This window comes from Lithobates pipiens, unplaced genomic scaffold, assembly GCF_037356315.1.
Source record: "Lithobates pipiens isolate NorthernLeopardFrog02 unplaced genomic scaffold, aLitPip1_a1.2 Scaffold_30, whole genome shotgun sequence".
Classification (NCBI taxonomy): domain Eukaryota; kingdom Metazoa; phylum Chordata; class Amphibia; order Anura; family Ranidae; genus Lithobates; species Lithobates pipiens.
The window spans coordinates 164,805,638-164,876,405 of NW_027507791.1; the positions used below are offsets into that span (position 1 = coordinate 164,805,638).

General features: G+C 49.1%; 19 pseudogenes; 5 read left to right on the top strand and 14 right to left on the bottom strand.

Moving 5' to 3' along the window:
- Positions 1-5,028: 5,028 nt before the first annotated feature.
- Positions 5,029-5,147, bottom strand: LOC143950094 (5S ribosomal RNA; annotated as a pseudogene).
- Positions 5,148-13,690: 8,543 nt separating this feature from the next.
- Positions 13,691-13,809, bottom strand: LOC143946872 (5S ribosomal RNA; annotated as a pseudogene).
- Positions 13,810-13,911: 102 nt separating this feature from the next.
- LOC143950066 (5S ribosomal RNA) lies at positions 13,912-14,030 on the bottom strand (annotated as a pseudogene).
- Positions 14,031-14,350: 320 nt separating this feature from the next.
- LOC143949856 (5S ribosomal RNA) lies at positions 14,351-14,470 on the bottom strand (annotated as a pseudogene).
- A 3,587-nt stretch (positions 14,471-18,057) lies between these two features.
- On the bottom strand, positions 18,058-18,176 carry LOC143950002 (5S ribosomal RNA; annotated as a pseudogene).
- A 160-nt stretch (positions 18,177-18,336) lies between these two features.
- On the bottom strand, positions 18,337-18,455 carry LOC143949799 (5S ribosomal RNA; annotated as a pseudogene).
- Positions 18,456-20,540: 2,085 nt separating this feature from the next.
- LOC143947811 (5S ribosomal RNA) lies at positions 20,541-20,659 on the bottom strand (annotated as a pseudogene).
- A 91-nt stretch (positions 20,660-20,750) lies between these two features.
- On the bottom strand, positions 20,751-20,869 carry LOC143949506 (5S ribosomal RNA; annotated as a pseudogene).
- A 322-nt stretch (positions 20,870-21,191) lies between these two features.
- On the bottom strand, positions 21,192-21,310 carry LOC143948438 (5S ribosomal RNA; annotated as a pseudogene).
- Positions 21,311-23,834: 2,524 nt separating this feature from the next.
- Positions 23,835-23,953, top strand: LOC143948091 (5S ribosomal RNA; annotated as a pseudogene).
- A 3,990-nt stretch (positions 23,954-27,943) lies between these two features.
- On the top strand, positions 27,944-28,062 carry LOC143949427 (5S ribosomal RNA; annotated as a pseudogene).
- Positions 28,063-28,162: 100 nt separating this feature from the next.
- On the top strand, positions 28,163-28,281 carry LOC143946075 (5S ribosomal RNA; annotated as a pseudogene).
- Positions 28,282-41,000: 12,719 nt separating this feature from the next.
- LOC143946159 (5S ribosomal RNA) lies at positions 41,001-41,119 on the top strand (annotated as a pseudogene).
- Positions 41,120-41,228: 109 nt separating this feature from the next.
- LOC143948602 (5S ribosomal RNA) lies at positions 41,229-41,347 on the top strand (annotated as a pseudogene).
- Positions 41,348-49,397: 8,050 nt separating this feature from the next.
- Positions 49,398-49,516, bottom strand: LOC143954944 (5S ribosomal RNA; annotated as a pseudogene).
- Positions 49,517-49,791: 275 nt separating this feature from the next.
- LOC143946603 (5S ribosomal RNA) lies at positions 49,792-49,910 on the bottom strand (annotated as a pseudogene).
- Positions 49,911-59,675: 9,765 nt separating this feature from the next.
- Positions 59,676-59,794, bottom strand: LOC143950095 (5S ribosomal RNA; annotated as a pseudogene).
- Positions 59,795-68,349: 8,555 nt separating this feature from the next.
- Positions 68,350-68,468, bottom strand: LOC143947571 (5S ribosomal RNA; annotated as a pseudogene).
- Positions 68,469-70,565: 2,097 nt separating this feature from the next.
- LOC143948071 (5S ribosomal RNA) lies at positions 70,566-70,684 on the bottom strand (annotated as a pseudogene).
- Between the last annotated feature and the right edge of the window lie 84 nt (positions 70,685-70,768).

Here is a 70,768-nt window from a genome sequence, read left to right on the forward strand (position 1 = left end):
TGAAGTCTCCCGTTGGATGGAGGGATGGTGGCCCCAGCCCCTTGCCTGCCGGATTCTCCATGCACCGACCAGGGCTGCTCCTCTTTCATCTTGATGTGGTGACCATGGAGGGGAGGAGTTAAAATTTTTGGCGTCCGGGTTGTTGCTGGTGTGAGTGCGCTAAAGGACTTGACATTTCGGCATGTTTGTCCCCTCTCCCTTGCTGCCCCTTTCCCTCCTTCCCTTCCCTCCCCCCTTTCTCCCTTCACTCCCCCCTTTCCCCCTTCCCTCCCCCTTCCCCCCTTCCACCCCCCTTTTCCCCTCTTCCCTGCCCCTTTTCCCCCGGGGTGTGGACGGGGGAGAGGGGGTAAGGAGAGGACAATCTGCCAAAGGGAGAAATGCATTTGTTCGGGGGCTGCATGTACTTTTGGGGTATGGGACGGGGGGTGGTGGATTCCATTTTGTGATGCCTTTTCTGTTGTGATGGGCTCCCTCGTGCATGCCTACGTTTAGGGCGAGCTGAGGAGACCCCTCAGTGCTGACAGTTATATGCTCTACCTCTGTTTTGATTATACTATTGTTTTTTGGTTCTATGATGTTACTGATTGTCTTTTATTTGCATACCGGTATCAGACGTGACATTTACCACTGCCGGGACTGGGGGGACTAGGATTTGGGGGCTCCCTCTCCGACCTGTCTACCCACCAACCCACGTAGGACAGCGCTTTAAACCCAGTGTACATCTGGTAAGTGCTATAGCATAATTGTGCTGTTTTAGTATACCCTTCCTGTACTGTTGAGTGCGGACAACCCTTAATTTCCCTCTCCCCCTGGGGTTGAGGTGTCCGGCCTCTTTTTCCCCTTACCTTTCCTTCCATTTGCCCTTCCTTTCTCCCCCTTAGTTCCCGCCATCCATTACCTACCCAAAACCTACCTTGGTTCAACTTTCTTTGCTTTTCTCTGACGTCCCCCTCCCCCTCCCAGAGGAGCGATGGCAGACTCAGTCAAGGTCACCTCTCTAAACGTTAAGGGACTGAACTCCCCTGAAAAACGGTGGATCCTCCTGTGAGAACTGAAGACTTCTTGTACTGATGTGGCCTTTATACAAGAAACACATTTTAAAAATACTAGTCTCCCCTTTCTATGGTCGAGATCTTTCCCTAAGGTCTACCACTTTACTAACCCCTCCTCTAAGACCAAGGGAGTCTTCATTCTGATCTCTAGCAGGCTCCCCTGGGTTCTCCAGGATTCTCTGGTGGACCCTGGGGGCCGATATCTTTTTCTTAGGGGCCACATTGGAGAGCGCCTTTTTACATTTGCCACTGTGTACGCTCCCAATGATCACCAAGATACGTTCCTCAGAACTACCCTGCACAGATTATGTGACTTTCGGGAGGGCCAGTTGATATTAGGTGGGGACTTTAATGTCCCCTTTCGCCATCGGTTGAAACTTCTGCCTCTTGCTCCTCGCTCCTCATTTACTAAGTGTTTACTGAATGACCAATTAGTTGATGTCTGGCGTCTGCAACACTCTGGGGAAAGGGACAACTCTTTTTGCTCTTCCCCTCACAAATCATACTTGAGGATAGACTTCTTCTTGATTCCACATGACCAACTGCACTTGGTGAGCTCTTCCTCCATCGGCCATATTACTTGGTCTGACCACGCTCCTGTAACCCTTACCTACACCCTCTCTAGGAACCCCTCACGTAGGTCTCTATTCTGGCACCTTAATGAGAGCCTCCTCCAGATACCGGAAGTTTTAGCAGATGGACCAGGGAATTGGACCTTTATTTCCAAGAAAACTAAACGCAGGACTGCGACCCGAGGATAATTTGGGAGGCTCACAAGTCAGTACTCCGCAGGGTACTTATCAGGCACGGGGCAGGCATCAAACGAACATGGAAGGAACAGCTTGCTAATCTGTTTCGTGAACTTGCCTCTGTGGAAGCCAAACATAAACATGCCCCCTCACGGACCTTAGAGATTGAATTGGGGACACTCTGCACCCAGATTGCTGACCTACTCCATTATAAAGCGAAAGCGACACTCCAGTTTTGTCGTAAATTGACGTAGGAGTCAGGGGACAAATGCAGAAAAATCTTAGCCAGGTCGGTAAAGGAGTTTAAATCTGCCTCTTACATACCCCAGTTGATAGATGAGAATGGCCAGAGGGCCTCTACCCCAACCCAAATAGCCAAAGTCTTTGAAAAATGTTACTCTGATCTCTACAACCTGCCTGATTCAGGGTCCGGACAGGACAATATAGACAGATATGTAACCGGTTCTGGTCTACCAACCCTCTCATCGGACTCACGGGAGTACTTGGAGGACCCGATCACACTGGAAGAAGTCCAGACGGCCGTGGGACCTCCGAAGGTGGGTAAGGCTCCGGGCCCTGACGGATATACCGCACAATACTATAAGACCTTCCTCCCTATTCTCGGCCCGCGCTTGGTGAATTTATTTAATACTCTGAGCTCAAATGGGGATTTTCCTGAGGATACCCTTAGAGTCCACATCTCGTTGATACCTAAGGAGGGCAAAGACCTGGGCCTATGTGGGAGCTACAGACCCATTTCCCTCCTAAATTCGGTCCTAAAACTATTCTCTAAAATCCTCGCCAAGTGATTGGCACATCACTTGCAGTCCCTTATACATATTGACCAGTTAGGTTTTATTCCCACCAGGGAAGATAGGGACAACACCATTAAGGTGCTTACCCTGGTCCATAAAGCAAAGTCATCTGGGACCCCTTGTCTTCTCGTGAGTACTGATACCGAGAAGGCTTTTGATCGGGTCAAATGGACATTCATGTTCTTGGTCCTTCGCCATATAGGTCTGAGTGAACGGATGCTGGCATGGATAAGTAAAATATACTCACGCCCTTCAGCTCAAGTCAAAGCGAATGGGGTGCTCTCATCTCCCCTTGACATCGGGAATGGGACCAGACAGGGTTGCCCCCTGTCGCCCCTGTCATTGGAACCCTTTCTCTCCACAATTCAACAAAACTCAGACATAACGGGACTCCAAATGGGTACTACTGATTGCAAGATATCTGCCTACGTGGATGACATGCTGTTCTCGCTGACGAATCCCAGAGTTTCCTTGCAAAATCTCCTTCGGGAATTCCAGATATACGGGATACTTCTTGAAATCAGAGGCCATGGGGGTTGCAGTCCCCCCGCAAACGTTACTAGACTTGCAGTCCAATTTTCGATTTAAATTGACCCGTACAGCCCTTAAAACTTCCCCCCACCCTTTGTCACTAAGATCCGCAGTTTGCTTCACGGGTGGCATTCTGGCCTCCATTCCTGGTTCAGGAGATGCAATCTCATTAAAATGAACATACTCCCTAAATTTACCTATCTTTTCCAAGCTCTCCTGATCCAGATTCCAGTCCCGTTTTTTAAGCAAGCTTAATCCTTGCTCACTCAATCTAACTGGGCCCACGAAAATCCAAGACTTAAGCGGTCACAGCTGACATTGTCTAAACAACAGGGAGGGTTGGTTCTCCCTGACTTGTGTCGCTACTACCTGGCCTCCCATCTGGGGTGTGTATTGGACTGGAATCGAAACAAACTTTCTAAGCTCACTCCCGAATTCCGCTAAGAAGCGCCATGTGGCGCTATAAGGGTTTACCCACAGAATTGACGTCACATCCCACTATAGGGGCTTAGTTGAAAGTCAGTCACCTGATCGCTACCCAAAACACACTCACGTCTTTGACTTCCCCCCTATTCCCTATACGTGGCCATCGGAACTTTAAACCGGGGACCCACTTAGAAATTCCAACCTAGACAATGCGTCTAAATTCGTCATTGATGGAAAATGGCCTTCTTTCTCAACCCTAACAGATCCGACAGGGCTTTTCCAACTGCCTTTTTGGAGAGCGGCGCAACGACATAATTTTCTCCATTCCATCCCCAATCCTCAAACGTTCACCAATCCTCAGACGGAGTTTGAGACTCTATGTAGGAGCGAAGGCCCTTTGGCACACATTCTCTCTCAAACAGATTACCCACACTTAACCTGTCTGTCCAACTGGGAAAAGGACCTTAATTGCTAGTTTTCCCCAGCACAGAGACAATGCATTATCACTTTGGCTCTCAAAACCTGGCTGTGCACGAAGATACAGGAGACTAATTTTAAACTTCTCACCAGGTGGTATTTGACACCATCAAAGCTGCATAAATGTTTCCCCTCTTCCTCGAACATATGCTGGAGGTGTGGAGAAGAAGAGGGCACGTTGCTCCACATTTTTTGGTCCTGTCCCAGCTTGGTGGACTTCTGGACAGAGATCCGATGCATAACACAAAAATTCACAGACTTCTCCATCCAGGAAGAGGCTGCATTCTTTCTCTTGCATCATTAACAGATTCCCATTAAGAAGTACAAAAAAATCAATTTTACGGCATGTGATAAATGCAGTGAAATCCTGCATCCCTCTCTATTGGAAAAAATGTCCCCCCCCTTTCATTACTCACTGGCTTAGGAAAATAGAGGACATTAAAAAAAATGGAGGACTTGATCCTCACATCACAAGGTAAACAAGAATTTTTTAAACAAACCTGGGACATCTGGAATACCATTATATTCTCGCTGGAAGGATGTCGCCTGCTATCGCATTAGTGCTCTGAGCTTTCCTTGACTGGCCCCTTGGACAGTGGCTGCCATCGTGTCTCGTCCCCTCTTCTCCTTTCATGATCTTTCACCCCTTCTCTTTTCTGCCTTCCTCTCCTATCTCTCACCCCCTCCACCCCCTCTCTCTTCTGGAAAAAGTGGAAAATTGGGAATTACGGCCCCACACCCCCCTCTGGATGGATTATGCAGGAGGGACCTGGGGTTTGTGTGACCCTGGATCTTGGTACAGTACTTTATTCGTGCCTCGAATCATTGTGATTGATGGAAGGCAGACTCACCGTTGCGAATATACCTGTATCAAGTATTGTTCAGCTGCTTTTTGCTCTGTATTTCTCTGTTGCATTATGTACTCGGGGGACCATCTTCCCCTGTTTGGAGAAAAAATTATATTTGAAAAAAAAAAGAAGCCTACGACACCTGGTATTCCCAGGCGGTCTCCCATCCTGGCATTAACCAGGCCCGACCCTGCTTAGCCTCCAAGATCAGACGAGATGGAACAGATTCAGGGTGATGTGGCCACAGCCAATATCTTCAGGCACTCTCAACTCTCTTGACAAACGCCAAGATGGTCACCTTGGGAACAAGCAGAAAAAAATAGGTCAACGGCAACAACATAAAAAGAAGCCTACAGCACCTAGTATTCCCAGGTGGTCTCCAATCCAGGTACTAGCAAGGCCCAACCCTGTTTAGAGATCAGAGGAGATCGGGCACTTTCAGGGTGATGTGCCCATAGGCAATCTCTTTGGGCACTCTCATCCCTCTTGAAAAATGCCAAGATAGTCACCCTGGGAAACAAGCGAAAAAAAACAGGTCAACGCCAACAACATAAAACGAAGAATACGGCACCTGGTATTCCAAGGCCGTCTCCCATACAAGTACTAACTAGGCCCAACCCTTCTTAGCCTCTGAGATCAGAAGAGATAGGGTGCTTTCAGGGTGATGCGGCTGTAAGCGATCTCTTTAGGCACTCTCAACCCTCTTGACAAATGCCAAGATGATCACTTTGGGAAACAAGCGAAAAAAACAGGTCAACACCAACAACATAAAAAGAAGCCTGCGGCATCTGGAAAACCCAGGTGGTCTCCCATCCAGGTACAAACCAGGCCCAACCCTGCTTAGCCTCTGAGACCAGACGAGATTGGGAACTTTCAGGGTGTTGTGCCCATAGGCAATTTCTTTGTGCACTCTCAACCCTCTTGATAAATGCCAAGATGGTCACCTTGGGAAAAAAGGAAAAAAAACAGGTCAACGCCGACAACATAATGAGAAGTCTACAGCACCTGGTATTCCCAGGCTGTCTCCCATCCAGATACTGACCAGGCCCATTGCTGCTTAGCCTCCGAGATCAGATAAGATTGGGCTCTTTCAGGTTGATTTGGCCGTAGGCACTCTCTTTGGGCACTCTGAAGCCTCTTGACAAAGGCAGAGATGGTCACCTTGGGAAACAAGCTAAAAAAAACAGGTCAAAGCCAACAACATAAAAAGAAGCCTACGGCATCCGGTATTCCCAGGCGATCTCCCAATCATGACACTAACCAGGCCAGATCCTTCTATGGCAGCTGGTCTTCCCAGGCAGTCTCCCATCCAGGTACTAACCAGGCCTGACGCTGCTTAGCCTCTGAAATCAGAGGAGATCGGGTGCTTTCAGGGTGATGTGGCTGTAAGCATTCTCTTCAAGACACGCCCAACCCTTTTTTTTTCTTCAAATATATATTTTATTAGTTTTCATCAATGGGATAAGGGCCCGTTTAACATACAGCGGTAGCAAAAAAATGGAGGTCGCAGCCTCCAAGTCACTCATCTTGACAAGATATAAAATACAGTGCATATTCCAACAGCACAAGAAAGAGAATATAACCAGGGTCCATATGTCCCCGAGGTCCAGTTTGTTGGTATAGCCAAAATCTAAACAATATAGGCCGACATATCGCTACCAGAAAAGAATGAGAGAAGAAAGAAAGGTAAGTTACAGGGGAGAGGGGGGAGGATCGGGAGAGAAGGGGGGCATGGAGGGACAATGGGAGGCGTGCGACTGAGATACCTGTCCATGGGGTTGGAACCTCCGTGTACTGCCTAGTGTCCATGTAATCACAACAGCTCAAGTCGCAAGCAGCGACTTTCCTTCATCTGAAAGTATGAACATATTCCAGAGAGACCAGGTTTTCCTGTAGGTGTCCTGTCTGTGTTGCGCTGTCAACACCAAGTCCTCCATTTTATTCATGTCTTCTACCCTCCTCAACCACATTGCTACGGTCGGAGGACAGTCTTGTTTCCAAAGTAGGGGGATACAGGATTTGGCAGCGTTAGTCAAGTGTCGCAGTATAGATCTCTTGTATCTTCGGCGGGGGCAGGGTGGACACATGAAGTAGAAAGAACGCCGGGTCGTTGGGAATCAGCAGGTCCGTAAATTTTTGAGACACCGTTCGCACTGCAGTCCAGAAAGGCGCCAACTTAGGGCAGGACCAAAACATGTGTAACATGGACCCCCTCTCTTCATGACATCGCCAGCAACTTGCTGACGTGTCTGGGAAAATGGCATGTAGGCGACTAGGTGTAAGATACCACCTGGTCATGATTTTATAATTGGTCTCTTGTATTTTAGTGCACAGTGACGTTTTAAGAGAATGGTCAATTATATTCTGTTTCTGGACTGCAGTAAAGGTGCATTGAAGCTCCGCCTCCCACTTGTCCAAGCACGCCAGGCTCGGTGAGTGGGCTGGTGTATTCAGTGTCGAGTACATTTTAGAGAGGAGTCGAGAAACTGGTTCCGTGCCTGTGAGGAATTCCTCGTATGGGGTCAGCGGTCGTGTGTAAGACTGGGGATTTGGGATGCTTTGAAGAAAATGGTGTATCTGTACTGCGTCCCAGAAGGAGAGCTGGAAGGAGCCCGCTGGGTCGGTTAGCTCCGTTAACAAGGGCCACCTATCTCGCCGCACAAATCGTGCAGCCGTTACACAATCTGACTCCCTCAGCGCCTGAAAGCGTGTAGGTGAGTTTCCGGGGGGGAACCGATGGTTACCTAGAATCGGGGTCAAGGGAGAGGTTTTGGTAGTCAGGGAGTTTTGGAGTGTCGCCTGAAGTCATTGCTATCAAGGGATGCGATTTTATCTCAGGGGGGAGGGAGCCACCACACCATAGCGCAGAACGCAGGGGAATGTTTACCTGCCGTTGTTCTATCTGTACCCATAATTTCAATTCTTGATGTCTCCCCCAGTCCACGATTCTGCCTAAGTGTATTGCTTGGTAGTATCTCCTAATATCGGGGAGTGCCAGTCCCCCATATCGTTTGGGCGCAGAAAGTTGGGCACGTGGTATGCGCGGTTTCTTGTATGCCCAGACAAATTGGACAAACAGGGTCTGCACCTGTTTAAAATATGTGGGAGGTATTCTGATCGGGAGAGCCTGAAAGAGGTATAACAATTTGGGCAGCACACTCATTTTTAGTAGATTGCATCTCCCAAACCATGAGTGTAGTCCCTTATGCCATGTGTCTAGCAGTGCCCTAATCTGTATCAACAAAGGGGGAAAGTTATAGTCATAGATGCGAGACAGGTCAGTTGGGATTTTCGTGCCCAGGTAAGTCAAGGCAGAGGACGTCCATCTAAATCGGAAGGTGGATTGTAACATCGAGAGAGTACGTGCCGGAATAGATATCCCCATTGCCTCAGATTTAATAAAGTTAATTCGAAGGTTAGAGAGTTTCCCGTAAGTCTCGAATGAACTAAGGAGGTTCGGAAGGGAAATTATTGGGTTAGTGATGGAGAAGAGCATATCATCCGCATAGGCTGACAGCTTACAGTGCAGTCGGCCAATTGCCACCCCTTGTATATCGGGGTTCATTCTGATCTTGGCTAAAAACGGTTCCAAGGACAGAGCGAAAAGGAGGGGGGACAATGGGCAACCCTGTCTCGTCCCATTGGTGATCTTAAAAGGTTCTGATAGTATACCGTTGGCCTTCACCTGGGCTGTAGGACTACTATATATACTAGCTATGCGGCTCAGCATCACCTCCCCCAGTCCGATATGTCGTAGTACTGTAAACATAAACGACCAGTTAACCCGGTCGAACGCCTTTTCGGCTTCAGTGTTTAAAAATAGACACGGGGTCTTCTTTGATTTCACAATATGTAACAAATTAAGCACTTTGGTGGTACTATCCCTAGCTTCCCTCGACGGGACAAAACCCACTTGATCCAGATGGATAAGTTGCTGGAGATGCAATGCCAGCCGAGTAGCCAGTATTTTGGTGAATAGTTTGAGATCTACGTTCAGCAGCGAGATAGGTCTATAACTGCCACAGGACGCCGGGTCCTTCCCCTCCTTAGGGATCACGGAGATATGGGCACCCAGGGTAGCGGAGGCGAACGTTTCTCCCGACCCCATGGCATTAAAGACCGTGAGTAGTTGGGGGCCTAATACTGGGAATAGGGTTCTGTAGTATTGTAAGGTATAGCCGTCAGGACCCGGCGCTTTCCCGGGCTTCAGGGACTTCATGGCCGTTTGGAGTTCTGGTAAAGTTATGGGAGAGTCTAAGATCCTCTGCGTGTCAGGCGAGAGAGGGCATGTGAGAGGTCGCAACGTATTCGTCCATGTCTGATTGGGGCGCTGTCACCAGAGGCAGGTTGTACAGGGTGGAGTAGAAAGAGTGAAACTCCCGTGTAATATGTGTGGGCAGGATTGCCCTTTCGCCCCCTGCCTTGTTAATATGAGGGACGTATGTGGAAAGTTTTAAGTCTCTGACCATTCTTGCCAACAATTTCCCGCATTTGTCCCCTGATTCATATGTCGTTCTACGGCAGATCTGTAAATGTGCCTTAGCTCTGTAGTGGAGGAGATCGTTGATCTGTTTCCGTAAGGTTGTCAAGTCAGACTCCGAGGACAGTGTGGGATTATGCTTATGTTTGCCCTCAGCAACAGCAAGTTTCTGTAAGAGTTGGGTAAGTTGTTGGGTACGCTCCCGTTTAATGCGGGCCCCATGCTTAATAAGGATCCCCCTAATCACTGGTTTGTGAGCCTCCCACAAAATCCCAGGCATACAACCAGGTCGGGCATTCTCCTGGAAGTAACAATGCAGCTCCCTAGACACCTCCGCCAGCACCTCCGGTGCCTGCAGGAGGCTCTCGTTCAGACGCCAGAATCGGTGTCTGGAAGAGGCGTGATCAGATATACGGTATGTCAAAAATATAGGTGCATGGTCAGACCAGGTCCTAAGTCCAATAGACGTGTGTTCAATGGCATGTAGGTGCGCATGGGGGATCAGGAAGTAGTCTATCCTAGTGTATACCCGGTGTACAGAGGAATAGTAGGTATAGTCACGCTCTCCCGAATGCTGCAGACGCCAAACGTCTATCAGCTGTGATTTATGGAACGTCTTAGACATACGTTTGAGTTGGCCTATGGGGATGGAGGTCCTTCCGGAGGAAGTGTCCACTGAGGGAGTCAATGGGGCATTAAAGTCTCCCCCTATAATCAACTGGCCCTCTCTGAAGTCTTGGAGACGTTCTAAAGTCTCTTCCAGAAAGGTGGCCTGGTGGTCATTAGGGGCATATATCGCTGCCAGTGTAAGCTGCGTGAGGCCTACCGTACCCTTAAGGAAGACAAACCGTCCTGAGGGGTCCAGATTGTAGCTCTGGCAGTTCCAGGGAACCCTACTGGATATCAGTATGGAGACTCCCTTGGACTTAGCCGTTGGGTTTGTGGAATGATAGGCAATCGGGAAAAGCTTATTTCGTAAATAAGGTAGCTTATTATCCTTAAAGTGGGTCTCCTGGAGAAAAGCTACGTCTACCTGGGACCGTTTTAAATCATCTAACAAAATACGCCTCTTCTCCGGCGTGTTAAGACCCTTAACGTTCAGGGACATCACTGTAAGTCTGTCGAATGCCATAGGGGACCCGGGGGGGGGGGGGGGGTTGGGCGGGTGGCGGAAAGGACCGGGAAGGAAAGGGCAAGGGAAGAGAGGGGAAGGAAACAGAAGGTTAAAACAGATACCAGAAAGAAAAGGAAAAAACGTTAAAAGAAGAAAGAGAAAAAGAGTCAGGAAAATGGGACAAAGTCTAACACCTTGTCCCTTACACAGTATAATATTTGCATATGGCGCTTGGGAGCCGTGTGGCAGAACCCAGCGACATATACCAACCTATTTGGGGGAGAGGTAGGACAGGGCTCAAAAAGAGAGCGCCCAGCCACACCTCCCCACCCGACACATCATAAAAATGAAAAAACATGTATCACTCCAAAAATATTGCAACAGGGATAACCCCCAACCCAGAAAAAAGGAGACAACAAATGCATAAAAACTGAAAAAAGTGAACGAAACAGGTGTTCCCATTCCCCACGGTATACGTCCCCCTCGTACCTGCTTTTCGGTAGACACCTGGCCCCAAACGTAGGAATTGCCGCAGCAAGAGGGCTGTTAATCCTGTATCTACCAGGCCATGTAGGAGACTGTCAACCCTCCCCAGATAGCCTGCCGATCGTCAGCCAGATCGGCTCCTAATACAGGACAAGTAGCCAGCCAAATGGTGCCCAACGGCCTGGTAGCCCGACCTGAGCCCCCAACTAAACACACACCTGCGACAGAATCTTTCAATGCGTCCGTAATCCAGTGGATGCCCATGCCCCCAGAACCCCCATGGCATCAGGGCTCCATGCGCGCAGACATGTCAAACCCATTCCTCATCCGTCCAGGCTACCTGTCCGTATGTCCAGCCGAGGGGTTCACATGACTGCAACTCTCAGGGCCGTTGCCAATGGGGGGATTTCACGGCAGCCATCCCCACCCATCCAACGGTGGCAAAGGGTGTCCTCCCCGGTTAGGCGCTGGAGCGTGGAATGTTCCTGCCGTAACTGAGAAGGGATGTCCCACGGCAGACGGGCAGGGCAGAGTCAGCAAGTCAAATACGTCAACCGAGGGGTGGGGGCGTAGCTCCTCACAGTTCCCCGGAGGGGGGGGGCTGGTAAAATGCAGGTAGGATCATTCAACACCTCGGGGCGGGTAGCCCACCAAAAAGAGAAAAAAAAAAAGGGGGGGGGGGTGGTGCCAGGGGACCATGAGGGAGCCAGGTGGCAGTCAAGGTGCAAAGGTAACTGGAAATGTAGGGGCAAAGATAAGAAACAAAAACTTAACTGAGCAGGTGAGTTCCGAACCTGGGGTTGGGATCATCCGATTACGGTCAAACGAGGTTGGGCGGTAGCACCCGGGAGCCAGATCAAGATTCACGGACATCCTCCTGAGAGACCGCTCTAGGTCGGCGACGACCTCTTTGTAATCCGGGAGGCACTGCAGCTCCTTGTCCAGACTTACTCGGTTGTCCTTGCGGTCGTGGGAGGAAAGCCAGCCAGTCAGGCATCCTCACCGGCTCTGAACCAAGAAAGGTAAAGAGGGCAGGCAGGGATTCAGGTTTCCGCAAAGTAAACGATCTCTGATCTTTCTTAAATGTCACTGAAAGCGGATATCCCCAGCGGTAAGTTATATTTCTTCTGCGAGCAAGGTCAAGCAGCGGCCGCAGCATGGCTCGTCTTTGCAGGGTGGGGCGGGAAAGGTCCGGGAGGATCTTAATGGTCGGCCCCATCAAATTCCAGGTCCCCGGCGTTCCAGGCTTTGCGTAGGATCTGTTCCTTATGAGGATAGTGGTGGATCCTGCAGATAACATCTCGGGGCCGCAGGGGGTCCGTAGGTTTAGGGCCTAGCGCTCTGTGTATCCGGTCGATCTCCACCCGGTCCGGGAGCTCGATGCCTTCTATAGCGCGGAAGATAGCAAGAGCGGTATCCTGCAAGTCTTCAGGGCCTGTAGCCTCAGGTAAGCCCCGGAGTCGCAGGTTGTTCCTGCGACTCCTATCCTCCATTTCCTCCAAGTGGAGTTGTTGTGCCACCAGAGTCTCTGCGTGTGCCTCCTGGAGTCTATCCACCGCCGCTACACGTTGTTCAAAAGCAGCCAGAGAGGTCTCCCCCGCCTCCACCCTAGAATTAAGCGCCGATACGTCTGCCTTAACTGCCGCCATCTCTTTGCGGTGAGCCGCCTCCACAGTCCCTATCAGAGCGGTTATGTCCGCCTTCGTCGGCAACGCTTGGAGCAGCATACGCAGTTCAGCGTCCACTCCGCCTGTCGGCACGGCAGCCCGCCTCAGTTCGTCGTCCATGGGGTGGAGGTCCGGCGGAAATTCCCGATAGCCATCTGCTGGTGTATGCTCTGTATGCGAGAGTGGTGCTGGACCTGGGGACACGCTCTCCTCCTCCGTGCGAGTCGCCGCCATCTTGGCCTCCGGGGATAGAAATTGCTGGCGGTGAAATAACCGGCTAAGCTCTCCGGAGGTCGGGGTTTGAGGCGCCGATTTGAACAGTTTGTTGTTCCGCTTGGCTCCCTTCTTCTTAGCGAAGTGCATAGTGCTCTGTAAGGCACTGAAATGGTCGGGGTGGTCGAGAGGCGACCGGGCGCTCCAAAAAGAAAGTGCCCCCTACTCAGCCATCTCTAGTCCACCTGTCCGGTAGAACTGCAGGACCCTCGGCCGTGGTGGTAGGCCGGAACGGCCGCGGAGCACGATCCCGGGTGGGGGCCGCAGGAAACACCGGGGATCCGTAGGCCTTAGTAGGCCTCACTGGGCCGGAACCGGCCGCGGCCTCCCCGAGCGCCCCAGAGTCCAGGGAACGCCACCGGAGGGATCCTGGCAGGAGGGTGGACAACGTGGGGGGACCGATGGAGGTCTCTCACCTCTGCAGGCAGCAGGGCCAAGGCTTTTCCGGGAGGCCTCGGGGCAGAAAGATGGCGGCGGCCGGCGGACGGCAATGCGGCGGATCCGCGGAGTCAGCGGGCCGCCGAGCGCTGCAATATAGGCCTGGGACACCGCTGCGGGCTCCAACTAGCCGGCCGAGGTGGCTTGAGCAGGGATTGGGCACCGGATCGCGTGGATGGCTCCGCAGGTATCAGGAGCTTACAATCTAACATCTGTCGCCATTTGTGTCAGGCCACGCCCCCAAAAGAACACGCCCAACCCTCTTGACAAACGCCAAGATGGTCGCCTTGAGAAACAAGCAAAAAAACAGGTCAAAGCCAACAACATAAAAAGAAGCCTATGGCACCTGGTATTCCCAGGCGGTCTCCCATCCAGGTACTAACCAGGCCCAACACTGTTTAGCCTCCGAGATCAGACGAGATTGGGCGCTTTCAGGGTGATGGGGCCGTAGGTGATCTCTTCCGGCACTCTCAACCCTCTTGACAAACGCAAAGATGGTCACCTTGGGAAAAAAGTGAAAAAAAAAAACAGATCAAGGCCAACAACATAAAAAGAAGCCTACAGCACCTAGTATTCCCAGGTGGTCTCCAATCCAGGTACTAGCAAGGCCCAACCCTGTTTAGCCTCTGAGATCAGAGAAGATCGGGCGCTTTCAGGGTTATGTGCCCATAGGCAATCTCTTTGGGCACTCTCAACCCTCTTGACAAATGCCAAGATAGTCACCTTGAGATACAAGCGAAAAAAAAACAGGTCAATGTCAACAACATAAAAAGAAGAATACGGCACCTGGTATTCCAACGCCATCTCCCATCCAGGTACTAACTAGAACCAACCATTCTTAGCCTCAGAGAAGAGAAGAGATAGGGCTCTTTCAGGGTGATCCTGCTGTAAGCGATCTCTTTGGGCACTCTCAACCCTCTTGACAAATGCCAAGATGGTCACCTTGGGAAACAAGCGAAAAAAAAAATGAATCAATGCCAACAACATAAAAAGAAGCCTACAATAACTGGTATTCTCAGGTGGTCTCCCATCCAGGTGCTAACCAGGCCCGACTCTTCTTAGCCTCCAAGAATCAGACGAGATTGGGTGCTTTCAGAGTGATGTGGCCATAGGCAATCTCTTCAGGCACTCTCAACCCTCTTGACAAACACCAAGATGGTCACTTTGGGAAACAAGCGAGAAAAAAAGCAGCTCAACGCCAACAATCTAAAAAGAAGTCTACAACACCTGGTATTCCCAGGCGGTCTCCCATCCAGGTACTAACAAGGCCTGACTCTTCTTAGCCTCCAACATCAAACGAGATTGGGTGCTTTCAGGCTGATGTGCCCGTAGTCAATCTCTTCAGGCACTTTCAACCCTCTTGACAAAGGCAAAGATGGTCACCTTGGGAAACAAGCAAAAAAATAAAAAATAAGTCGGAAGCTAGAGACAATACGGCTCGAGTCCTCCGTTTAATCCATGCAGCGCATGTACAGGGAAGGCCCTTGCTTATGTTGTCAACGGATGCGGAGAAGGCCTTTAACAGGGTGGCCTGGCACTTTTTGCAAGCCACCCTGGAACATATAGGTCTTGGCCCCAACATGATGAGCTGGCACCCGTCCCGTCGGCAGCGGTACGGGTGACTGGAACCACTTATGTGTCACGTTCGGAATGACCCGAATATTACTGGCATATCCAAACCCTCGGCACACCACAAAATTGCGGCGTACGCTGACGATCTAATTTTTTTCCTCTCCAATCCACACATTTCCCTTCCCAATATACTCGCGGCTCTCCGGCGATACGGCAGCCTATCAAACTATAAAATCAATTGCGCCAAGTCGGCTGTATTGAATATATCGGTTCTACTGAGCTGAAAAATCTATACGTTACGTGGGCGTTGACATCGCAGCGGATTTGGCGCAATTGTACCCGCTTAATTTTGTCCCTCTCCTGAATAGACTGAAATCTGATTTGGGAAACTGGCATGCTTTAACACTGACCTGGTTCGGGCGCTGTAATGCATTCAAAATGACAGCCCTCCCGCGGATCTTATACTTGTTCCAGACATTACCAATCCGGTTACCCCCAATTTTTTTCAGACAACTGCAGGTGCTGCTCTGGGACTTTATTTGGGCGCGCAAACTGCCCAGAGCCCGTTTGCAATTGCTTGCCAGACCAAAGGACAAAGGGGGTCTGGGTCTCCCAGATCTGAGACAATACTACAGAGCGACTCTGCTAGCGAGAGTCGTTGATTGGCATTGTAATGGCCCACACAAGCAGTGGGTGGAGATGGAGATTGAGGATGGATCCATTCCCCTATTGACCTCCCCGTGTTTCCTGTCCTCCCTACCAAAAGACCTCAGAGATCACCCCGTACTGGGAGCTACGTTGGCTGTTGTGCGGAGGTTGTTCCGCTGCACACACATTGCTCCCCTGCCATCACCAATGACTCCGGTTATAGGTAATCCAGACTTCCCACCGGGATTTACCAACAAGAAACTGCGACAGTTGACAGTGGTGGGGAATCTGTCACTTTCTTCTGGCCATACAAAGGGCCCCCTACACTCCTAGAGACCTGACGCCCTATGAATCCATCTGTCACAAAAGGGAACCTGTGCGACACACCCTCTCCCTCCTGTACAACCTATTGAGTAGTCAGGAGGAGGAGTCGACCCCACCATTTATCCACAAATGGGAGGGGGACTTAGGCATCACATTTACCCCACAACAGATAGGGAAGATCCTGACCTTAGTACATAAAGCTTCCATCGCAAACCAATATCAAGAATCAGGATACAAGATAGTCTCACGCTGGTATAGAGTCCCATACCTTCCGAATAAAATGAATAGATCGATCCCAGATGTTTGTTGGAGGTGCAATTCAGATACGGGGACCATGGGACACATTTTCTGGGCATGCCCGGCCTTGAGGAACCTTTGGGTGGAGGTGACCGGGATGATAAAAACTCTCACAAATGTAGATATCGCAGACAACCCAGCAGCGTGCCTTCTACACTTGACCGAACAGCCTGTTCGAAAATACAAAAAAACCCTCACGATGCAACTCCTGAATGCCGCCCGGGCCTGCATTCCCACACTGTGGAGGCAGCCTCAGCCCCCATCCAAGGTGCTGTGGTATTCCAAAGTCAATCATATTCTCCGGATGAAATTGACCGCCACCCTTCACAACACTGAAGAGGCATTTAGTGTTACATGGAGGCCCTGGAGGTATTTTACTGGTACTCGAGACTACATTCGGGTGGTGAGCAGTGCCCCTGTCCCAGAAAACGACTGAACATCTAACGCTTACCTACGTAGGCCATGTCTGCCCTGGGTGGCATTCCCCCCCCCCCTCCCTTTTTGTCTTTATTTTTATTTTTTTCCCCCGCCGCCATCCCCCCCTCCTCTCTCTCCGTCTTTGCACTCTCTTCTCCCCCCGTCCTCCCTTTTGACTATGCCTTGTCTCCTTACTAGCCTTTGGGACCCAGAAGAACCCCAGGGTTCTGGACACGACCGGCTCATATTTTACTCTGGTTCACATAGGTCATGATAAGCTGGCTCGCTGTGGTCCCAGTTGTTCTCCATGATTACATTTGTCCGAACGGAGCTGCACTAGTTATACTGTACTACATGTCGGAGGTGGGGTTTCTCTCTTTTCTGCATGAAACTGTAGGACTCCCCTCTGAGAACTCAGAGTTATTTGGCTGCCTATTTTTTGTTACCGTGTAATTGTGACCCTGGGTCATGCTGTATGGTTGACTGTTATATTTATGTTGTTCTACTTATACTTAATAAAAGAATTAAAAAAAATAAATAAAAATAAGTCAATGCCAACAACTTAAAATAAAAGCCGATGGCATCGAGAAATCCCAGGCGGTCTCCCATCCAGGTACTAACCAGGTCCCAACCCTGCTTAGCCTCTGAGATCAAATGAGATTTGGCTCTTTCAGGGTGATGCAGCCATAGTAGATTTTTTCAGGCACGCTCAACCCTCTTGACAAACGCCAAGATGGTCACCTTGGGAAACAAACAAAAAAAACAAGTCAACGCCAACAACATAAAAAGAAGCCTACAGCACCTAGTATTCCCAGGCGGTCTCCCATCCAGGTATTAACAAGGCACGACCCTTTCTAGCCACTGAGATCAGCGGAGATTTGGCGATTTCAGGGTGATGTGCCCATAGGCAATCTCTTTGGGCACTCTCTTCCCTCTTGAAAAATGCAAAGATAGTCACCCTGGGAAACAAGCGGAAAAAAACAGGTCAACGCCAACAACATAAAAAGAAGAATACGGCACCTGGTATTCCAAGGCTGTCTCCCATTCAAGTACTAACTAGGCCCAACCCTTCTTAGCCTCTGAGATCAGAAGAGATAGGGTGTTTTCAGGGTGATGTGGCTGTAAGCGATCTCTTTAGGCACTTTCAACCCTCTTGACAAATGCCAAGATGATCACTTTGGGAAACAAGCGAAAAAAACAGGTCAACACCAACAACATAAAAAGAAGCCTGCGGCATCTGGAAAACCCAGACGGTCTCCCATCCAGGTACAAACCAGGGCCAACCATGCTTAGCCTCTGAGACCAGACGAGATTGGGCGCTTTCAGGGTGTTGTGTCCGTAGGCAATTTCTTTGTGCACTCTCAACCCTCTTGACACATGCCAAGATGGTCACCTTGGGAAACAAGGGAAAAAAAACAGGTCAACGCCGATAACATAATGAGAAGCCTACGGCACCTAGTATTCCCAGGCTGTCTCCCATCCAGGTTCTAACCAGGCCCATCGCTGCTTAGCCTCCGAGATCAGATGAGATTGGGCTCTTTCAGGGTGATTTGGCTGTAGGCACTCTCTTTGGGCACTCTGAAGCCTCTTGACAAAGGCCAAGATGATCACCTTGGGAAACAAGCTAAAAAAAACAGGTCAAAGCCAACAACATAAAAAGAAGCCTACGGCATCCAGTATTCCCAGGCGATCTCCCAATCAAGACACTAACCAGATCAGATCCTTCTATGGCACCTGGTCTTCCTAGGCAGTCTCCCATCCAAGTACTAACCAGGCCTGACACTGCTTAGCCTCTGAAATCAGACGAGATCGGGTGCTTTCAGGGTGATGTGGCCGTAAGCGTTCTCTTCAAGACACGCCCAACCCTCTTCAAAAACGCCAAGATGGTCGCCTTGAGAAACAAACGAAAAAAACAGGTCAAAGCCAACAACATAAAAAGAAGCCTATGGGCTTACAGCGGACCTTAAAAAATGGGACCCACTAGCTCTGTCATGGTTCGGACGCTGTAATGTGTTGAAGATGAACGCGATGCCACGACTTCTGTATCTACTACAAGCCTTACCTATCAAAATACCCCAGACTTTCTTTCATGCGGTTCGCTCAATCTTTATCAAGTTCCTCTGGCGTGGCAAACATACGCGTATTGGTAGGGCAATGCTATTGCGACCAAAATTGCGGGGAGGTATTGGCTTCCCGGACCCTGCTCTATATTACACAGCGACGCACATGACACGGGTGGTTGACTGGTGCCGGCATGGGGAACTGACGCTATGGGTCAAGCTAGAGCAGGAGATGGCGCGGGTTCCACTGGCTGGTCTGCCTTGGGCGGGGAGGCCATTGGAGTCCTGTGTGACTACTCACCCGTTAATTGGCCCCTCGCTCGCCGAGATGGATCGTTTTTTTCACCTTTCCCACCTGACTAACTTCCCTTCTCCTATGACCCCAATTATTGGACATCCTAGATTCCCTCCGGGCCTGTCTGACCAGGCCATTACCAGGCAAGCCCTGAAAGGGCTTCTGAGAGCAGCCCTATTTCTTGGACCCACGGGCTGGATTCCCACAGGGACCATACTGCTAGAGCAAGTACCTGTTGCATTGGATAGCTGGAGAGCTAGACAGCTCATCCATTTCCTCGGATCACTACCTAACCATTCGTTCTTCTCTAGACAATTCCACCCCTTCGAGAAACTTTGCCTGGATGATGGCCCAATTCGTGGTTCCCTCTCTAGGTCCTACCAAATCCTGACAGACGCACAATCCTCCACGGATCCGCCCTTCCTAGCTAAATGGAAAAGGGACTTACAAACTACATTCTCCAAACCACAGAAGGACAGAATACTCTTTTTCGCCCATAAGTCGTCACTCTGCAGTAAATATCAGGAGATCTCATATAAGCTGATCACATGCTGGTATCGTACACTGGCGGTGTTGGCCAAAATATTCCCCGGTCAATCTGACCGCTGCTGGCGCTGTGAGCAACAGGCTGGCACCATTCTCCACATTTTCTGGGAATGCCCTAAATTACAAACATTCTGGCAGCCTGTCCTGAGACTCATCCACAAGTTCACAGACATTTCCTTAGCCAATGATCCCACAGCAGTTCTTCTCAATCTAACTCCTATGTCGAGAAAGCGTTATCATAAGTCCTTACTTAAACATCTCCTCAATGCAGCTAGGGCCTGCATTCCAAGTCAGTGGAAACAGCAACTGCTCCAAAGGTGACCCAGTGGTTCGCAAGGGTAAATGATATTGAACGAATGGAAGACCTGACTGCCACAATGAGGGATAAAACGGAGGAGCATGGGAACAGATGGTTCTACTGGAACAGTTGTGCTTTTCGGAAGAATACCTCCGCGAGACATAGTAAGCTCATGGTGATCGTTGGAGATCGCTGTTCCAAGCGTTGGACAGCTGATGAGCTGGTAAACCGAGGGCGTCTCTTGCTCCCTGGGAGGGGACCCCACCCTATCCACTCTACCCACGACACCCCCTTACCCCTTCTTTTCCTTTTCTGCCATTTCCTTCCCCAATCTTCTCTTTCCCCTTCTCCCTCCTTTCAGTTCTACTATTTCCCTTCTTAACTCAAAAAAGGGAAAAGAAAATGGTATGTTCCGACCTCATTTGACTACTACACAATACTCTTCCCCTATCTATGGATATCGAAACTCTTCGAGGGTAGCAGGGCTAGTATCAATAATATTTTAAGTGGTAGAGGATCCCAACGAGATGGAGCTTTAATCTCATCTTGATATGACCGCAAAGCTGTACACGTGCTATTCTCCTCGGACTTCTTACCATTGGCTCTGATATCCATGCAATATGATCGTTTGTTTGTAACTATTTGTATCACACATTCTTTGAAGTTGCCTTTGCATTGTATGTCGCATACTACAAAATAAAAAAATAAAAATAAAAATAGAAAAAGAAGCCTATGGCACCTGGTATTCCCAGGCGGTCTCCCATCCACGTACTAACCAGGCCCGACACTGTTTAGCCTCCGAGATCAGATGAGATTGGGCGCTTTCAGGGTGATGGGGCCGTAGGTGATCTCTTCGGGCACTCTCAACCCTCTTGACAAACACCAAGATGGTCACCTTGGGAAAAAAAAACAGGTCAAGGCCAACAACATAAAAAGAAGCCTACAGCACCTAGTATTCCCAGGTGGTCTCCAATCCAGATACTAGCAAGGCCCAACCCTGTTTAGCTTCTGAGATCAGAGGAGATCAGGCGCTTTCAGGCTTATGTGCCCATAGGCAATCTCTTTGGGCATTCTCAACCCTCTTGACAAATGCCAAAATAGTCACCTTGGGAAACAAGCGAAAAAAAAACAGGTCAATGTCAACAACATAAAAAGAAGAATACGGCACCTGGTATTCCAACGCCATCTCCCATCCAGGTACTAACTAGGCCCAACCCTTCTTAGCCTCAGAGAAGAGAAGAGATAGGGCTCTTTCAGGGTGATGCTGCTGTAAGCGATCTCTTTAGGCACTCTCAACCCTCTTGACAAATGCCAAGATGGTCACCTTGGGAAACAAGCGAAAAAAAAAAAACGAATCAACGCCAACAACATAAAAAGAAGCCTACAATAACTGGTATTCCCAGGTGGTCTCCCATCCAGGTACTAAGCAGGCCTGACTCTTCTTAGCCTCCAAGATCAGACGAGATTGGGTGCTTTCAGAGTGATGTGGCCATAGGCAATCTCTTCAGGCACTCTCAACCCTCTTGACAAACACCAAGATGGTCACCTTGGGAAACAAGCGGAAAAAAAAACAGGTCAACGCCAATAACATAAAAAGAAGCCTACGACACCTGGTATTCCCAGGCGGTCTCCCATCCAGGTACTAACAAGGCCAGACTCTTCTTAGCCGACAACATCAAACGAGATTGGGTGCTTTCAGGGTGATGTGCCCGTAGGCAATCTCTTCAGGCACTTTCAACCCTCTTGACAAACGCCAAGATGGTCACCTTGGGAAACAAGCAAAAAAGAACTTAAAAAAAAAGCCTATGGCATCGAGAAATCCCAGGCGGTGTCCCATCCAGGTACTAACCAGGTCCCAACCCTGCTTAGCCTCTGAGATCAAATGAGATTGGGCTCTTTCAGGGTGATGCTGCCATAGTAGATTTTTTCAGGCACGCTCAACCCTCTTGACAAACGCCAAGATGGTCACCTTGGGAAACAAACAAAAATAACAAGTCAACGCCAACAACATTAAGAGAAGCCTACAGCACCTAGTATTCCCAGGCGGTCTCCCATCCAGGTATTAACAAGGCGCGACCCTTTCTAGCCTCTGAAATCAGAGGAGATTGGGCACTTTCAGGGTGATGTGCCCATAGGCAATCTCTTTGGGCACTCTCATTGGAAAAATGCCAAGATAGTCACCCTGGGAAACAAGCGAAAAAAAAACGGTCAACGCCAACAACATGAAAAGAAGAATACGGCACCTGGTATTCCAAGGCCGTCTCCCATACAAGTAGTAACTAGGCCCAACCCTTCTTAGCCTCAGAGATCAGAAGAGATAGGGTGCTTTCTGGGTGATGCGGCTGTAAGCGATCTCTTTAGGCACTCTCAACCCTCTTGACAAATGCCAAGATGATTACTTTGGGAAACAAGCGAAAAAAACAGGTCAACACCAACAACATAAAAAGAAGCCTGCAGCATCTGGCATTCCCAGGCGGTCTCCCATCCAGGTATTAACAAGGCGCGACCCTTTCTAGCCTCTGAAATCAGAGGAGATTGGGCACTTTCAGGGTGATGTGCCCATAGGCAATCTCTTTGGGCACTCTCATTGGAAAAATGCCACGATAGTCACCCTGGGAAACAAGCGGAAAAAAAACGGTCAATGCCAACAACATGAAAAGAAGAATACGGCACCTGGTATTCCAAGGCCGTCTCCCATACAAGTAGTAACTAGGCCCAACCCTTCTTAGCCTCAGAGATCAGAAGAGATAGGGTGCTTTCAGGGTGATGCGGCTGTAAGCGATCTCTTTAGGCACTCTCAACCCTCTTGACAAACGCCAAGATGGTCGCCTTGAGAAACAAGCGAAAAAAACAGGTCAAAGCCAACAACATAAAAAGAAGCCTATGGCACCTGGTATTCCCAGGCGGTCTCCCATCCAGGTACTAACCAGGCCCGACACTGTTTAGCCTCCGAGATCAGACGAGATTGGGCGCTCTCCAGCTATCCAATGCAACAGGTACTTGCTCTAGCAGTATGGTCCCCGTGGGAATCCAGCCCGCGGGTCCAAGAAATAGGGCTGCTCTCAGAAGCCCTTTCGGGGCTTGCCTGGTAAAGGCCTGGTCAGACAGGCCCGGAGGGAATCTAGGATGTCCAATAATTGGGGTCATAGGAGAAGGGAAGTTAGTCAGGTGGGGAAGGTGAAAAAAACGATCCATCTCGGCGAGCGAGGGGCCAATTAACGGGTGAGTAGTCACACAGGGCTCCAATGGCCTCCCCGCCCAAGGCAGACCAGCCAGTGGAACCCACGCCATCTCCTGCTCTAGCTTGACCCATAGCTTCAGTTCCCCATGCCGGGACCAGTCAACCACCCGTGTCATGTGCGTCGCTGTGTAATATAGAGCAGGGTCAGGGAAGCCAATACCTCCCCGCAATTTCGGTCGCAATAGCATTGCCCTACCAATACGCGTATGTTTGCCGCGCCAGAGGAACTTGATAAAGATTGAGCGAATCGCATGAAAGAAAGTCTGGGGTATTTTGATAGGTAAGGCTTGTAGTTGATACAGAAGTCGTGGCATCGCGTTCATCTTCAACACATTACAGCGTCCGAACCATGACAGAGCTAGTGGGTCCCATCTTTTAAGGTCCGCTGTAAGCCCATAGGCTTCTTTTTATGTTGTTGGCTTTGACCTGTTTTTTTCGCTTGTTTCTCAAGGCGACCATCTTGGCATTTGTCAAGAGGGTTGGGCGTGTCTTGAAGAGAACGCTTACGGCCACATCAACCTGAAAGCACCCGATCTCGTCTGATTTCAGAGGCTAAGCAGTGTCAGGCCTGGTTAATACCTGGATGGGAGACTGCCTGGGAAGACCAGGTGCCATAGAAGGATCTGGTCTGGTTAGTGTCTTGATTGGGAGATCGCCTGGGAATACTGGATGCCGTAGGCTTCTTTTTATGTTGTTGGCTTTGACCTGTTTTTTTTAGCTTGTTTCCCAAGGTGACCATCTTGGCCTTTGTCAAGAGGCTTCAGAGTGCCCAAAGAGAGTGGCTACGGCCAAATCACCCTGAAAGAGCCCAATCTCATCTGATCTCGGAGGCTAAGCAGCGATGGGCCTGGTTAGTACCTGGATGGGAGACAGCCTGGGAAAACCAGGTGCCGTAGGCTTCTCATTATGTTGTCGGCGTTGACCTGTTTTTTTTCCCTTGTTTCCCAAGGTGACCATCTTGGCATGTGTCAAGAGGGTTGAGAGTGCACAAAGAAATTGCCTATGGGCACAACACCCTGAAAGCGCCCAATCTCGTTTGGTCTCAGAGGCTAAGCAGGGTTGGGCCTGGTTTGTACCTGGATGGGAGACCGCCTGGGTTTTCCAGATGCCGCAGGCTTCTTTTTATGTTGTTGGTGTTGACCTGTTTTTTTCGCTTGTTTCCCAAAGTGATCATCTTGGCATTTGTCAAGAGGGTTGAGAGTGCCTAAAGAGATCGCTTACAGCCGCATCACCCTGAAAGCACCCTATCTCTTCTGATCTCAGAGGCTAAGAAGGGTTGGGCCTAGTTAGTACTTGAATGGGAGACGGCCTTGGAATACCAGGTGCCGTATTCTTCTTTTTATGTTGTTGGCATTGACCTGCTTTTTTTCGCTTGTTTCCCAGGCTGACTATCTCGGCATTTTTCAAGAGGGATGAGAGTGCCCAAAGAGATTACCTATGGGCATATCACCCTGAAAGTGCCCAATCTCCGCTGATCTCAGAGGCTAGAAAGGGTCGCGCCTTGTTAATACCTGGATGGGAGACCGCCTGGGAATACTAGGTGCTGTAGGCTTCTTTTTATGTTGTTGGTGTTGACCTGTTTTTTTCGCTTGTTTCCCAAAGTGATCATCTTGGCATTTGTCAAGAGGGTTGAGAGTGCCTAAAGAGATCGCTTACAGCCGCATCAACCTGAAAGCACCCTATCTCTTCTGATCTCAGAGGCTAAGAAGGGTTGGGCCTAGTTAGTACTTGAATGGGAGACGGCCTTGGAATACCAGGTGCCGTATTCTTCTTTTTATGTTGTTGGCGTTGACCTGCTATCTTTTTCGCTTGTTTCCCAGGCTGACTATCTTGGCATTTTTCAAGAGGGATGAGAGTGCCCAAAGAGATTACCTATGGGCATATCACCCTAAAAAGGGCCCAATCTCCGCTGATCTCAGAGGCTAGAAAGGGTCGCGCCTTGTTAATACCTGGATGGGAGACCGCCTCTGAATACTAGGTGCTGTAGGCTTCTTTTTATGTTGTTGGCGTTGACTTGTTTTTTTTGTTTGTTTCCCAAGGTGACCATCTTGGCGTTTGTCAAGAGGGTTGAGCGTGCCTGAAAAAATCTACTATGGCTGCATCACCCTGAAAGAGCCAAATCTCATTTGATCTCAAAGGCTAAGCAGGGTTGGGACCTGGATGGGAGAACGCCTGGGATTTCTCGATGCCATAGGCTTTTTTTTTAAGTTGTTGGCATTGACTTATTTTTTTTTTTTTTTTATTCTTTTATGAAGTATAAGTAGAACAACAAAATTATAACAGTCAACCATACAGCATGACCCAGGGTCATAATTACATGGTAACAAAAAATAGGCAGCCAAATAACTCTGGGTTCTCAGAGGGGAGTGCTACAGCTTCATGCAGAAAAGAGAGAAACCCCACCTCCGACATGTAGTACAGTATAACTAGTGCAGCTCCGTTCGGACAAATCTAATCATGGAGAACAACTGGGACCACAGCGAGCCAGCTTATCATGACCTCTGTGAACCAGAGTAAAATATGAGCCGGTCGTGTCCAGAACCCTGGGGTTCTTCTGGGTCCCGAAGGCTAGTAAGGAGACAAGGCAAAAGGGAGGACGGGGGGAGAAGAGAGTGCAAAGACGGAGAGAGAGGAGGGGGGGGGGATGGCGGCAGGGAAAAAAAAATAAAATAAAGACAAAAAGGGGGGGGGGGAATGCCACCCAGGGCAGACATGGCCTACGTAGGTAAACGTTAGATGTTCAGTCGTTTTCTGGGACAGGGGCGCTGCTCACCTCCCGAATGTAGTCTTGAGTACCAGTAAAATACCTCCAGGGCCTCCATGTAACACTAAATGTCTCTTCAGTGTTGTGAAGGGTGGCGGTCAATTCTTCCATCCGGAGAATATGATTGACTTTGGAATACCACAGCACCTTGGATGGGGGCTGAGGCTGCCTCCACAGTGTGGGAATGCAGGCCCGGGAGGCATTCAGGAGTTGCATCGTGAGGGTTTTTTTGTTTTTTTGTATTTTCGAACAGGCTGCTCGGTCAAGTGTAGAAGGCACGCTGCTTGGTTGTCTGCGATATCTACATTTGTGAGAGTTTTTATCGTCCCGGTCACCTCCACCTAAAAGTTCCGTAAGGCCGGGCATGCCCAGAAAATGTGTCCCATGGTCCCCGTATCTGAATTGCACCTCCAACAAACATCCAGGATCGATCTATTCATTTTATTCAGAAGGTATGGGACTCTATACCAGCGTGAGACTATCTTGTATCCTGATTCTTGATATTGGTTTGCGATGGAAGCTTTATGTACTAAGGTCAGGATCTTCCCTATCTGTTGTGGGGTAAATGTGATGCCTAAGTCCCTCTCCCATTTGTGGATAAATGGTGGGGTCGACTCCTCCTCCTGACTACTCAATAGGTTGTACAGGAGGGAGAGGGTGTGTCGCACAGGTTCCCTTTTGTGACAGATGGATTCATAGGGCGTCAGGTCTCTAGGAGTGTAGGGGGCCCTTTGTATGGCCAGAAGAAAGTGATGAAGTTGATAAGCACTAAACAAGTCAAGCGGAGGGTCAGAAAGCTCGGCGACAGTTTGCGTGGTCGGGAGCCCTCCCGAGGGCCACACCTCTCCCAGACGCTGTTTCCCCACCACTGTCAACTGTCGCAGTATATTGTTGGTAAATCCCGGTGGGAAGTCTGGATTACCTATAACCGGAGTCATTGGTGACGGCAGGGGAGCAATGTGTGTGCAGCGGAACAACCTCCGCAGAACAGCCAACGTAGCTCCCACTACGGGGTGATCTCTGAGGTCTTTTGGTAGGGAGGACAGGAGCCACGGGGAGGTCAATAGGGGAATGGATCCATCCTCAATCTCCATCTCCACCCACTGCTTGTGTGGGCCATTACAATGCCAATCAACGACTCTCGCTAGCAGAGTCGCTCTGTAGTATTGTCTCAGATCTGGGAGACCCAGACCCCCCTTGTCCTTTGGTCTGGCAAGCAATTGCAAACGGGCTCTGGGCGGTTTGCACGCCCAAATAAAGTCCCGGAGCAGCACCTGCAGTTGTCTGAAAAAAATTGGGGGTAACCGGATCTGTAATGTCTGGAACAAGTATAAGATCCGGGGGAGGGCCGTCATTTTGAATGCATTACAGCGCCCGATCCAGGTCAGTGTTAAAGCATGCCAGTTTCCCAAATCAGATTTCAGTCTATTCAGGAGAGGGACAAAATTAAGCGGGTACAATTGCGCCAAATCCGCTGCGATGTCAACGCCCAGGTAACATATAGATTTTTCAGCCCAGTAGAATGGAAAAGTGGAGCGGAGCCTCTTGGCCTCACCATCCGGGACCGATATATTCAATACAGCCGACTTGGCGCAATTGATTTTATAGTTTGATAGGCTGCCGTATCGCCGGAGAGATGCGAGTATATTGGGAAGCAAAATGTGTGGAGATGGAAAAAATTAGATCGTCAGCGTACGCCGCAATATTGTGGTGTGCCGAGGGTTTGGATATGCCAGTAATATTCGGGTCATTCCGAACGTGACACATAAGTGGTTCCAGTGTCAGAATAAAAATTAGGGGAGACAGAGGGCACCCCTGCCTCGTCCCATTAGTGATGGGGAAAGAGTCCGAGCACCACTCGTTCACCCATACCGCTGCCGACGGCGTGGAGTAAAGCGACATTACCCAGCTCATCATGTTGGGGCCAAGATCTATATGTTCCAGGGTGGCCTGCATAAAGTGCCAGGCCACCCTGTCAAAGGCCTTCTCCGCGTCCGTTGACAACATAAGCAAGGGCCTTCCCTGTACATGCGCCGCATGGATTAAATTGAGGACTCGGACCGTATTGTCTCTAAGGTGACCATCTTGGCGTTTGTCAAGAGGGTTGAAAGTGCCTGAAGAGATTGCCTACGGGCACATCACCCTGAAAGCACCCGATCTCGTTTGATGTTGGAGGCTAAGAAGAGTCGGGCCTTGTTAGTACCTGGATGGGAGACCGCCTGGGAATACCAGGTGTCGTAGACTTCTTTTTATGTTGTTGGCGTTGACCTGTTTTTTTTTCGCTTGTTTCCCAAAGTGACCATCTTGGTGTTTGTCAAGAGGGTTGAGAGTGCCTGAAGAGATTGCCTATGGCCACATCACTCTGAAAGCACCCAATCTCGTCTGATCTTGGAGGCTAAGAAGAGTCGGGCCTGGTTAGTACCTGGATGGGAGACCACCTGGGAATACCAGTTATTGTAGGCTTCTTTTTATGTTGTTGGCGTTGATTCGTTTTTTTTTTTCGCTTGTTTCCCAAGGTGACCATCTTGGCATTTGTCAAGAGGGTTGAGAGTGCCCAAAGAGATCGCTTACAGCAGCATCACCCTGCAGAGCCCTATCTCTTCTCTTCTCTGAGGCTAAGAAGGGTTGGGCCTAGTTAGTACCTGGATGGGAGATGGCGTTGGAATACCAGGTGCCGTATTCTTCTTTTTATGTTGTTGACATTGACCTGTTTTTTTTTTTGCTTGTATCTCAAAGTGACTATCATGGCATTTGTCAAGAGGGTTGAGAGTGCCCAAAGAGATTGCCTATGGGCACATAACCCTGAAAGCGCCCGATCTCCTCTGATCTCAGAGGCTAAACAGGGTTGGGACCAGTTTAGTACCTGGATGGGAGACCGCCTGGGATTTCCAGATGCCGTAGGCTTCTACTTATGTTGTTGCCGTTAACCTATTTTTTTCTGCATGTTCCCAAGGTGACCATCTTGGCGTTTGTCAAGAGAGTTGAGAGTGCCTGAAGATTTTGGCTATGGCCACATCACCCTGAATCTGTTCCATCTCATCTGATCTTGGAGGCTAAGCAGGTTCGGGCCTGGTTAATGCCTGGATGGGAGACCGCCTGGGAATACCAGGTGTCGTAGGCTTCTTTTTGTTTTCAAATATAATTTTTTCTCCAAACAGGGGAAGACGGTCCCCCGAGTACATAATGCAACAGAGAAATACAGAGCAAAAGGCAGCTGAACAATACTTGCTACAGGTATATTCGCAACTGTGAGTCTGCCTTCCATCAATCACAATGAATAAAGTACTGTACCAAGATCAAGGGTCACACAAACCCCAGGTCCCTCCGGCATAATCCATCCAGAGGGGGGTGTGGGGTCGTCATTCCCAATTTTCCACTTTTTACAAAAGAGAGAGGGGGTGGAGGGGGTGAGAGATAGGGGAGGAAGGCAGAAAAGAGAAGGGGTGAAAGATCAGGGAAGGAAAAAAGGTGACGAGACACGATGGCAGCCACCGTCCAAGGGGCCAGTCTTGGAAAGCTCAGAGCACTAAGGCGATAGCAGGCGACATCCTTCCAGCGAGAATATAAAGGTATTCCAGATGTCCCAGGTTTGTTTAAAAAATTCTTGTTTACCTTGTGATGTGAGGATCAAGTCCTCCATTTTTTTTAATGTCCTCTATTTTCCTAAGCCAGTGAATAGGGGGGGGGAACATTTTTTCCAATAGAGAGGGATGCAGGATTTTGCCGCATTTATCACATGCCGTAAAATTGATTTTTTTGTACTTCTTAATGGGAATCTGTGAATGGTGCAAGAGAAAGAATGCAGCCTCTTCCTGGATGGAGAAGTCTGTGAATATTTGTGTTATGCATCGGACCTCTGTCCAGAAGTCCACCAAGCTGGGGCAGGACCAAAAAATGTGGAGCAACGTGCCCTCTTCTTCTCCACACCTCCAGCATATGTTCGAGGAAGAGGGAAACATTAATGCATGTTTGATGGTGTCAAATACCACCTGGTGAGAAGTTTAAAATTTGTCTCCTGTATCTTCGTGCACAGCGAGGTTTTGAGAGCCAAAGTGATAATGCGTTGTCTCTGTGCTGGGGAAAACAAGCAATTAAGGTCCTTTTCCCAGTTGGACAGACAGGTTAAGTGTGGGTAATCTGTTTGAGAGAGAATGTGGGCCAAAGGGCCTTCGCTCCTGCATAGAGTCTCAAACTCCGTCTGAGGGCGGGCGAACGTTTGAGAATTGGGGATGGAATGGAGAAAATTATGTTGTTGCGCCGCTCTCCAAAAAGGCAGTTGGAAAAGCCCTGTCGGATCTGTTAGGGTTGAGAAAGAAGGCCATTTTCCATCAATGACGAATTTAGACGCATTGTCTAGGTTGGAATTTCTAAGTGGGTCCCCGGTTCAAAGTTCGGATGGCCACGTATAGGGAATAGGGGGGAAGTCAAAGATGTGAGTGTGTTTTGGGTAGCGATCAGGTGACTGACTTTCAACTAAGCCCCTATAGTGGGATGTGACGTCAATTCTGTGGGTAAATCCTTATAGCACCACATGGTATATTCACTCCCGGAATTCGGGAGTGAGCTTAGAAAGTTTGTATCGATTCCAGTCCAATACACGCCCCAGATGGGAGGCCAGGTAGTAGCGTCGCAAGTCAGGGAGAACCAACCCTCCCTGTTGTTTAGACAATGTCAGCTGTGACCGCTTAAGTCTGGGATTTTCGTGGGCCCAGTTAAATTGAGTGAGCAAGGATTGAGCTTGCTTAAAAAACGGGACTGGAATCTGGATCAGGAGAGCTTGGAAAAGATAGGTAAATTTAGGGAGTATGTTCATTTAATGAGATTGCATCTCCTGAACCAGGAATGGAGGCCAGAATGCCACCCGTGAAGCAAACTGCGGATATTAGTGACAAGGGGTGGGGGGAAGTTTTAAGGGCTGTATGGGTCCATTTAAATCGAAAATTGGACTGCAAGTCTAGTAACGTTTGCAGGGGGACTGCAACCCCCATGGCCTCTGATTTCAAGAAGTATCCCGTATATCTGGAATTCCCAAAGGAGATTTCGCAAAGGAAACTCTGGGATTCGTCAGTGGAGAGAAAGGGTTCCAATGACAGGGGCGACAGGGGGAAACCCTGTCTGGTCCCATTCCCGATGTCAAGGGGAGATGAGAGCACCCCATTCACTTTGACTTGAGCTGAAGGGCGTGAGTATATCTTACTTATCCATGCCAGCATCCGTTCACTCAGACCTATATGGCGAAGGACCAAGAACATGAATGTCCATTTGACCCGATCAAAAGGCTTCTTGGCATCAGTACTCACGAAAAGACAAGGGGTCCCAGATGACTTTGCTTTATGGACCAGGGTAAGCACCTTAATGGTGTTGTCCCTATCTTCCCTGGTGGGAATAAAACCTAACTGGCCAATATGTATAAGGGACTGCAAGTGATGTGCCAATCACGTGGCGAGGATTTTAGAGAATAGTTTTAGGACCGAATTTAGGAGGGAAATGGGTCTGTAGCTCTCACAAAGGCCCGGGTCTTTGCCCTCCTTAGGTATCAACGAGATGTGGGCTCTAAAGGTATCCTCAGGAAAAATCCCCATTCGAGCTCAGAGTATTAAATAAATTCACCAAGCACGGGTCGAGAATAGGGAGGAAGGTCTTATAGTATTGTGCAGTATATCCATCAGGGCCCGGAGCCTTACCCACTTTCGGAGGTCCCACGGCCGTCTGGACTTCTTCCAGTGTGATCGGGTCCTCCAAGTACTCCCGTGAGTCTGATGAGAGGGTTGGTAGACCAGAACCGGTTACATATCTGTCTATATTGTCCTGTCCAGACCCTGAATCGGGCAGGTTGTAGAGATCAGAGTAACATTTTTCAAAGACTTCGGCTATTTGGGTTGGGGTAGAGGCCCTCTGGCCATTCTCATCTATCAACTGTGGTATGTAAGAGGCAGATTTCAACACCTTTACCGACCTGGCTAAGATTTTTCTGCATTTGTCCCTTGACTCCTATGTCAGTTTACGACAAAACTGGAGTACCGCTTTCGCTTTATAATGGAGTAGGTCAGCAATCTGGGTACGGAGTGTCCCCTATTCAATCTCTAAGGTCCGTGAGGGGGCATGTTTATGTTTCGCTTCCACAGAGGCAAGTTCACGAAACAGATTAGCAAGCTGTTCCTTCCGTGTTTGTTTGATGCGCGCCCCGTGCCTGATAAGTACCCTGCGGAGTACTGACTTGTGAGCCTCCCAAATTATCCCCGGGTCGCAGTCCTGCGTTTAGTTTTCTTGGAAATAAAGGTCCAATTCCCTGGTCACATCTGCTAAAACTTCCGGTATCTGGAGGAGGCTCTCATTAAGGTGCCAGAATAGAGACCTAGGTGAGGGGTTCCTAGAGAGGGTGTAGGTAAGGGCTACAGGAGCATGGTCGGACCAAGTAATATGGCCGATGGAGGAAGAGCTCACCAAGTGCAGTTGGTCATGTGGAATCAAGAAGAAGTCTATCCTCAAGTATGATTTGTGAGGGGAAGAGCAAAAAGAGTAGTCCCTTTCCCCAGAGTGTTGCAGACGCCAGACATCAACTAATTGGTCATTCAGTAAACACTTAGTAATCCACTTTCTAGAGGAAATGAGGAGCGAGGAGCAAGAGGCAGAAGTGTCAACCGATGGCGAAAGGGGACATTAAAGTCCCCATCTAATATCAACTGGCCCTCCCGAAAGTCACATAATCTGAGCAGGGTAGTTCTGAGGAACGTGTCTTGGTGATCATTGGGAGCGTACACAGTGGCAAATGTAAAAAGGCACTCTCCAATGTGGTCCCTAAGAAAAAGATATCGGCCCCCAGGGTCCACCAGAGAATCCTGGAGAACCCAGGGGAGCCTGCTAGAGATCAGAATGGAGACTCTCTTGGTCTTAGAGGAGGGGTTAGTAGAGTGGTAGACCTTAGGGAAGGATCTCGACCATAGAAAGGGGAGGCTAGTATTTTTAAAATGTGTTTCTTGTATAAAGGCCACATCAGTACAGGAAGTCTTCAGTTCTCACAGGGGGATCCACCGTTTTTCAGGGGAGTTCAGTCCTTTAACGTTTAGAGAGGTGACCTTGACTGAGTCTGCCATCACTCCTCGGGGAGGGGGAGGGGGATGTCAGAGAAAAGCAAAGAAAGTTTAATTAAGGTAGGTTTTGGGTAGGTAATGCATGGCGGGAAGTAAGGGGGAGAAAGGAAGGGCAAATGGAAGGAAAGGTAAGGGGAAAAAGAGGCCGGGCACCTCAACCCCAGGGGGAGAGGGAAATTAAGGGTTGTCCGCACTCAACAGTACAGGAAGGGTATACTAAAACAGCACAATTATGCTATAGCGCTTACCAGATGTACACTGGGTTTAAAGCGCTGTCCTACTTGGGTTGGTGGGTAGACAGGTCGGAGAGGGAGCCCCCGAATCCTAGTCCCCCCAGTCCCGGCAGTGGTAAATGTCACGTCTGATACCGGTATGCAAATAAAAGACAATCAGTAACATCATAGAACCAAAAAACAATAGTATAATCAAAACAGAGGTAGAGCACATAACTGTCAGCACTGAGGGGTCTCCTCGGCTCGCCCTAAACGTAGGCATGCACAAGGGAGCCCGTCACAACAGAAAAGGCATCACAGAATGGGATCCACCACCCCCCGTCCCATACTCCAAAAGTACATGCAGTCCCCGAACAAATGCATTTCTCCCTTTGGCAGATTGTCCTCTCCTTACCCCCTCTCCCCTGTCCACGCCCCGGGGGGAAAAGGGGCAGGGAAGGGGGGAAAAGGGGGGGTGGAAGGAGGGAAAGGGGGAGGGAAAGGAGGGAAGGGAAGGGTGGGAAGGGGGGGGAGGGAGGGGGGAGACAGGGGAGAGGGGACAAACATGCGGAAATGTCAAGTCCTTTAGCGCACTCCCACCAGCAACCACCCGGACCCCATAAATTTCAACTCCTCCCCTCCATGGTCACCACATCAAGATGAAAGAGGAGCAGCCCTGGTCGGTGCATGGAAAATCCGGCAGGCAAGGGGCTGGGGCCACCATCCCTCCATCCAACGGGAAACTTCACCCGAGCAACAGTCCTGGGGCCCGCCAATTAGTGTCTCTCCTGCATCGCCATCGGGGGCTGTGTAGAGCATCCAGAGGGAGGCTGGGACAGCCCAAACAGTAAGGGGTAAATCCTCCAGGGGGGTCCAGAGTCACACTGGAGGGAAGCAGTGTCTCATACCGATAGGCTCAATAAATAAGTCGTCCAGGGTCCCCGAAAGCTGCAGAAGGCAATGTCGGCAAAGAGTAGGTGGGGGCCAGAGGGGGGGGCGAGGGGCGCAACCAGGGGGAGGGGACACATATGCGGGAATGTCAAGCCCTTCCAGTACAGCACACTAGGTATCACTCAGACCCCCCAAAGTGCAACTCCCCCCTCTAAGGTCAAGACTCCAGAAGGAAAGATGAGCTGCCCTGGTCTGTACATGAAAGAACCTGCTGCCAAGGGGTTGGGGCCATCATCCCTTCCTCCAATGGGAGATGCCACCGGCATGACAGCCCCGTGTCCTGTCAAGTGGTGCCCCTCCGACAATGTCGTCAGGGTATATGTGGAGCATCCAGGGGGAGGCAGGGACCACCCAAACAGTGAGGGGTAAAGCCTTCAAGGGGGACCGGTGTCAGACAGGAGGATAGCGGTGTCTTGTACAAGTTGGTTAATTAGACAAGTCATCCAGTGTGTTCCAGTGAGCAGCGGAAGGAAAGGTCGGTAAGGATTATGAATGGGTGGGGGCCAGGGAGTGCATAAAACTGCCACCAGATGACCGGGGCAGAGAGGGCAAGGGGATGAAAGTCAGATCTGGTAGGTGGGGGCGGGGGTGAGGAGTGTCCCCCATATTACTCATGTTGGCCATACCTTGAAGCTGAGCGCTCTGCATACCCAGGACGTTCTTCTGTATAATCTAGCCTATCTGTATACATCAGCCTGTCTTTTGTACACATTAGCCGGTCCTCTGTATACACTAGTCCGTCTGTATACACTAGTGTATACAGATAGGCTAGATTATACAGAAGAACGTTCTGGGTATGCAGAGATGGAGGCTAGGGTATACAGAGAGAGAGGCTAGAGTATGCATACTTGCTAGTGTATACAGACGGACTAGTGTATACAGAAGACCGGCTAGTTTATATAGAGAGGCTAATGTGTGCAAAAGACAGGCTAGTGTATATAAATAGGCTAGATTATAGAGAAGAACATCTTGGGTATACAGAGAGAAAGGCTGGGTTACACAGAGAGGCTGGTGTATGCAGACTTGCTAGTGTATACAGACGGACTAGTGTATACAGAGAGGCTTGGGTATACAGAGAGCTAATGTATAATGAGCAGCTAGTGTATACAAAAGACATCCAAGGGTATACAGAGAGACTCATGTATGCAGAAGACCGGCTAGTTTATACAGATAGGCTAAAGTGTACAAAACACAGGCTAGTGTATATAGATAGGCTAGATTATACAGACGAACGTTCTGGGCATGCAGAGATGGAGGCTAGGGTATACAGAGAGAGAGACTGTGTTACACAGAGAGGCTATGCAGACTTGCTAGTGTATACAGACGGACTAGTGTATACAGAAGACCAGCTAGTTTATACAGAGAGGCTAATATGTACAAAAGACAGGCTAGTTTATACAGATAGGCTAGTGTGAAGATATGAAGACATATGCAACACATATCTATATAAGTTACTCAGAGTTCCCCTTCAATATAAGAATGAATTTCTTTTTCAAATGTTTCTCTATTCTTTGAGTATTTGTCAAATGTTTCCACACATATGATTGCTTGTGTATTCTGTTCTCTGGATGACATGAAATGTTCTGCCAGTAAGATAACAAAAGATATTATTCCCAGAAATGTTGTAAAAATGTTGGTATGGAAAGTCCCTGTTTATAACAAACTTTACCCTTATCATAATTAATCACTATCCTGTCAAATTGACCTTTATCTTGTTTATCTTGTTTTTGTGTTTGGGTCAAGATGACCATATGTAATGTGGGACCAATTATTATGAAATGTATTACGTACTCTGTAACTTGGTTCTGTGCCCGCCATAAGCGGTAATGTTATAATTTTCTTATAAAAAGCTGTAACAGTTTGTATTCTGTACCACAACCCCTTGGAAGGTGTGGTCCTCTGTACAGTGAGTATTTCTGAAGTAAACATGCATTGAGACGAATGCTACTTTGTAGATGTCCTTTATTTCAAAGCTCATCATAACAGTTGGTGACCCTCGGACGGTCTTCTTATCTGCACCCCCACCATCGGCTCTCAACCCTCAAAAGGAGGGACAGCACAGAGGCCTCAGGTGAGAAACCTTTTATTTCTCATATTAGAAAGTACTGTCTTTCTGTGCGGTTTTGAGGAGCCGGGTGGGGCTGGTGGAATACAGAAGGTAACACGTTCCTTTTTGATTTTACTGCATTCTGTCTATGTACGATTACTGAGAATACTAATGGAATTAAGCATGCAAAAGTACTTACTTGCCCTTCTTCTTACTCTCAGAAATGACAATGAATATAGTCATGTTATTAAGGGATGTGTAAAATGCAGGTACCACAATTTCTATGAGTGAATAGAAGGTGGTGGATGTTGAATTTTTTGTGTGATTTTTTGAGAAACGTTTGTGGTCCTAAGGCGGATAGGTTTGCCTTCAGCGGATAGCCACAAATGGGTGAATGACCTGCTGTATGTTCTCTGGAATAGGGAGTCGAGATAGGGACTAGCCTATTACCACTCAGAAAGGAGACGTCCTTCTGAGAGTAGAACGAAGTGAGATATCTCAATATATGTACTGGGCTGCTGGTACACAGCCGTGAGAAGTAAACAGTCCCGGAGCTCTAAAATATTGTCATTTCTGAAAAAGAGTAACAGGGGAAACATAAAGAAAATGGGAAATTTGCGTGAAAAAAATATTTTACCGGTAATGAATACTTTTGGGTTAACAAAAGAAAGGGCAATAAAATTATTAAAAATAGCAAAGAAAACAGGGTTAAGTGTAGCGAAATTGCATCCAAGCGCCCCTATCATAAAGATGATGGTAAGTGGAGAGCCGGATGTTTTAAAGCATCATGTAAAATGGTGTAAAATTACAAAAAGGGAATACAAAGAGGACCCGTCGAAATGGTGGCCCCCCCTGAGGGTTCGCTTGATACCCCAACAATTGATGCATTATTTAATTTACTCTTTAAAATGTCTGATTGCGGGGGGATTGAATGTCTAGCTGCTTGGGAAGAAGAGTCCCGAAATAATTTAAAACCACCCCCTTATAAAATGTGTACTGAAAAAGCTGCTCTGCATCTGGAAGATGAAGAGGAGCTTCCCAATGCTTGGGCATCCCCGTATGAGTTTGCAAGAAGGGATTTAGCAGTAGCATCTAGAGCAGCGTCTGCCCCTATAGATGAAGTTGATCCTATGGAGGAAAGGGAAGAAGACACGGGAGAACAGAGTGCTCCCCACATGCCTTTCCAGGCTACCCCTCAGCAGCAGCAAGCTGTTTCCAGCTTCTCACAGGAGGGAAGGAGCCGAATGTTAGAGGGAGCCCAAGGGACTTCTCAGCGGAGGAGTAGTTTGGGATCTTCATTCGATAAAAGTGAGGGGGTAATATTTGATAAAGATGGACAAATTTGGCAGTACACTCCATCAAAATCAAATGCTTTAGCAAAGTTCACTAAAATAGATAGATTACACACCCCCATAAAACAGACAAGCCAGACTTATACCCCAGTGGTTATGAGGCAAAAAGCAGCAGCAAAGCAGAGAGCTTTAGGGATACTACACACTCCAGATAGGGAAAGAGAAACAAGGGAATTGGTCAGGTCCCTAATTAAAGGATAAGCCGGTAGAAAAGCCGGTAGAGCAGATGCCCCTAAGGGAAGTGGCCCTGCCAGGAGGGGTAGTGGGAGATCAATATGTAGCTAATATGGCTCAAGTTTATGTCCCATGGAAGCCTAGTGAGACAAGAGCAATTGTGGCAAAACTGCCCAATATGGAAAAATGTCCTAAGAAATGATATGGGAAAATGATGTGGATGGAAAGGACTCAACAAGCCAGATATACAGATATGTGGATCTTGATTGACTGTGTGGTGCCTGAAAAGTATTTGGATGTATGGAACGTATTTGCAAAGAATAAGGGTGCTTGTGAACAATAAAATGTTAGAGAGAAGTAAGTGATGAGTTAGCAAATGGGTTAATCTCTCCCTATCGGTGTGCACGGGTCAGCTAGCAAATTGCAGATGTGCTTATGATTTTCTGAAAGGGAGGGATCAACAGGCTCCGTGTCAGTGAGGGAACAGTGCGGGCAGACGCCTGCTGCAGTGGCATAACTAGAACCTTCAGGGCCCCGATGCAAGAAACAATGAAGGGCCCCCCTGAACCCCATCCAGGGCCCTTCCCTCCGAGTCTGGCGGTTGAACTCCAGGGCGTGGTCACAGGTATGACCTTTGTGAGCCCTGTAGTTCCACCACTGGTATCAGTAGTTTTTTTTTATAATTTTTTTTTAATTTTTAGGTGCCCCATTGGGGGACTGTCCCTAGGCAGGATGGGGTCCCCGTCCCCAGAAGAGATGAGGCCTTTTTCTCCAGGGCAGATGAAGTTACTGCCCCCAGGTGAGAAGGGGTCCCAGTCCCCAGGGGAGGTGTGGGTCCCTGTCCCCACGTAAGAAGGGGTCCCTGTCCCCAGGGGGAGAGGGAGGGGGTATATAATGGTGTGTGGGGGATGGGGTCCTCTCACTCACCATGACCAAGCTGTAGGCCACGCACTCATCCATGCTGGCCTGGGCTCCATCCAGTGTGCTGGATGGGCGATCAGCATATCGCCCAGAAAGACCTTTCATCATCTGTGTATGACGGGGGAGGAGGGGGGCTGGCAGACAAGCCTGCAGTGTCCTCCGGGGAGCTGGCTCTCATAGGGCTGCACTGCATCTGTGTGCTTAAAGTTTGTTTACCCCTAGCTGCCTATGCTGCTGCTGGCCATATGTAGAGGGGGCTGCATGGGCCCCCTGCATCACAGGGCCCGGTTGCGGTCACGACTGCTACACCCCCTATAGTTACGCCCCTGACCCCTGCCCTACACCTGATAGATGTTATAGGGTTGTAAGAGGTGGGTACTGGGGGGTAGGTTTGGGTGGGCCTAAAAATCATATAAATCATGGCTCCTGTATATCCTGGATCAGGGATAAGGCTAGTAAGGGGGGTATCACTTGATAAATTGACCACCCAATGCCTGCAATATTGTAAGGTAGTGAACGGGCCCCTGCTTTCAGGGTAGTATGATGTTTAGTAAAGTATAAAGAATTACTAGCTCCTCTATGATGATATGAGGTCTGCAATATGAAGAATAGTTCATATAAGGCATAGAGGTAAGCGCCAATATAAATGTCGCAGCAGGGCACAAGATCGGATCAGTCACTAAAATATACCAAGTGCTCCGTTCGATGTATACTTTACCGATAGGTGTCTCGGGTTCTTCTGGGCGCTCATTCGGCCATGGTAGTGTTCAGTTAGAGAGTAAAAGGCTACAACTATATGGGATCCGAGCAGGTCTGGTGTCTAGTCGAGTGCGTGCGTTGAATGCTCTCTCGTCTGATGGGTTGGAGGCCCAGGACTGTTCCAGGTAGAAATCATGGTGGTAACCGGAGTCAGGGATATTGAAGCTAGTGTAAGTGTCTGTAGTCTTTCAAGGCAGGTAAGTAAGGGAATGGTCCATATGCATGGCAGAGGAAAGGAGAGCGGCACTAGGCAGGGTATGAAGCATGTAGGCTAATCCACCGTCGCATGGGTGTCCCAGAGCTCTCGTGAGGCGACAGGTCTAGCGGTCCCTGCGTGCTCTGCGAGGTAGCGGGACCGAAGTCGGGCTCGTCGGTGTGTGGCGGGGTCGGTGTCCCCCAAGTGGTCTGAAGGTGGATGGCAACCTATGTCTGCGAGATCTGGACAGTTGAGTTTCCATGAGATCTTCAGTGCTCCGGGTGTTGGGTGAAATGTGGACCCGAAAATCAGCATACCAATTAGGTATTTCAACCAGTGGCAGGTCCAGCGTTTTGCAGAAGGTTTCTAGATATTCTGGCACTTTTAAGATTGCAGTGCGGCCCTGGTAAGAGGCTTGCAGAGCGAACGGAAACTTCCAGCGATAGCGGATGTCTCTATGCCTCAGCACGTCAAGTAATGGGCGCAAGTCTCTTCGATGTTTCAGCGTGATCGCCGAAAGATCCTGATATATCTGGATCAAATGGCCTTCAAATGTCAGGTTCAGATTGCTCCTAGTTTTTTTAAGAACCTCTTCTTTGAGGGTATAGTCGTTAACATAACAGATGACCTCCCGTGGGGGATCAGAATCTTTGCCCTTAGGCCTAAGGGCTCTATGTATCCTCTCCATAGCTATAGGTGTACCGGAGGTTCAGACTAGCAGCTGGCTGAATAGGGATGTGACCGCTGGGAGGATTTGCTCGGGCTCCATCGACTCCGGGAGGCCTCTAAACCTCAGATTGTGTCTTCGTCCCCTATTGTCGATATCTTCGACATGGTGCTGGAGGTCTCTGAGCTGCCAGGTGTGTGTGTCGACTTTGCCTTGAGCCATCTGCAATTAATGCTGTTGTTGCGCCGCCATTAGCTCCATGGAGTTTACTCTCCCTGTGATTGCTTGTATCTCGTGGCGGAAGTCTGAGATGGCGGCGGTTAGAGTGCTCTTTATATCAGCCGCGACAGTCCTCAGGTCGTGGATATTTAGTTGTTGGTGATGGGGAGATGGACTGTCTGCCATAGTGTGCTGTGGATCAGTCGGCGTCAGGGTAATCCCGATGTGGTTGGTGGTGGGAGAACAGGCCGCCATGTGGGCCCCCTGGTTCCTGAAAAGATGCGGTATTCTCTTGGTATACGGGATCCCAGGTCCCTTGGTGAGTGGGATCTAGATGCAGAGGGTCCACTTGAGGAGGTCCCCATGATGTGAAAGTGTTTTTCAGGTAAAATCCTCAGTGATCGATCTTTTTTAGGCTGAGGTAAGACGGAGCAAAAAGCTTAAGCAGCCATCCTCTCTCTAGGCAAGCCACGCCCTCCCGGCTTTTTTTTAAATATGTTGTTGACGTTGACGACCTGTTTTATTTTTCTGCTTGTTTGCCGAGGTGACCATCTTGGCGTTTGTCAAGAGGGTTGAGAGTGGCCAGCAAGATTGCCTATGGCCACATCATCCTGAATACACCCGATCTTGTCTGATCTTGAATGCTAAGCAGGGTCAGGCCTGGTTAGTACCTGGATGGGAGACCCCCTGGGAATACCAGGTGCCGTAGGCTTTTTTTTTAATATGTTGTTGGCGTCGACGACCTGTTTTATTTTTCTGCTTGTTTGCCGAGGTGACCATCTTGGCGTTTGTCAAGAGGGTTGAGAGTGGCCAGCAAGACTGCCTATGGCTACATCACCCTAAATGCGCCCGATCTCGTCTGATCTTGTATGCTAAGCAGGATCAGGCCTGGTTAGTACTTGGATGGGAGACTGCCTGGGAATACCAGGTGCCGTAGGCTTTTTTTTAATTTGTGCTTGGAGACTCTAATAACAATGATGAAATGGGAATGACAGATACTGAAAGAAAGTGACCTGAATTTGTGCCGTGGTCACGTGGTCAGTATGCCTAAAAGGGGGCATTCCCAAGTAGTACTAAAAAAGAAAAGGGGATACAAAGAAAAAGGGGGAACGAGAGGGTGGGACAACCTCCGGAAACATCCAACAGGGCAGGGAGGAACCGAGGCCGTCTTATAACGGCGAGGCTCCTCCCACAAATGACAGATACCTTCATTTTTTAAGAAGGTAGAACAGATAGTGAACACCTTTATATGGGCCGGGGCAACCCCAAGAATAGCACAAACTACCCTCCAATTGCCCCTGTCACTTGGGGGTCTAGCCCTTCCCTGTCTGAAGGAATATTATTGGGCAGCGGTAGTGGTTACGGTGGTGGTTCATGCAGCTCCGCTCCAACCCGTCTGTTAATCTGGAGGCGGCAATTTTAGGCTCCTATCCTGCATTGAGTAACTTAGTCTTTAGAGGGCCGAAGGCTCACCCTGAGGTCACTACCCCTATGCGAACTATGCTTCGGGTTTGGAATCAGGTTACAACTCGATTGAACCCGCCCGCCGCACTGTCGCCATACACCCCACTGTGGGAAAACCCAAAGTTGAAACACCTCAGCTCGGTCCCGGACCCTGCCCTTTGGGCTAGGTATGGTGTCACAACTCTGCAACAGGTGATGCCGAGGGGATCCCTTATCCCCTTTGATTCCCTTAGAGAAGAATACCAATTCCCCTCCAGAATGATTTTTCGCTACATACAATTACGCCACACACTGAGAGCACAATTTCCTTCAGGAGTAATCTTACACTCCCACATTGTCGAGAAATTTCTCATGGCCCAGGAGGCGGATCGTGTCCTCTCCTCTCTTTATCTTAGGATCTCGACGGGGTCGGCCAGGGGGGGACCTAGCCTCTTCCAGAAATGGCAGGAGGACCTCCCCATCCTGGCGACTGATGAATGGGAAGAGGGGATACAACAATATTTGCCATTGATGATATCAGCTAAGGACAGGTACATACGGTTGAAATGTATTCATAGGGCATACTATACCCCGCAACGCCTTTCCAGAATATACCCGGGATACTCGGATAGATGCCCGAAGTGTACCACTTTATACATGTGGTGTGGGAGTGCCCGGTTATAAGACGATTTTGGGAAGGTGTGGTGCGGGAGATCAACGAAGTTGGGGACCTCTCGTTGGGGTTAGATCCGGTAGTTTTACTGCTGGGCGTGTGTGACAGGGTGGCGCCAAATACATATAAACAGCTGTTTGTGTTTTATACGGCGTTCTATGCCAGAAAGACTATTCTTATGCAGTGGAAGAAATCAGACCCACCTAGTGTAGCCCACTGGAAATCCCTGATTGATTCTGCCCTCCAGCTGTACAAGGTACAAAGTTTACTAAGATCTGGGGATGTTGGGTGCAAGAGAGAAGCGCACTATGAGACACAGGGCTGACCTGTATTGATGCGTTGGTCCCCTCACCCCGACCTACTGTAGATGGTTAGGTGCTGTATTATGATCAAACGGCCTGACCCTTTATAGCAGCCAAATTAAGGAGTTGTCCCCTACGAATACTGGGATAAGTGCAGTGCGGATATGTTTTGTGGAATATGACTGCTAAATCTGAATGTACGCTATACTACATAGCTTGATTCTGCTCTGATCCTTTTTTTTTTTCTTTTTTTTTGTGCTTGTTACATTGTATTTTATATTTTATATGTAAAAAATATGATGTGATGCATTGCTGTATCCGTTAAGAGACCAATAAAAATGTTTCTGTTAAAAAAAATAATAATGCATGCCAATCAGTGATGCCCATTGTGGGCACTGATTGGCATACATCGTGGGCACTGATTGGAATCCCTGGTGGTCTAGGGTGGCATACCTGCTGCTGGGCATCCCTGGTGGTCTGGTGGAGTCCCTGGTGGTCCAGTGTGCAGCACAGACCCCCCTCTCAGAGGAGCAGCCGATCGGCTTTCCTCTACTCGCGTCTGACAGACGCGAGTGAGGAACAGCCAATCACCGGCTCTTCCTATTTACACTGTGATCAGCCATCATTGGATCAGACTGACACCCCGCAACAATGATCGCCGTGATGCGCACCCCCGGGGGCGCGCAGCGGCTCAAAATCCTGAGGACGGTCTATGACGTCCAGTCAGGATTTTGAAACCACTTTGCCGCCTTCATTTGACAATGGGCGGGTGGCAAGTGGTTAATGTGGACTAGAATATAAGTGTCTTAAATATCGTATATTGTATATAACATCCAACGTTAATCAAGGATCAATAAAAGTCCAAAAATTGTGCAAAACTGTATATCTCTTGTGTCCATAAAGTGCAGAGTGCAAAAAAAAATCCCAAAAATATGTGCAAATAATGCAAAAAAAAAAAATATGTATATGCAAAAAACTGTGGAAAAAACTGAGCAAAGCAAAGCTGTTTTATATATGCCAAATAAGGCTACCAGCTATATAAATAATGTGCTCAGTCAATATGTATCAGTTCACAGGAACCATGAGGTAGATCAAAAACAGATTATAGGTGAGTCACCTATAATCTGTTTTTGATCTACCTCATGGTTCCTGTGAACTGATACATATTGACTATTTATTGGTGACCTGCTACTCAGGTAAAGTGAAAACACACAGATTTCAATAGGTGCTGTCTTAAATTCAGTGACTTGAGTCTTGCAGTATTTTTTGGTGACTCTGGTGTAGCACGACTCCCATTGTAAAATCACCAGCTAGGGGTACGTTTTGTCTTAATCTTTGAGACTTCTGATGTAGTGTTTTTGTTTTTTGACCCACCCCTCTCTCCTCCCTAGTTATCCTTGCTGCCTAAAAGCTTACTCCCCAGCACATCCCATCCACACCCGAGCATAGTGGAAATGCATGTTCCTGCTTCACTTTTTTTTGTGTTTTTCCCATGTAAACAAGCATCACTTGAATGGGATGCCCTATAAGCGACAAACGCCCCAAAGTAGTTTAAAGAAACTTTTTGGTCATGGAGCATTGCGCGTTTTGGCAGCAAAACATTTCTGCATGTTTCCAAAAAGGCAACAAATGTGCATAGCGTGTGCGCTTCCATTTAGGCAGTGTCTGAATTATTATTATTATTATTCAGGATTTATATAGCGCCAACAGTTTGCGCAGCGCTTTACAATATGAGGGCAGACAGTACACTTACAATACAAATCAATACAGGAGGGATCAGAGGGCCCTGCTCGTTAGAGCTTACAATCTAGAAGGGAGAGTCAAGTTGAAACAAAAGGTAATAACTGTGGGGGGTGAGCTGATGGAGAAAATGAAAATACAGTTAGGTGTGGGTGGGGTAGGCTTCTCTGAAGAGAAGTGTATTCAGGGATCGTCTAAAAGCTAATAAAGTAGGAGATAAGCGGACAGATTGGGGTAGGGCATTCCATAGGATTGGGGAGGCTTTGGAAAAGTCCTGGAGGCGAGTATGGGAGGAGGTGATGAGGGAGCTAGAGAGCAGGAGTTCTTGAGAGGAACGAAGAGGACGAGTAGGTTGGTATTTAGACTAAGCTAGTGATGTAGCTGGGGGCAGAGTTGTGGATGGCTTTGTATGTAATTGTTAGTATTTTGAATTTAATTCTTTGGCTGAGTGGAAGCCAGTAGAGGGATTGACAGAGAGGAGTAGCAGACACCGAGCGATTGGTAAGGTGGATGAGTCTGGCAGCGGCATTCATAATGGATTGAAGAGGTGATAGACTATGTAGAGGTAAGCCAATGAGAAGGGAGTTGCAGTAGTCGAGGCGAGAGATGACCAGCGAGTGAATTAAGAGCTTTGTTGTCTCATTGGTTAGAAAGGGGTGTATTTTGGAGACGTTGCGGAGGTTGAGGCGGCAGGATTTGGACAGTGATTGGATGTGTTGCTTGAAGAAGAGTTCAGAGTCCAGTACTACACCTAGAACCTTGGCATGAGGGGATGGGCTTATGGTTGTGCCATCAATTTTGACAGTGAGATCAGGGGAAGGGACATATGGGGGAGGAAAAATTATAAGTTTGGTTTTGGATAGATTGATTTTGAGGAAGTGGTGTGACATCCAGACTGATATATCTGATAGTAAATTAGTGATACGTGAGGAGACAGAGGGAGTGAGCTGAGGGGTAGAGAAATAGATTTGGGTGTCGTCAGCATAGAGGTGGTATTGGAAGCCGTGGGAGGCTATCAGTTGACCCAGGGAGGAGGTATAGATTGAAAATAGGAGTGGTCCAAGAACAGAACCTTGGGGGACCCCAACAGAGAAAGGAAGAGGAGAGGAGGAAGTAGAGTTGTAAGAAACGCTAAAGGTGCGGTTGGATAAGTAGGAAGAGAACCATCGTAGAGTACAGTCACGGAGACCAAAGGTGTGGAGTTTTTTGAGAAGGAGGGGGTGGTCAACCGTATCAAAGGCAGCAGAGAGGTCCAGGAGGAGGAGTACAGAATAATGTCGATTGGTTTTGGCCGTTAGTAGATCGTTTGTTAGTTTTAGGAGAGCAGTTTCTGTGGAGTGTTGAGGACGAAATCCAGACTGAAGGGGATCAAGAAGGCTATTATCAGCGAGGTGGACGCTCAGTCGGTTGTAGACCAGACGTTCGAGTAGTTTGGATAAAAAGGGGAGCAAGGAGATGGGGCGTAGGTTGTTTGGATTGGATGGGTCCAGTGAGGGTTTTTTAAGTATGGGTTTGACAAGTGCATGTTTTAGAGAGTTGGGGACGATGCCAGAAGAGAGGGAGAGATTGAAGATGTGAGTTAGAGAGTGTAGCATAGAGTCAGAGGGTGAACGCAGCATTTGCGAGGGAACAGGATCCAGAGGGCAGGTGGTAAGGTGGACATTACCAAGTAGTTTAGCAACTTCGTCTATAGCGGTGGGGTTGAAAGAGGGAAGTAATGATTGTGCCTGTGGGCATGATGTGTAAAGCGTGGAGGGTATCAGAACAGTAGAAATCTCCACGCGAATTGTATCAATCTTCTGTTTGAAGTGATTAGCAATCTCCTGGGCAGTGAGTGAGTTGGCGGGTGGAGGCGGTGGAGGACGAAGTAGAGAGTTGAAAGTAGAGAAGAGTTGACGGGGACGGGATGATAGGTTGCTGTTGAGTGATAAAATAGTTCTGCTTGGCAGAGAGGAGGCTAGAATTGTAATTTTGGAGGGCAGATTTATATTGGTTGAAATCTCTCTGAGACTTAGTCGTGCTCATGAGCGCCTGTGGCGCAAGACCAAGTTTTTTCAGACTTCTAGTGGCATCTGTTTGCCAAGGTTGAAGGGGTCGGGGCTTGATTCTGTGTGTAGTGAGGGGGGCCAGTGAGTCCAGAGAGGCCAGAAGTGAAGTGTTGTAGACAGAAGTGGCTAGGTTGGTGCAGGATAGGGGTGAGATTTTGTCGTAGAGGTTGTCAATAGCAGAGTAGAGAAGAGAAGGCTTGAGATGACATAGGGGTACGTTTTGTCTTAATCTTTGAGACTTCTGATGTAGTGTTTTTGTTTTTTGACCCACCCCTCTCTCCTCCCTAGTTATCCTTGCTGCCTAAAAGCTTACTCCCCAGCACATCCCATCCACACCCGAGCATAGTGGAAATGCATGTTCCTGCTTCACTTTTTTTTGTGTTTTTCCCATGTAAACAAGCATCACTTGAATGGGCTGCCCTATAAGCGACAAACGCCCCAAAGTAGTTTAAAGAAACTTTTTGGTCATGGAGCATTGCGCGTTTTGGCAGCAAAACCTTTCTGCATGTTTCCAAAAAGGCAACAAATGTGCATAGCGTATGCGCTTCCATTTAGGCAGTGTCTGAATCCATCTACACATTTCTGAACACGCAACCCACCCAGAAAATGCAGTTTGCTGTGCGGTTTGAAAACGCGCTGCAACGCCCACTGTTCTGCTTTGCGTTATTAAACTGTTGTATAACACTAGTCAGACAGATTAAAAATAACTCTGAAGTCAAGAAACACGAGACATCAGATCTGTATGTATTCTTTTTTCCAAATAACTTTGTAAAACTACAACATAAGCATAAACAAATGTGTCATTGCATTAAAACCATTATACAGCAGCCTCACTCTATCAGTGAAAGTACTCACGGACAATTCCACCATTAGCCCAAGAATAGTTAAGAGCTCTACTGCATTCAGTCAGCTTGGATCAAGGAGCAATCATGAAATTAAGGAAGTACAGTTCCAGCTTTCACTGTGAAGAAAATATCACTTCCTGTCAAGCTGTGGCAAAATAATTACTAACTCTGACCACTAGATGGCAGCAACGTGAAACCAACATTGCAGTATAATCTGTAACAGCACATAAAAAATATGGGCAGAACACTCTGTCTGGCATAATTTATTATGTCACTACCTAAATAACCACTGCTATGCAGAAAAAACATATAAACAGCAAAATGGAATCCTAGCTAGTCCAAGATCAAAACTGTCAGTTACAGGTCTGAGATAAATTCTGGCGGTCTCATTTTTCACAATCTTGACCTCCACCTTTCTAACCTTGCCATCCCTGCTTAGAGCATTAACAAGTCCTACGGGCCACTCATTCCTGCCCTCTTGGCTGTCCTTCAACATAACATCACCCACTTTTATATTTGGACGATCCTCAGTCCATTTCCTAAGGCGTTGCAGATTTGACAGATACTCTTTTCCATCTTTTCCAAAATATGTCTGCCAAGCATTGTACTTCCATTGTTTTGCTCTCCAACCCTGCCAATTCTCTCCACCTCCCATAATGCTCTCCAATCCCCCGTGCTTTTCCCCCTGTTCTTTCTGGTCCCCACTGGTGCTCTCAAGCTCTCACCCCTACTCTTTGTACCCCCCCAGTACTCTCCAGCCCCGTGCTCTCCATCCCTGTTTTTCTGCCCCCCCCCCCAGTGCTCTTCGCCACCCCACATTCTTAGCCCCCTCAGTGCTTTCAGCCCACCATGCTCTCCACCCCTGTTCTTTTTGGCCCCGCCAGTACTCTCAAGTTCCCCCCAGCACTCTCTGCTCCCCACCCCTGTGATCTCCACTACCCCCTGCTCTTTGCCCCCACCCATGTGTTCTCCAACCCCGCCAATACTCTCTGCTCCTCCTTCTCTCCACCTCCCACCCAGTACTCTCCACTTCCCCAGGACCAGAGGACAGGCTGACTGGGGCTGGAAAATGGGGACGGCTGAAGGTGCAGGTATCCAGGGACCACTCCATCTCACAGCAAACAGATCCTCTGGAAGGAGCACTGTCCCCATCCAAAACGAGAACAGACCCTGCCTGCTGCTGGCCGTCATGGATATCCTGCTGGCATGCAAGGTACCGTACTGAGCATCAACAACACACCTTCCCACAGACAGGGACTGCAGACTGGGACATGGGGCACAGGAGGGGCTGCATTCATGGGCTCAGTAAGGCTGCATTCATGGGCACAGTAAAACTGCATTTGATGGGCACAGCGAGGCTGCAATAATGGGCACAGTGAGGCTGCAATGGTGGGCACGGTGAGGCCGCATTTGTGGGCACAGTGAGACTGCACTCACAGGCAGAGTAAAGCTGCATTTGGTGAGCACCCGTCCCCTTTACCTTAGTGTATTCTTTCTGTGGAAGGTGGTCCCCCCCCCACGTTCTGAGTTCCTGAGGTTCCCCTTGATAATTGTCCACTTACCACTTTTAACTGGAATTTGCATATATATATATATATATATCCCTATGTGACTTCATATCTATATATAATACACTCTTCATCAAATGTTCTTTAAAATGTATGGCTTTCCCTTTCATGAACAAGAAAATAACGACGTTATGCTGTTGGGCTGGTTTTATTCCCAGTCCGGCCCTGGCGGTCTCCCATCCGGGTACTAACCAGGTCCGACCCTGCTTAGCATCCGAGATCAGACGAGATCGGGCGCATTCAGGGTGATGTGGCCATAGGCAATCTTGCTGGCCACTCTCAACCCTCTTGAAAAACGCCAAGATGATCACCCCGGCAAAAAAGCAAAAAAATAAAACAGGTCGTCGACGCCACCAACATATTAAAAAAAAAGCCTACAGCACCTGGTATTCCCAAGCGGTCTCCAATCCAGGTACAAACCAGGCCCGACCCTGCTTAGCAGCCGAGATCAGACGAGATCGGGCGCATTCAGGGTGACATGGCTGTAGGCGATCTTGCTGGCCACTCTCAACCCTCTTGACAAACGCCAAGATGGTCACCTCGGCAAACAAGCAGAAAAATAAAAACAGGTCGTCGACGTCAACAACATATTGAAAAAAAAGCCTACTTCACCTAGTATTCCCAGGCGGTCTGCCATCCAGGTACTAACCAGGCCCGACCGTGTTTAGTATCCGAGATCAGACGAGACAAACGCCAAGATGGTCACCTCGGCAAACAAGCAGAAAAATAAAACAGGTCGTCAACGCCAACAACATATTGAGAAAAAGCCTACGGCACCTGGTATTCCCAGGCGGTCTCCCATCCATTTACTAACCAGGCCTGACCCTGCTTGGCATCCAAGATCAGACGAGAATGGGTGCATTCAGGGTAATGTGGCCATAGGCGATGTTGCTGGCCACTCTCAATCCTCTTGACAAACGCCAAGATGGTCACCTCAGCAAACAAGCAGAAAAATAAAACATCAGGTACTAACCAGTGTAGTTCAGAGGTACCCAACCTGCTATACCACTTGTACTCCAACATCCCCATTTCTTACCCTTCTAAAATGATGAGACCACACCTTAATTTTGGAGTATAAATGGCCATAGCAGCCTATTTATTATTCACACCATATAAATAACTCCAATATCAAATATATACCAAAATATCACCTCCGTAACAACTTGTTTAACTCCAGTCTGTTGGTCTTTGAGGGCACCCCCGAACTCCAACACATATTCCACCAATACACAGCGGGACCTTTATTCACACGATAGGTCTCCAGCGGATAATCAGCTCGGAGACAACCCCCTTCCCGCAGTGCAACTATTACAGTATTCCAGCTAACCTTTCTCTGGAATACACCGGAGGGGCACATACTACCGATGAGCCCCCCTCCCCTTTCCATCACATATGTTTACTGCCACCGTCAAAGACCAACAAAACACCGCCACAGCCTGCAAGGATGACACCTTACCCTTAAGGGCTCCCCCACACCCCCGGGGGCCCGCTGGATCCCATCTTGCAGCCCCAGAGCCCAGAAAACAATCCCCACTCCCTAGAGGTGTATTCTAACACCCTCAATTACAGGCCCAAATTAGTTTCCCCCTCTACTTGCCTGATCACCAGGCACCCCATTCTGAGCCACAGCCTCCCCACCACCTGAGTGTTAGACAACTGTACGAAGTCGTAAAATATCTGACTTAATGTCCGAGATCAGCTCCCTGATCATTCGAACCCAAAAGCATTACCCCTTGCATGCATAACCCAGATGGCCGGCGGTTTATCCCGCCATGCCTAACGTTCCATTTCCCATACCACCTTGCTCCACCTCAACCCCCCTACACCTAGCCAGTGAACACATGCCTCCCTCCTCTAACTACCCAACTGTCTGCCAACGGATCTCGCATCTGCTCTCCTGGCCCCCCAACAAACATACAGATAACAAAGAAAATCCAGACAAGGCGTATAAGTCCTCCATCTGGACAAAAAAAACGCCAAACAAAGGCAGCACCAACTTTAAAGTAAACCAATGTACCCCTTACCACAAACAACACAGCTTGTATATACAGACTACTCCCCCACTCGTGTTTTATTTTTATTTATTTATTTTTATTATTTATTCCACCACCACATGAAGGCATAGGTAAGTGCGTAATCGCTTTGCTTCCCACCTACCATTCCTCCTTACTGCTGCCTCATCCAACCCACATCTGGCATCTTCTACAGCCGCCCCGATGCGGAAGGAGTGTGAAGCGTATTCTGCACCATCTAACCTTGCGTCCCAGTGGCATTTTCAGAACACCGATCCGAACTGGAATCTCGACCAATACTTCTCAGCCTTGTGCCACATGAACTGCCCCCCATGCCATCTGTTCCAAACCCTAGAAACTCCCTAAACGTTTTATCTCTTTTTTTTTTTTTTTTTTACCCTGAATCCTGGTAACACAAACAGCAGCACCTCCACCCCTCTAACCCTTTGATCATTTTTTTATTCATTTTTTTTCAATTGTCCAACCCAAACTCTTTTTTTTTCAATCCACCCTGCACCGCAGGTTAAACAAAAGCCAAAAACCCACCAGTTTCCGCTCAATGGCAGATACCGACCCCCGTTTACCAAGTTCCTAGAACCATAGTACCACCAACAAACTTACCCCCCACATAGCCATGTTTGACCTCAGACTCTTGCACCCAACAACCCACCCTTCTTTTCATACCTTCACGTAAGCCGCCCATGTGGACTCACTGGCTGACCGCCCTGTTACCTCCCGTGGTCACTCCAATGCCATCTCCCATACCCAGCCCGAGTAGGGAATTCCTCCCCCTCTGTGGCCAGCTAACTCCCACCAAAAATAGATGCAAGGAGTAAGCCCCCCGTGTTTCCGAAGCCTGCAAGATGAATAGCATATAGAAAATGTTCAACTGCACCTAACGCACCACAAAGTGGCGTAGCTGCCGTATGACCAGTTGTGACAACGCGGACATGTGGTTGACCACGTAAACCACACCCACATAATCACAATTCAATGTCAGGTTCCTGCATGACCCTTACCCCAGCTCCATAGCCGGAACCACTGGAAAAATTCCAATAGCACACGTTTACGAATGAACACCCCACTTCCACCCAACAAAATTGGGGCCAAATTTCCTCACTCTATTGCCCCTGAAAGAAAAAATTTCCCCCAAACCTGTTTACCCTGCCGTGTTCGTGACCCCTTTTCCCATTGACCTGGCATCCACCTATCGTCCGTTATATGTGGCCAAGAACTCATACCAAACCTTCTAACCCTCCCTATGTTCCACATTTAACTGTTTAAATTAGCCAGGGCCTGAAACCCCCACTGTAGCAGACGGCAGCCGTCGGCCAAAACCCACTCATCAGAATAAAACCGGCAGGTATAATTGAACTTACCCAGCAACGAATGCAAAGTCCTCAACTGTACCTCACGCCATCCCTGGGCCTCCCCCACCCCCTTCTATAGTACCTCCACCTTGGTCACTGGCAGATGACCCTCCGTAACCCCTGAAACAATCACAATGCCAGAACAAAATAGTACAATATCCCTCGTCGGCCCCCCGTGTTTTGCAGCCAATGGCACTAATGAACCTACCTGCAATGTGCTGCAATGTATAAAGTATAATCGCACACACATCGGAAGAAGGCGGCCCAACACACAAAAATGTCCAAGCCATGTACGATTGAATCAGGGACCGACACGTCTCTACCCCCCCCCCCCCCCACTCCGGTAATTACCTAAACATCTAATCATGGCCCACTAAATTGAGCAACCTATGGGCAGGCATCACCTGCAGACCTGTGTTTACCTATAAATACTGACATTCATATGTAAATATCAGTCACGTGCATATGTAAATAGCCAAGGCCAACGGCATTCATATGTAAATAAAGGCAGCATTCATAAGTATATCATACCCCACTGCAGTGTGTGTGCTGTAACCTATTGCAACCAGTGAGCAGTATTACTGTACAGTAATCTCTAGCAGCGAATCAACAAGCAGAAATGTGCTGTAACCTCTAGCAACTAATCAGTGAGCCTTAAGGAGTGCTGTAACCTCTAGCAACCAGTCAGTAAGCAGTAATAATATGCTGTAACTTCTGGCAACCAATCACAATCGCTGCCTGATCTGATACAGTAAAGTGATTTTAAGTCTTGCTGCTATTTATTGTATGTCTCAGAGAAGGTGGAGAGCGAAATTGCATGGAGGGGGGGGCCCTAAGAAAATGTTTGCCCAGCGTCCAATCAATATTAAAGACGGCCCTGGGTATACCCCCCTGAAGGAACTGCTTCGGGGGCCTCGACTACAGAAACCGCATCCAGAAGCCGCTATCCTTTGATCCCCATTAAGAGGCGGCCATACCTACCTGCGCGGTCTAAACTGCTCATCATCCCGTAGCCAATCAGATCCCCCTTTTTAACGTGTGCAATGGCCTACATATAACAGAACAACAGGTTCTTCCCCCCCATGGCAATCGCATAATGGCGACCGCCTTCCACAAAATCAATCGGTACCTCCTCTTACCTTCATCCCTTTTCCCTTAATCTTCCTGCATGACCCTACACACTTAAAATGTAAATTCCCCCCCTTTTATTTTTATTTTTTTTAAAGGGGGCCATAACGAGAAGATCTCCACACACTTACCTTTTCAAATCATATCCCGGAATTCCTATTTAATTGTGTTCCCAGGGGACCCTCAAAGCACCCGTACATCTCACATTTTTTTTATTTATTTATTTTTTTTGCATCTGCAATCCTTACCATCTCCATCCTACCATTACCTGACAACCCCACCACTGCACCACTGTCCCCAAACTGCAGACGCACCGCCCGCCATTTGTGGGCCAGCATCCACCACCTCTGTTCCCGGAGGAGCAACTGCCGCCGACATTGCACCCCCCTTTCCAACCCCCCAACAAATCCTGTAATGCAACTTAAACGAAAAACATTTAGACATTATTTGACTTACCGGGCTGACTGGAACCCCAACAGCCGCCGTGCTTGCCTCCATTGCTGGCTCGCATTCCTGCGGCTCCTCCTCCTCGCACACTGTCAGCTCGCCTTCTGACCTGTCATCCTAGACCAGGACCGGTGGTGTCATCAGCCCCCCAGGCAAAGAGGTCCTGGGGGCCGTGGAGTCCCTCTGTTGTAGTGCCTGTCTCACCCCCGAAGCTCTGCCTCCTGCCATGGTTCTACAAATGCCCTCACATACTGTGACCTGGAAGGTCAACCTCGTCCTTCCACCGCCATCTTGTGCCATCTCGTGCCGCCCGTATAAGCAACGCCCACCCGCGGAGCTCCGCCCCCTTAAAAACCTTTTTTTTTAATATAAGCAGCCTGACGGCCATACTAATTAGTCTCCCTCGCCGAGCCTTCCTCCCCGCGCAGCGATGCAGACAGAGGAGGTAGTAGTCCTGCAATTCACGGGTGGGGAAGCAGCACCATAACCCACCCACTGCTTCCCTCCAGTGTGACTCTGGACCCCCATGGAAGATTAACCCCTTACTGTTTGGGCGGTCCCAGCCTCCCTCTGGATGCTCTACACAGCCCCCGATGGCGATGCAGGAGAGACACTAATTGGCGGGCCCCAGGACTGCTGCTCGGGTGAAGTCTCCCGTTGGATGGAGGGATGGTGGCCCCAGCCCCTTGCCTGCCGGATTCTCCATGCACCGACCAGGGCTGCTCCTCTTTCATCTTGATGTGGTGACCATGGAGGGGAGGAGTTAAAATTTTTGGCGTCCGGGTTGTTGCTGGTGTGAGTGCGCTAAAGGACTTGACATTTCGGCATGTTTGTCCCCTCTCCCTTGCTGCCCCTTTCCCTCCTTCCCTTCCCTCCCCCCTTTCCCCCTTCACTCCCCCCTTTCCCCCTTCCCTCCCCCTTTCCCCCTTCCCTCCCCCTTCCCCCCTTCCACCCCCCTTTTCCCCTCTTCCCTGCCCCTTTTCCCCCGGGGTGTGGACGGGGGAGAGGGGGTAAGGAGAGGACAATCTGCCAAAGGGAGAAATGCATTTGTTCGGGGGCTGCATGTACTTTTGGGGTATGGGACGGGGGGTGGTGGATTCCATTTTGTGATGCCTTTTCTGTTGTGATGGGCTCCCTCGTGCATGCCTACGTTTAGGGCGAGCTGAGGAGACCCCTCAGTGCTGACAGTTATATGCTCTACCTCTGTTTTGATTATACTATTGTTTTTTGGTTCTATGATGTTACTGATTGTCTTTTATTTGCATACCGGTATCAGACGTGACATTTACCACTGCCGGGACTGGGGGGACTAGGATTTGGGGGCTCCCTCTCCGACCTGTCTACCCACCAACCCACGTAGGACAGCGCTTTAAACCCAGTGTACATCTGGTAAGTGCTATAGCATAATTGTGCTGTTTTAGTATACCCTTCCTGTACTGTTGAGTGCGGACAACCCTTAATTTCCCTCTCCCCCTGGGGTTGAGGTGTCCGGCCTCTTTTTCCCCTTACCTTTCCTTCCATTTGCCCTTCCTTTCTCCCCCTTAGTTCCCGCCATCCATTACCTACCCAAAACCTACCTTGGTTCAACTTTCTTTGCTTTTCTCTGACGTCCCCCTCCCCCTCCCAGAGGAGCGATGGCAGACTCAGTCAAGGTCACCTCTCTAAACGTTAAGGGACTGAACTCCCCTGAAAAACGGTGGATCCTCCTGTGAGAACTGAAGACTTCTTGTACTGATGTGGCCTTTATACAAGAAACACATTTTAAAAATACTAGTCTCCCCTTTCTATGGTCGAGATCTTTCCCTAAGGTCTACCACTTTACTAACCCCTCCTCTAAGACCAAGGGAGTCTTCATTCTGATCTCTAGCAGGCTCCCCTGGGTTCTCCAGGATTCTCTGGTGGACCCTGGGGGCCGATATCTTTTTCTTAGGGGCCACATTGGAGAGCGCCTTTTTACATTTGCCACTGTGTACGCTCCCAATGATCACCAAGATACGTTCCTCAGAACTACCCTGCACAGATTATGTGACTTTCGGGAGGGCCAGTTGATATTAGGTGGGGACTTTAATGTCCCCTTTCGCCATCGGTTGAAACTTCTGCCTCTTGCTCCTCGCTCCTCATTTACTAAGTGTTTACTGAATGACCAATTAGTTGATGTCTGGCGTCTGCAACACTCTGGGGAAAGGGACAACTCTTTTTGCTCTTCCCCTCACAAATCATACTTGAGGATAGACTTCTTCTTGATTCCACATGACCAACTGCACTTGGTGAGCTCTTCCTCCATCGGCCATATTACTTGGTCTGACCACGCTCCTGTAGCCCTTACCTACACCCTCTCTAGGAACCCCTCACGTAGGTCTCTATTCTGGCACCTTAATGAGAGCCTCCTCCAGATACCGGAAGTTTTAGCAGATGGACCAGGGAATTGGACCTTTATTTCCAAGAAAACTAAACGCAGGACTGCGACCCGAGGATAATTTGGGAGGCTCACAAGTCAGTACTCCGCAGGGTACTTATCAGGCACGGGGCAGGCATCAAACGAACATGGAAGGAACAGCTTGCTAATCTGTTTCGTGAACTTGCCTCTGTGGAAGCCAAACATAAACATGCCCCCTCACGGACCTTAGAGATTGAATTGGGGACACTCTGCACCCAGATTGCTGACCTACTCCATTATAAAGCGAAAGCGACACTCCAGTTTTGTCGTAAATTGACGTAGGAGTCAGGGGACAAATGCAGAAAAATCTTAGCCAGGTCGGTAAAGGAGTTTAAATCTGCCTCTTACATACCCCAGTTGATAGATGAGAATGGCCAGAGGGCCTCTACCCCAACCCAAATAGCCAAAGTCTTTGAAAAATGTTACTCTGATCTCTACAACCTGCCTGATTCAGGGTCCGGACAGGACAATATAGACAGATATGTAACCGGTTCTGGTCTACCAACCCTCTCATCGGACTCACGGGAGTACTTGGAGGACCCGATCACACTGGAAGAAGTCCAGACGGCCGTGGGACCTCCGAAGGTGGGTAAGGCTCCGGGCCCTGACGGATATACCGCACAATACTATAAGACCTTCCTCCCTATTCTCGGCCCGCGCTTGGTGAATTTATTTAATACTCTGAGCTCAAATGGGGATTTTCCTGAGGATACCCTTAGAGTCCACATCTCGTTGATACCTAAGGAGGGCAAAGACCTGGGCCTATGTGGGAGCTACAGACCCATTTCCCTCCTAAATTCGGTCCTAAAACTATTCTCTAAAATCCTCGCCACGTGATTGGCACATCACTTGCAGTCCCTTATACATATTGACCAGTTAGGTTTTATTCCCACCAGGGAAGATAGGGACAACACCATTAAGGTGCTTACCCTGGTCCATAAAGCAAAGTCATCTGGGACCCCTTGTCTTCTCGTGAGTACTGATACCGAGAAGGCTTTTGATCGGGTCAAATGGACATTCATGTTCTTGGTCCTTCGCCATATAGGTCTGAGTGAACGGATGCTGGCATGGATAAGTAAAATATACTCACGCCCTTCAGCTCAAGTCAAAGCGAATGGGGTGCTCTCATCTCCCCTTGACATCGGGAATGGGACCAGACAGGGTTGCCCCCTGTCGCCCCTGTCATTGGAACCCTTTCTCTCCACAATTCAACAAAACTCAGACATAACGGGACTCCAAATGGGTACTACTGATTGCAAGATATCTGCCTACGTGGATGACATGCTGTTCTCGCTGACGAATCCCAGAGTTTCCTTGCAAAATCTCCTTCGGGAATTCCAGATATACGGGATACTTCTTGAAATCAGAGGCCATGGGGGTTGCAGTCCCCCCGCAAACGTTACTAGACTTGCAGTCCAATTTTCGATTTAAATTGACCCGTACAGCCCTTAAAACTTCCCCCCACCCTTTGTCACTAAGATCCGCAGTTTGCTTCACGGGTGGCATTCTGGCCTCCATTCCTGGTTCAGGAGATGCAATCTCATTAAAATGAACATACTCCCTAAATTTACCTATCTTTTCCAAGCTCTCCTGATCCAGATTCCAGTCCCGTTTTTTAAGCAAGCTTAATCCTTGCTCACTCAATCTAACTGGGCCCACGAAAATCCAAGACTTAAGCGGTCACAGCTGACATTGTCTAAACAACAGGGAGGGTTGGTTCTCCCTGACTTGTGTCGCTACTACCTGGCCTCCCATCTGGGGTGTGTATTGGACTGGAATCGAAACAAACTTTCTAAGCTCACTCCCGAATTCCGCTAAGAAGCGCCATGTGGCGCTATAAGGGTTTACCCACAGAATTGACGTCACATCCCACTATAGGGGCTTAGTTGAAAGTCAGTCACCTGATCGCTACCCAAAACACACTCACGTCTTTGACTTCCCCCCTATTCCCTATACGTGGCCATCGGAACTTTAAACCGGGGACCCACTTAGAAATTCCAACCTAGACAATGCGTCTAAATTCGTCATTGATGGAAAATGGCCTTCTTTCTCAACCCTAACAGATCCGACAGGGCTTTTCCAACTGCCTTTTTGGAGAGCGGCGCAACGACATAATTTTCTCCATTCCATCCCCAATCCTCAAACGTTCACCAATCCTCAGACGGAGTTTGAGACTCTATGTAGGAGCGAAGGCCCTTTGGCACACATTCTCTCTCAAACAGATTACCCACACTTAACCTGTCTGTCCAACTGGGAAAAGGACCTTAATTGCTAGTTTTCCCCAGCACAGAGACAATGCATTATCACTTTGGCTCTCAAAACCTGGCTGTGCACGAAGATACAGGAGACTAATTTTAAACTTCTCACCAGGTGGTATTTGACACCATCAAAGCTGCATAAATGTTTCCCCTCTTCCTCGAACATATGCTGGAGGTGTGGAGAAGAAGAGGGCACGTTGCTCCACATTTTTTGGTCCTGTCCCAGCTTGGTGGACTTCTGGACAGAGATCCGATGCATAACACAAAAATTCACAGACTTCTCCATCCAGGAAGAGGCTGCATTATTTCTCTTGCATCATTAACAGATTCCCATTAAGAAGTACAAAAAAATCAATTTTACGGCATGTGATAAATGCGGTGAAATCCTGCATCCCTCTCTATTGGAAAAAATGTCCCCCCCCTTTCATTACTCACTGGCTTAGGAAAATAGAGGACATTAAAAAAAATGGAGGACTTGATCCTCACATCACAAGGTAAACAAGAATTTTTTAAACAAACCTGGGACATCTGGAATACCATTATATTCTCGCTGGAAGGATGTCGCCTGCTATCGCATTAGTGCTCTGAGCTTTCCTTGACTGGCCCCTTGGACAGTGGCTGCCATCGTGTCTCGTCCCCTCTTCTCCTTTCATGATCTTTCACCCCTTCTCTTTTCTGCCTTCCTCTCCTATCTCTCACCCCCTCCACCCCCTCTCTCTTCTGGAAAAAGTGGAAAATTGGGAATTACGGCCCCACACCCCCCTCTGGATGGATTATGCAGGAGGGACCTGGGGTTTGTGTGACCCTGGATCTTGGTACAGTACTTTATTCGTGCCTCAAATCATTGTGATTGATGGAAGGCAGACTCACCGTTGCGAATATACCTGTATCAAGTATTGTTCAGCTGCTTTTTGCTCTGTATTTCTCTGTTGCATTATGTACTCGGGGGACCATCTTCCCCTGTTTGGAGAAAAAATTATATTTGAAAAAAAAAAGAAGCCTACGACACCTGGTATTCCCAGGCGGTCTCCCATCCTGGCATTAACCAGGCCCGACCCTGCTTAGCCTCCAAGATCAGACGAGATGGAACAGATTCAGGGTGATGTGGCCACAGCCAATATCTTCAGGCACTCTCAACTCTCTTGACAAACGCCAAGATGGTCACCTTGGGAACAAGCAGAAAAAAATAGGTCAACGGCAACAACATAAAAAGAAGCCTACAGCACCTAGTATTCCCAGGTGGTCTCCAATCCAGGTACTAGCAAGGCCCAACCCTGTTTAGAGATCAGAGGAGATCGGGCACTTTCAGGGTGATGTGCCCATAGGCAATCTCTTTGGGCACTCTCATCCCTCTTGAAAAATGCCAAGATAGTCACCCTGGGAAACAAGCGAAAAAAAACAGGTCAACGCCAACAACATAAAACGAAGAATACGGCACCTGGTATTCCAAGGCCGTCTCCCATACAAGTACTAACTAGGCCCAACCCTTCTTAGCCTCTGAGATCAGAAGAGATAGGGTGCTTTCAGGGTGATGCGGCTGTAAGCGATCTCTTTAGGCACTCTCAACCCTCTTGACAAATGCCAAGATGATCACTTTGGGAAACAAGCGAAAAAAACAGGTCAACACCAACAACATAAAAAGAAGCCTGCGGCATCTGGAAAAACCAGGTGGTCTCCCATCCAGGTACAAACCAGGCCCAACCCTGCTTAGCCTCTGAGACCAGACGAGATTGGGAACTTTCAGGGTGTTGTGCCCATAGGCAATTTCTTTGTGCACTCTCAACCCTCTTGATAAATGCCAAGATGGTCACCTTGGGAAAAAAGGAAAAAAAACAGGTCAACGCCGACAACATAATGAGAAGTCTACAGCACCTGGTATTCCCAGGCTGTCTCCCATCCAGATACTGACCAGGCCCATTGCTGCTTAGCCTCCGAGATCAGATAAGATTGGGCTCTTTCAGGTTGATTTGGCCGTAGGCACTCTCTTTGGGCACTCTGAAGCCTCTTGACAAAGGCAGAGATGGTCACCTTGGGAAACAAGCTAAAAAAAACAGGTCAAAGCCAACAACATAAAAAGAAGCCTACGGCATCCGGTATTCCCAGGCGATCTCCCAATCATGACACTAACCAGGCCAGATCCTTCTATGGCAGCTGGTCTTCCCAGGCAGTCTCCCATCCAGGTACTAACCAGGCCTGACGCTGCTTAGCCTCTGAAATCAGAGGAGATCGGGTGCTTTCAGGGTGATGTGGCTGTAAGCGTTCTCTTCAAGACACGCCCAACCCTTTTTTTTTCTTCAAATATATATTTTATTAGTTTTCATCAATGGGATAAGGGCCCGTTTAACATACAGCGGTAGCAAAAAAATGGAGGTCGCAGCCTCCAAGTCACTCATCTTGACAAGTTATAAAATACAGTGCATATTCCAACAGCACAAGAAAGAGAATATAACCAGGGTCCATATGTCCCCGAGGTCCAGTTTGTTGGTATAGCCAAAATCTAAACAATATAGGCCGACATATCGCTACCAGAAAAGAATGAGAGAAGAAAGAAAGGTAAGTTACAGGGGAGAGGGGGGAGGATCGGGAGAGAAGGGGGGCATGGAGGGACAATGGGAGGCGTGCGACTGAGATACCTGTCCATGGGGTTGGAACCTCCGTGTACTGCCTAGTGTCCATGTAATCACAACAGCTCAAGTCGCAAGCAGCGACTTTCCTTCATCTGAAAGTATGAACATATTCCAGAGAGACCAGGTTTTCCTGTAGGTGTCCTGTCTGTGTTGCGCTGTCAACACCAAGTCCTCCATTTTATTCATGTCTTCTACCCTCCTCAACCACATTGCTACGGTCGGAGGACAGTCTTGTTTCCAAAGTAGGGGGATACAGGATTTGGCAGCGTTAGTCAAGTGTCGCAGTATAGATCTCTTGTATCTTCGGCGGGGGCAGGGTGGACACATGAAGTAGAAAGAACGCCGGGTCGTTGGGAATCAGCAGGTCCGTAAATTTTTGAGACACCGTTCGCACTGCAGTCCAGAAAGGCGCCAACTTAGGGCAGGACCAAAACATGTGTAACATGGACCCCCTCTCTTCATGACATCGCCAGCAACTTGCTGACGTGTCTGGGAAAATGGCATGTAGGCGACTAGGTGTAAGATACCACCTGGTCATGATTTTATAATTGGTCTCTTGTATTTTAGTGCACAGTGACGTTTTAAGAGAATGGTCAATTATATTCTGTTTCTGGACTGCAGTAAAGGTGCATTGAAGCTCCGCCTCCCACTTGTCCAAGCACGCCAGGCTCGGTGAGTGGGCTGGTGTATTCAGTGTCGAGTACATTTTAGAGAGGACTCGAGAAACTGGTTCCGTGCCTGTGAGGAATTCCTCGTATGGGGTCAGCGGTCGTGTGTAAGACTGGGGATTTGGGATGCTTTGAAGAAAATGGTGTATCTGTACTGCGTCCCAGAAGGAGAGCTGGAAGGAGCCCGCTGGGTCGGTTAGCTCCGTTAACAAGGGCCACCTATCTCGCCGCACAAATCGTGCAGCCGTTACACAATCTGACTCCCTCAGCGCCTGAAAGCGTGTAGGTGAGTTCCCGGGGGGGAACCGATGGTTACCTAGAATCGGGATCAAGGGAGAGGTTTTGGTAGTCAGGGAGTTTTGGAGTGTCGCCTGAAGTCATTGCTATCAAGGGATGCGATTTTATCTCAGGGGGGAGGGAGCCACCACACCATAGCGCAGAACGCAGGGGAATGTTTACCTGCCGTTGTTCTATCTGTACCCATAATTTCAATTCTTGATGTCTCCCCCAGTCCACGATTCTGCCTAAGTGTATTGCTTGGTAGTATCTCCTAATATCGGGGAGTGCCAGTCCCCCATATCGTTTGGGCGCAGAAAGTTGGGCACGTGGTATGCGCGGTTTCTTGTATGCCCAGACAAATTGGACAAACAGGGTCTGCACCTGTTTAAAATATGTGGGAGGTATTCTGATCGGGAGAGCCTGAAAGAGGTATAACAATTTGGGCAGCACACTCATTTTTAGTAGATTGCATCTCCCAAACCATGAGTGTAGTCCCTTATGCCATGTGTCTAGCAGTGCCCTAATCTGTATCAACAAAGGGGGAAAGTTATAGTCATAGATGCGAGACAGGTCAGTTGGGATTTTCGTGCCCAGGTAAGTCAAGGCAGAGGACGTCCATCTAAATCGGAAGGTGGATTGTAACATCGAGAGAGTACGTGCCGGAATAGATATCCCCATTGCCTCAGATTTAATAAAGTTAATTCGAAGGTTAGAGAGTTTCCCGTAAGTCTCGAATGAACTAAGGAGGTTCGGAAGGGAAATTATTGGGTTAGTGATGGAGAAGAGCATATCATCCGCATAGGCTGACAGCTTACAGTGCAGTCGGCCAATTGCCACCCCTTGTATATCGGGGTTCATTCTGATCTTGGCTAAAAACGGTTCCAAGGACAGAGCGAAAAGGAGGGGGGACAATGGGCAACCCTGTCTCGTCCCATTGGTGATCTTAAAAGGTTCTGATAGTATACCGTTGGCCTTCACCTGGGCTGTAGGACTACTATATATACTAGCTATGCGGCTCAGCATCACCTCCCCCAGTCCGATATGTCGTAGTACTGTAAACATAAACGACCAGTTAACCCGGTCGAACGCCTTTTCGGCTTCAGTGTTTAAAAATAGACACGGGGTCTTCTTTGATTTCACAATATGTAACAAATTAAGCACTTTGGTGGTACTATCCCTAGCTTCCCTCGACGGGACAAAACCCACCTGATCCAGATGGATAAGTTGCTGGAGATGCAATGCCAGCCGAGTAGCCAGTATTTTGGTGAATAGTTTGAGATCTACGTTCAGCAGCGAGATAGGTCTATAACTGCCACAGGACGCCGGGTCCTTCCCCTCCTTAGGGATCACGGAGATATGGGCACCCAGGGTAGCGGAGGCGAACGTTTCTCCCGACCCCATGGCATTAAAGACCGTGAGTAGTTGGGGGCCTAATACTGGGAATAGGGTTCTGTAGTATTGTAAGGTATAGCCGTCAGGACCCGGCGCTTTCCCGGGCTTCAGGGACTTCATGGCCGTTTGGAGTTCTGGTAAAGTTATGGGAGAGTCTAAGATCCTCTGCGTGTCAGGCGAGAGAGAGGGCATGTGAGAGGTCGCAACGTATTCGTCCATGTCTGATTGGGGCGCTGTCACCAGAGGCAGGTTGTACAGGGTGGAGTAGAAAGAGTGAAACTCCTGTGTAATATGTGTGGGCAGGATTGCCCTTTCGCCCCCTGCCTTGTTAATATGAGGGACGTATGTGGAAAGTTTTAAGTCTCTGACCATTCTTGCCAACAATTTCCCGCATTTGTCCCCTGATTCATATGTCGTTCTACGGCAGATCTGTAAATGTGCCTTAGCTCTGTAGTGGAGGAGATCGTTGATCTGTTTCCGTAAGGTTGTCAAGTCAGACTCCGAGGACAGTGTGGGATTATGCTTATGTTTGCCCTCAGCAACAGCAAGTTTCTGTAAGAGTTGGGTAAGTTGTTGGGTACGCTCCCGTTTAATGCGGGCCCCATGCTTAATAAGGATCCCCCTAATCACTGGTTTGTGAGCCTCCCACAAAATCCCAGGCGTACAACCAGGTCGGGCATTCTCCTGGAAGTAACAATGCAGCTCCCTAGACACCTCCGCCAGCACCTCCGGTGCCTGCAGGAGGCTCTCGTTCAGACGCCAGAATTGGTGTCTGGAAGAGGCGTGATCAGATATACGGTATGTCAAAAATATAGGTGCATGGTCAGACCAGGTCCTAAGTCCAATAGACGTGTGTTTAATGGCATGTAGGTGCGCATGGGGGATCAGGAAGTAGTCTATCCTAGTGTATACCTGGTGTACAGAGGAATAGTAGGTATAGTCACGCTCTCCCGAATGCTGCAGACGCCAAACGTCTATCAGCTGTGATTTATGGAACGTCTTAGACATACGTTTGAGTTGGCCTATGGGGATGGAGGTCCTTCCGGAGGAAGTGTCCACTGAGGGAGTCAATGGGGCATTAAAGTCTCCCCCTATAATCAACTGGCCCTCTCTGAAGTCTTGGAGACGTTCTAAAGTCTCTTCCAGAAAGGTGGCCTGGTGGTCATTAGGGGCATATATCGCTGCCAGTGTAAGCTGCGTGAGGCCTACCGTACCCTTAAGGAAGACAAACCGTCCTGAGGGGTCCAGATTGTAGCTCTGGCAGTTCCAGGGAACCCTACTGGATATCAGTATGGAGACTCCCTTGGACTTAGCCGTTGGGTTTGTGGAATGATAGGCAATCGGGAAAAGCTTATTTCGTAAATAAGGTAGCTTATTATCCTTAAAGTGGGTCTCCTGGAGAAAAGCTACGTCTACCTGGGACCGTTTTAAATCATCTAACAAAATACGCCTCTTCTCCGGCGTGTTAAGACCCTTAACGTTCAGGGACATCACTGTAAGTCTGTCGAATGCCATAGGGGACCCGGGGGGGGGGGGGGGGGTTGGGCGGGTGGCGGAAAGGACCGGGAAGGAAAGGGCAAGGGAAGAGAGGGGAAGGAAACAGAAGGTTAAAACAGATACCAGAAAGAAAAGGAAAAAACGTTAAAAGAAGAAAGAGAAAAAGAGTCAGGAAAATGGGACAAAGTCTAACACCTTGTCCCTTACACAGTATAATATTTGCATATGGCGCTTGGGAGCCGTGTGGCAGAACCCAGCGACATATACCAACCTATTTGGGGGAGAGGTAGGACAGGGCTCAAAAAGAGAGCGCCCAGCCACACCTCCCCACCCGACACATCATAAAAATGAAAAAACATGTATCACTCCAAAAATATTGCAACAGGGATAACCCCCAACCCAGAAAAAAGGAGACAACAAATGCATAAAAACTGAAAAAAGTGAACGAAACAGGTGTTCCCATTCCCCACGGTATACGTCCCCCTCGTACCTGCTTTTCGGTAGACACCTGGCCCCAAACGTAGGAATTGCCGCAGCAAGAGGGCTGTTAATCCTGTATCTACCAGGCCATGTAGGAGACTGTCAACCCTCCCCAGATAGCCTGCCGATCGTCAGCCAGATCGGCTCCTAATACAGGACAAGTAGCCAGCCAAATGGTGCCCAACGGCCTGGTAGCCCGACCTGAGCCCCCAACTAAACACACACCTGCGACAGAATCTTTCAATGCGTCCGTAATCCAGTGGATGCCCATGCCCCCAGAACCCCCATGGCATCAGGGCTCCATGCGCGCAGACATGTCAAACCCATTCCTCATCCGTCCAGGCTACCTGTCCGTATGTCCAGCCGAGGGGTTCACATGACTGCAACTCTCAGGGCCGTTGCCAATGGGGGGATTTCACGGCAGCCATCCCCACCCATCCAACGGTGGCAAAGGGTGTCCTCCCCGGTTAGGCGCTGGAGCGTGGAATGTTCCTGCCGTAACTGAGAAGGGATGTCCCACGGCAGACGGGCAGGGCAGAGTCAGCAAGTCAAATACGTCAACCGAGGGGTGGGGGCGTAGCTCCTCACAGTTCCCCGGAGGGGGGGGGGCTGGTAAAATGCAGGTAGGATCATTCAACACCTCGGGGCGGGTAGCCCACCAAAAAGAGAAAAAAAAAAGGGGGGGGGGGGTGGTGCCAGGGGACCATGAGGGAGCCAGGTGGCAGTCAAGGTGCAAAGGTAACTGGAAATGTAGGGGCAAAGATAAGAAACAAAAACTTAACTGAGCAGGTGAGTTCCGAACCTGGGGTTGGGATCATCCGATTACGGTCAAACGAGGTTGGGCGGTAGCACCCGGGAGCCAGATCAAGATTCACGGACATCCTCCTGAGAGACCGCTCTAGGTCGGCGACGACCTCTTTGTAATCCGGGAGGCACTGCAGCTCCTTGTCCAGACTTACTCGGTTGTCCTTGCGGTCGTGGGAGGAAAGCCAGCCAGTCAGGCATCCTCCCCGGCTCTGAACCAAGAAAGGTAAAGAGGGCAGGCAGGGATTCAGGTTTCCGCAAAGTAAACGATCTCTGATCTTTCTTAAATGTCACTGAAAGCGGATATCCCCAGCGGTAAGTTATATTTCTTCTGCGAGCAAGGTCAAGCAGCGGCCGCAGCATGGCTCGTCTTTGCAGGGTGGGGCGGGAAAGGTCCGGGAGGATCTTAATGGTCGCCCCATCAAATTCCAGGTCCCCGGCGTTCCAGGCTTTGCATAGGATCTGTTCCTTATGAGGATAGTGGTGGATCCTGCAAATAACATCTCGGGGCCGCAGGGGGTCCGTAGGTTTAGGGCCTAGCGCTCTGTGTATCCGGTCGATCTCCACCCGGTCCGGGAGCTCGATGCCTTCTATAGCGCGGAAGATAGCAAGAGCGGTATCCTGCAAGTCTTCAGGGCCTGTAGCCTCAGGTAAGCCCCGGAGTCGCAGGTTGTTCCTGCGATTCCTATCCTCTATTTCCTCCAAGTGGAGTTGTTGTGCCACCAGAGTCTCTGCGTGTGCCTCCTGGAGTCTATCCACCGCCGCTACACGTTGTTCAAAAGCAGCCAAAGAGGTCTCCCCCGCCTCCACCCTAGAATTAAGCGCCGATACGTCTGCCTTAACTGCCGCCATCTCTTTGCGGTGAGCCGCCTCCACAGTCCCTATCAGAGCGGTTATGTCCGCCTTCGTCGGCAACGCTTGGAGCAGCATACGCAGTTCAGCATCCACTCCGCCTGTCGGCACGGCAGCCCGCCTCAGTTCGTCATCCATGGGGTGGAGGTCCGGCGGAAATTCCCGATAGCCATCTGCTGGTGTATGCTCTGTATGCGAGAGTGGTGCTGGACCTGGGGACACGCTCTCCTCCTCCGTGCGAGTCGCCGCCATCTTGGCCTCCGGGGATAGAAATTGCTGGCGGTGAAATAACCGGCTAAGCTCTCCGGAGGTCGGGTTTGAGGCGCCGATTTGAACAGTTTGTTGTTCCGCTTGGCTCCCTTCTTCTTAGCGGAGTGCATAGTGCTCTGTAAGGCACTGAAATGGTCGGGGTGGTCGAGAGGCGACCGGGCGCTCCAAAAAGAAAGTGCCCCCTACTCAGCCATCTCTAGTCCACCTGTCCGGTAGAACTGCAGGACCCTCAGCCGTGGTGGTAGGCCGGAACGGCCGCGGAGCACGATCTCGGGTGGCGGCCGCAGGAAACACCGGGGATCCGTAGGCCTTAGTAGGCCTCACTGGGCCGGAACCGGCCGCGGCCTCCCCGAGCGCCCCAGAGTCCAGGGAACGCCACCGGAGGGATCCTGGCAGGAGGGTGGACAACGTGGGGGGACCGATGGAGGTCTCTCACCTCTGCAGGCAGCAGGGCCAAGGCTTTTCCGGGAGGCCTCGGGGCAGAAAGATGGCGGCGGCCGGCGGACGGCAATGCGGCGGATCCGCGGAGTCAGCGGGCCGCCGAGCGCTGCAATATAGGCCTGGGACACCGCTGCGGGCTCCAACTAGCCGGCCGAGGTGGCTTGAGCAGGGATTGGGCACCGGATCGTGTGGATGGCGACGGATAGCTCCGCAGGTATCAGGAGCTTACAATCTAACATCCGTCGCCATTCGTGTCAGGCCACGCCCCCAAAAGAACACGCCCAACCCTCTTGACAAACGCCAAGATGGTCGCCTTGAGAAAAAAGCAAAAAAACAGGTCAAAGCCAACAACATAAAAAGAAGCCTATGGCACCTGGTATTCCCAGGCGGTCTCCCATCCAGGTACTAACCAGGCCTGACACTGCTTAGCCTCTGAAATCAGACGAGATCGGGAGCTTTCAGGGTGATGTGGCCGTAAGCGTTCTCTTCAAGACACGCCCAACCCTCTTCAAAAACGCCAAGATGGTCGCCTTGAGAAACAAACGAAAAAAAACAGGTCAAAGCCAACAACATAAAAAGAAGCCTATGGGCTTACAGCGGACCTTAAAAGATGGGACCCACTAGCTCTGACATGGTTCGGACGCTGTAATGTGTTGAAGATGAACGCGATGCCACGACTTCTGTATCTACTACAAGCCTTACCTATCAAAATACCCCAGACTTTCTTTCATGTGGTTCGCTCAATCTTTATCAAGTTCCTCTGGCGTGGCAAACATACGCGTATTGGTAGGGCAATGCTATTGCGACCGAAATTGCTGGGAGGTATTGGCTTCCCGGAGCCTGCTCTATATTACACAGCGACGCACATGACACGGGTGGTTGACTGGTGCCGACATGGGGAACTGACGCTATGGGTCAAGCTAGAGCAGGAGATGGCGCGGGTTCCACTGGCTGGTCTGCCTTGGGCGGGGAGGCCATTGGAGTCCTGTGTGACTACTCACCCGTTAATTTGCCCCTCGCTCGCCGAGATGGATCGTTTTTTTCACCTTTCCCACCTGACTAACTTCCCTTCTCCTATGACCCCAATTATTGGACATCCTAGATTCCCTCCGGGCCTGTCTGACCAGGCCATTACCAGGCAAGCCCTGAAAGGGCTTCTGAGAGCAGCCCTATTTCTTGGACCCACGGGCTGGATTCCCACGGGGACCATACTGCTAGAGCAAGTACCTGTTGCAATGGATAGCTGGAGAGCTAGACAGCTCATCCATTTCCTCGGATCACTACCTAACCATTCGTTCTTCTCTAGACAATTCCACCCCTTCGAGAAACTTTGCCTGGATGATGGCCCAATTCGTGGTTCCCTCTCTAGGTCCTACCAAATCCTGACAGACGCACAATCCTCCACGGATCCGCCCTTCCTAGCTACATGGAAAAGGGACTTACAAACTACATTCTCCAAACCACAGAGGGACAGAATACTCTTTTTCGCCCATAAGACGTCACTCTGCAGTAAATATCAGGAGATCTCATATAAGGTGATCACACGCTGGTATCGTACACTGGCGGTGTTGGCCAAAATATTCCCCGGTCAATCTGACCGCTGCTGGCGCTGTGAGCAACAGGCTGGCACCATTCTCCACATTTTCTGGGAATGCCCTAAATTACAAACATTCTGGCAGCCTGTCCTGAGACTCATCCACAAGTTCACAGACATTTCCTTAGCCAATGATCCCACAGCAGTTCTTCTCAATCTAACTCCTATGTCGAGAAAGCGTTATCATAAGTCCTTACTTAAACATCTCCTCAATGCAGCTAGGGCCTGCATTCCAAGTCAGTGGAAACAGCAACTGCTCCAACGGTGACCCAGTGGTTCGCAAGGGTAAATGATATTGAACGAATGGAAGACCTGACTGCCACAATGAAGGATAAAATGGAGGAGCAGGGGAACAGATGGTTCTACTGGAACAGTTGTGCTTTTCGGAAGAATACCTCCGCGAGACATAGTAAGCTCATGGTGATCGTTGGAGATCGCTGTTCCAAACGTTGGACAGCTGATGAGCTGGTAAACCGAGGGCGTCTCTTGCTCCCAGGGAGGGGACCGCAGGGGACCCCACCCTATCCACTCTACCCACGACACCCCCTTACCCCTTCTTTTCCTTTTCTGCCATTTCCTTCCCCAATCTTCTCTTTCCCCTTCTCCCTCCTTTCAGTTCTACTATTTCCCTTCTTAACTCAAAAAAAGGGAAAAGAAAATGGTATGTTCCGACCTCATTTGACTACTACACAATACTCTTCCCCTATCTATGGATATCGAAACTCTTCGAGGGTAGCAGGGCTAGTATCAATAGTATTTTAAGTGGTAGAGGATCCCAACGAGATGGAGCTTTAATCTCATCTTGATATGACCGCAAAGCTGTACACGTGCTATTCTCCTCGGACTTCTTACCATTGGCTCTGATATCCATGCAATATGATCGTTTGTTTGTAACTATTTGTATCACACATTCTTTGAAGTTGCCTTTGCATTGTATGTCGCATACTACAAAATAAAAAAATAAAAATAAAAATAAAAAAAGAAGCCTATGGCACCTGGTATTCCCAGGCTGTCTCCCATCCAGGTACTAACCAGGCCCATCGCTGCTTAGCCTCCGAGATCAGATGAGATTGGGCTCTTTCAGGGTGATTTGGCCGTAGGCACTCTCTTTGGGCACTCTGAAGCCTCTTGACAAAGGCCAAGATGGTCACCTTGGGAAACAAGCTAAAAAAAAAGGTCAAAGCCA